Below are 72,089 nucleotides of genomic sequence, written 5' to 3'. Positions count from 1 at the left end.
ATTAAGCTTTAGTTTATTGGTTCTCATGCAGTTATGTTATCCTTATGTTATGTTTCATTTGGATTTAAATCAGTTTCTACATTTCATAGATGCATTGAGGGCCAGGGGATTTTTTTTTTTTTTTACTATAACTATCAGAATCCCTCCCGCTATCATGACTAGAAATATTGAAGATTTAATCCAAAAATAACTTGCCTCGACTATACAATAACCGGGATTGGGAATCATGCAGCCTTCCAGAAGTTGGTCAACTGCAAATCCCATCATCTCTAACCATTAGATATTCTGGCTAAAGTTTCTGAGAATTACAGTCCAGCAGCATCTAGAGGGCTGCAGCAATCTCACCCCCGCACAACAGTATTAGAAACTGTCCAAGTAAATGTCATACTTGTTTCCCGGAGGCCTGTGGCATTAAGTCCCAATCTTTTTTTATTTCCGTACCGTTGATGAAGGATAGGCAGGCAATGATGTTCTGGGCATGAGAATGAACAGTTTTGTGCAAATGAGAACACCTGCAAGAGCTTACCAGTTTATTTCAGCCATGCCTCCCTCCCACAGACACAGATGAAGGATGCTTGGGGTATGCAGGGCTCCACAGGGGAGGGCAAGAAAAGGGAGAACTGAATTTGTCAGCCCCCCCCCTTTCCTTCCATCATAGATTTATTTCCAGCGCAATCTCCCAGAGGTGAAAGGTGAGCTCATGAACTGCCGTATGATTTAGTGCCTTAAAATACACAACTTATTCTGCCTGTTTCTGTAACTTATTCTTGATGACAAGCCTTGGAAAGCCATTGTTGCTCTCAAGAGCCATGCTCTTTTGCTTATTCACTTGGATTTCACTGGTATTCCAAGTACTAATTCCAGACAGATTGAAAGACAATTGGCCAGCCAAGAAATCACCAGCCTAGATAGACTTGGATGTCTGAAAGAGCCTTAAAACAATTGAATCAAGAGACTTTGAGAAAAGAACTGATTTGTGTAGTCACCTAAACATTACCAAAGGGGCAGGGGAAAGAGGACACAGGCTTGCATTAAAAGGTCACGTGTTAATCTATATGAGTGGATGCAAATTTTGAAATAATTGTAATTTGAACATAAATGTAATGCCCCTTAGGAATATTATAACGAGGGGACCAATGTGCCTTCTGCTCAGTGTGCTACTGCTAAACTATGGAACTCATACCCACAAGATGCTATAGTGATTTACAGCACAGATAGTTTGACAAGGAAATTAAAGTAAGGTCATGATACTATTGGCTACTAGTCATGATGGCCTTATGTTATTTCCTTTATCAAAGGCCTGTATCAAAGGCAGTGTGTCTCTTTATATAAGTCAGACTTAATTTTTTTTTTAAATGATGTAGTCTTCATTCTCATTTTTTAGCCCATACAACAGAGCTGGGCAATTGGAATATTTTTCCCTTTTAGGAGATGAAGACTTTTGAGGGCAATCTGTTAGGGGCCTAATGTTAGCAGTGAGTAGATCTAGAGACAGTTTTGAATTGGGCAAGAACTGAAAGTGGGTGATGATCTTCTAACTTCCTCCTCTTTGTCCTCTTTTTTAAAATATGTACCCTGCCTTATCCTCAAGACTGGTACCCATGGTGGCTTACAAATTAAAATTACTAGAATATAATTTAAAAGATACAAAAACTCAACATTAAAACCGAGTCAAACTGTTAACTATATTAAAACAATTTAAAACCCACACTTGAAAAGTATAGAAGACAGTTTTAAAAACCAATGCAGTTTAATACACTATAGCAATCTCATATAAGCCCTTTTCTTAAAAGCCTTTAATTCTAAATCCTGTTTAAATTTTTTTGAAACCAAGGGAGGGGAGAGGGCTACTCTAGCATCACTAGGGAAGGAATTCTAGAATCTAGGGACAGACACTCAAAAGGTTTTCTTCTGTGTCCACACTAAGCATATCTGTGGAGGTAGTGGGACTGAGAGAAGGGCCTCTCTGGAGCATATCAAGGCCCAGAGAGGCTTGTGGGGTAGATACGGTCTGTCAAATAGCACAGATCTAAGCTGCGTAGGGATGTCTAGCACTATCGGCACTATTAATTGTACCCCGAAACAGATTGGCAGCCAGTGGAATGGTTTCAGTAGGGGAGTTGTACTGTCACCATAACCATCACCAGTTAATACTCTAATCTAATTCTTTTTCTTTTTCTTTTTCTCTTCTCTTTCTGTTTTTCTCTTTCATGCCTTTCTCTCTGTGGGTTCCCTCAGATGGAGCAATTTCTAACACCAGCTGCAACATTTTATTTCCACTCTTGAACAGGTTTCTTTTTCATTCCAAAACATATTGGAATAGAAGCTTCTCCTATCACTTCTCCTCCATTCCTCTTCTGATTTTTTTTTTAAAAAAAATCTTAGTGTTTTATTGCATCAGTAAAATGACACTTTTTCACTCTAGTACCATATTACCCAAGAAAAACTTTGAAACTATTCAAGAAGAAAATTTGCCCTTCAGGCCATCGGATCACCTCTACAAAACCTTGTTCCTGTTTGGGAAAAAAAAAAAAAACTTTGGAAAAACCCTGATTCAGATCCAAGAAGATTCTACAAACAACTTTCAGAAGAATGGAACAAGTGCAAGCAGAGGTGACAACAAGGGGGAAAAGTCAGCAAAACACATGGACCCATATAATGAGAACTCATGCTTCTTTAGACCAATCTGGAAGAGTCAAGCAATCTCCTTTCCTTTTTCTCAAAGATATTTTCATTCCGGTGTAATTTTGACAACTCATTGGCTTCTGCGCAGCCGTTTTAATAAATGAGGATTGTATTTTTGATCTGTTTTTAAACTGGTTTCTAATGAAATGGGTTTTTAATAATATAATTGTATTTTAATATTATAACTTTTTGGCTAGAATTGTTTTGCTACATAGTGTTGGCATAGCTGTGCTGGCACAGGCAGTGGCAGCAAGACAAAAAAAATAAGGCCAAGGGCACAGTGGCCATGAAGGCACAAACATACTGCAGAAATAAGATGCTCAGCACCAATAGGTTTTGTCTATCTTCCCTGCTATGCAAATCAAGGGGGAAATACAACCACTTGTATAATTGTGTTTTTTAAGTGTGTGTCCATGTGCGCACATGTCCTTTCAAGTGTCCTGTCAACTTATGGTGACCCCATGAATTTCATAGGATTTTCTTAGGCAAGGAATCATCACAGAGACTCAGAAGCAGTACAGGAGCTCTCTGGCTCAAAAGTTCCTCTCTAAACTACAAATCCCAAGATTCCATAGGATATAGTTGTGACAATGACAGTGGAATGATAGTGCTATAGTGGCATAATGTGGAACGTCCCGGGGTTTACTTTAGTTGGGACTAGCAATAGAATTTAGGCTCTTGTCTGCTGCTTTCAGCTATCACTGTTCAAAGTTCTTTCTTTATCGTTTTATTTAGTTTAATTAAAAAATACATTTCACAATATTGACAATAACAATAAAAACTAACATAGCATAAGAGTGGCACTGGTATAAAAACAGTCGACAATAGTAACACTACAGAAAAAAATAACAATTATGACAATTAAAAGTTTCTTTTTTATTAGTGTTGCTCCTTATTATCTATTTTAAGACTATCTTTTCCTTCAATTTCAGTAATATTTATTAATCTTGACTTCCATTAAAATTAAAATTAATTGTGTATTATCTTCCTCATTTCTAAATTTGTTCCTCATTAACTAAGAGTAATTATAAGGGACATCATTATATACTAAAGATTTTCCAGTAGTCCAACCTTCAGTTTAGGAAGATGCTGCTCATAGCACAGAAAGGGAGCCATTTTATCCTGTGCCTTTTGTTTCGGTCAGCAAACATGCTTTGGGTCAGCCCAGGAATAAGTTTTGTAGGCTGAAATGAAACCGTGCTGAATATCCCTCACCATTTTTCTCATAGGAAAAAACCCAGCTCTTAATGGGTAACTTTGTCTGAGGATGAGAAATGGTCTCATTTCAAGCTTCCAAAAATGATGTTCGGTGAGGAGGAATCTGCCGAGGGGCCTTGTCTGAATTCTGAACCTGTCTTTTCCCACATAAAGCAAGGATGCATCAGAGCTGCCACTTTCTGACGGGCACAAGAGTGTCAGGCAGGCAATCAGCATCCCTCTGCGCCCACAGCAATAAATCTGCCCAAGAACTTGATTAAATATTTAATGAGCTTAACAGCCGAAGATGAAATATTGTGTTTAATTTTGAACTAGCACATTTATTTATTGGGCTTTTTAAAAAAAATGCCGAATAGGTTTTAAAAGATAATATTCCTTTAATTTTCTCGTGAAAACCAGGACTTAATTAAAAAAGCTATTTTAAGACCCAGAGAAGGGTACTTAACTGAGAGGAGCTGAGAAAGAAGCACAATGTCATCCACGTATAATGCCAAAAGGGGCGAGGGCTAGGAAGGAAGGATGGAGTATCACACTCACACTAATGTGAGGGGAAAGGCAAGCCAGATGAAAGCTAATATATCGATTGTGAAATAGGACAGAAGGCCCAAAAATGTTTGTCACATCCACTCCATTTTCTTGAGCTGCTCTTCAGTTCTGACTGTACTGGGAATGTGCAATAAATGACTAGTTCTCTTTTAAGGCCACCAAGACTATTGTTACCCAAAAGGATCTTATTAGCTCCTTTGAGACTAACTGACCAGTTAATATCCCAGCCATTAGCAGATGCTCATTTTATTACACCTCTTTTCTGGTTCTGAGCTCTTGTCAACATAAGTCAACCAAGAACTTCCTCCATGGTTCATATGTTTACCTATTCAACTTGGCTTCCACCTTTTCCGTAACTGCATCTTATGACAGTCCTTGAAATTGAATGTGCCACCACATCACTATACATACCCACATGATTTGCATTTCTGTTACCATTCACATTCCTCCATCCCTTCATTAGTATATATATATCTGTCTACAAGTGCCTCGTTTCATGTATCTGATGAAGTAGAATCTACAAAAGAGCATGCTACCAGGTTCTTTCTTTCTTAGTTTCAAAAGTGCTACAAGATCCCTTTATATACTGATACAGAATGATGGCTATTTCTTTGAAGACTGTTGCCTAAGTATTGGCAGATCAAGTCCTTATGTAGCCAAAATGACAATGTGAACTTCAGGGGATGGACAATACCCAGATTTTTAGCTGCACACGTACAAAAATATACACACAGCAATTTTCCAGGTCCTGCTGTCCTCTTGCCACTGGTGCTGACTTGATGGTAGCAAAATAAACCAAATATTTCCTTTTAAATGGATCTGAAACTGTGTGGATCGCCAGACATTGTTGGACTGCAGCTCCCAGCAGCCTTAGTCAGCATAGCCAATGATGAGGAATGATGAGCCGCAGTCAAACAACAACTGGAGAGTTGCATGATTCCCACCCCTGCATACTGTACAGAGAGTGCCCTCCCAGTGCAACCATGCTCCAAAAAGCCTTGCATCAATCCAATTCTACTTTAAAACAAATGCTGTACTCACTGCAGAACTTGTTTTAAAGGAAATGTGTGGTCTGTATTGTCACTGCTGCATCATCAAAATTTAGTCTCCATCCCTCCTCTCCCTTCTGGCCCATGTCAACAGATTGCTGTGATGGCTACAAGACACACTTTTTCGTTCCTTCTGAAGGGGCTTGTCTAGTTTTGGGTACAGTTTTTGCTCAGTAAGACAATGGAGTTATTTTAAAAAAATATTTTGTATTGTACATAAATTCTATAAAGAGAAAGAAAGAAAAGGAAAATGTTAAAAATCTCAGTAAGATGACTGTGCAACAGGGAAAGTCCAATGCTCGTCTCATTAAGAATTTGAGCAATCACAACCTCTTTGACACCATTGCTATTCTTATCCTTAAAGAAACTGAGTGTTCCCATTCAGTGGCCAGAACCTCTGAATAACCTGTGATTTCCACAGGGAAGGTCATGTGCTGGTGTTATACACTGGACAATCAGCATGACCCTCTTGTTATATGCATTCAGTTAACAGTTATTAGTATCTCATTAGTACAATGTTTACTGATGCCTTACAAAAGAAATAGAAAACAAAACAAAGACAACAAATTGTGCCCAGCTGTCAGTGAGAACCCATATATCAATGGAACAGATTCTCACTCTTTCCACAGTTCCCCGTGCCCCCTACATTTTTGGAGGAGCTTCCAGAGAAGAATTTTGGTATGCCTGGTAAATCTGGAGAGGAAAGAGCTGGGAAATGAGTTTATCATACTAGTGAGATTCTGTGGGACAATGGAAATTAAATGAGATTTAAAGCAAAGAAAACCCAGAAATGCCCAAAGTTTATCCCATGACATCTCAGTTAACATGAAATAATGTGAAATTAATCCAAATGCAAAGCAGAGAAAACCGGCAGCTTTTTACTTTTGGAACAACCTGAAAGTAAAAAAGCTGCCATTTTTCCTCTGCTTTGCATTTGGATTAACTTCACATTATTTCACTTGGGCAGTCCCCGAGTGTGATAAACTCCCTAAATTTGCAAGTTTTGTTTAAATTTGAATGTATTTTAAATCACGTTTAACTCCTGTTTTCCCGTGGGATCTTGCTAGTGTGACAAAACTCTAACTTAATGGGTGTCTTCTTATTTAGCATGAGGTGTTGCCCTTAGTTCTTAGTTTACTGACAGGGTACATATTTTTCCCATTATTTTTCTAGTGATACACATGCTGGTCAATTTCAGTTGCACTCAGGTTTTTTTTTACAACCTTAGATTCATTTCATTCTCTTGTCACATTAGTTCACAATACTTTTTTTTTAAAAAAAGTCTACATGAAAAATTCATACACATTTTATGTGCACTCCTGTTGTATTTTTTCTACACAATTGTAGTGTGTGTGTGTGTGTGTGTGTGTGTGTATGAGAGAGAAATAGAGATAAATTTGTAAATATAAATATGTATGTAGCTATCTGTCTGTCTGTATGTCATGTGGATGTATCCATTTTCCCCAATCCAACCTGTTTCTGTTATTTTCAGGAATATACACATTTTTCTGCACATTGTATGTATTTTGTATCATGTTTTGAATGACCAAATACAGCATAAAACTGAGAGGGAAAATCTGAAGATGCAAATATAATTGCATTCACCAAGTTCAGAAAATGCAAATTAGCTTAAGTTTGCATTAAAGTGGAAGCCAAGCAAATTTATCTCCCATCCTTTTTATTGATGGCAGATATGGTGAATTTGATAGCAACAATGATTTCTGTCCCAAAGCTGTGTGGGACTTTCTCACAACACAGCTGGCCGTACAATCCAAGAAGAAGGGGGAAAAATCCTGACATCTCTAAATTCAAACCAGCCTTACAGGTTTTTTTTCCAAAAGGGTAGGGTTTCTTACTCTGGGGAAATTTTCTTATGAATATATTTACAAGCCCTGTAGAATGTGTGTTTGTTTTGTAGCTCGACATTTCAACATAGGTAGGTAGTTAGAAGCAGACATTTTCATGTGTCCCAAGGGGTGTTGCCTTGTAGATTAATGACACTTATGATCTGAAATGTTTGTGCAGTGACTTTCTCAAGCAGAAGAGAGCTGCATTGTCCACATACAAAGCTCACCGACATTTGCTTTTAAGTATTTGGGATATGATCATCCCTTGATTTTAAGGTGGAGCAGAAGCTAAGGGACGACATAACAACAGTGTGCAGCAAAAGGGACTTGTGTGCTTCTTAAAGTGTGTCTTTGATGCAGAGAACGAGGTGAGAGAGGTTGGAAAAGATTGGTAGGTTTCCCAACAAAGGTTCAGAGTTTGGTCTCAAGAGGTGTATGGCTTGGCTCAACCTAGTAGGGAAGAAAGCAGTGCGCTGTAGTTTTTCAAGAATAATGAATTTGTAAACAACCAGATTCCCCTTAGGGTTTGATATTTTCAGTTGCTAACACAAATCATGAAACTAATTTTATATTCTAGGGCATAGACAAAGTTCCTGAGTTTATCATCCACAAAGTAAAATCTTCCATGAGAAACAGGTCTTCCTGTCAAAGCTGATTCATTTTTCCTTTCACAGCAATGGGGTACTAATAATGATCCCTGCCTACCTATCTACCTGCCTTCCCTTCATTCTCTGTCCAGTGGCCCATCTATCATTACCAGTTTTCATCTTTTGTACAATAAACCCTCACCACTGTCATCACATTTCCTCCTTCATGGTCCCACCCACCCTTTGCTTCTTCTATGACTCCCAGATGGAAAATTGTTGCTTCCCTTTCTTCCCTATAATCAATCCTGCTATCTCCTTTGGTTGGGCTGATACTACAACAGGACTAGGTAACCTGGTGACCTCCAGATGTTTTGGATTGCAGCTCCTAGAATCCCTGATCACTGGCCATGCTGGCTGGGCTTTATAGGAGTTACAGTCCAAAACATATTGCCAACATCTGCTTGGCTGTCCCTGAGCTAGAACATGTGCAGGGAAAGTCTTGCATACTCTTCAGCATAGATGAACATTCAATAGTGCTCAGTTCTGCAACAATAGTATCATTGATACAGAACTGGAAAAAGTTACTTTTGGGGGGCTGTGACTGCCAGAATCTAGTGCCATGTTGGCTGGAGGATTTTGGGAACTATAATCTAAAGAAAGTAACAATTCCATGCTCCTAGCTGATTACAGACTACCTTTATTCCCAGAATGAAAATTTCAGGATAATTAAAATGTTTAAATAGCTCTATAGCAACTTTTTCAATAAAAACTGTAATTATTCTGCATGATCATATGGGATTCCCCCCCCCCCCACATTCCAATCTCCCTCTCAGTATCCACTTATGTTATATTACATTAGACGTACAACCAATTGGTAACCTCAAACAGCTCTTTAATTGGTATGTTACTGAGAGGTGAAGGAGACCAAACTATACAAGAGTATGCCAAAGATATAATTCAGCGTCTTGCCCAGATGGTGGGTTTATTCAACTCCCTGAAGGAGAATATGAGCCAAATGTGGGCTCTCTAACCTCAGGAGGAATAATAGCCCACATGAAAACAGGAATGTAACCCTAGTGCACTGCAAAATCCTGGCAAACATTAATAAAAGAGGTATCAAATCTAAGTCACAGGAAATTATTATAGCATTGCTTAAGTGCCCAGGAAGCCACTTTTCAAGGACCATATGCTGTTCTGGTCACTTCACAAAAAGGGTACTCTGAAAATGTAGAAAATGTATGAGGATCAGCAAAAATGAATCATATGTACAATAATGTCATTTAGATCGGCAACGCAGCGGAGGTTAGGTCAACTACCTTTGCATTCTTCAGACCTTAATTCTTATTGAACTCAAGTAGATGGAGCAGTCTCTTAAAGAGAAGAAACAAAGAAGCTGATTGTAAACTCAATTGGTGTCAGGAGGACTCACTGTCTGCCTGTTACCACAACTGGAAAACAGAGTGAACTGAATAGGATTAATGGAAGAATTAAATCCGGAGGGATGAGAGAAACATCTGAAATATAAAACTTGTACCCAAATGTGTTAAATGTGAAGATGAAATTTTTGAAGCAACAAGGGATTGCTTCAAGGGGTGGGGAGGGAACAAAGTTAGAAGAACAGAAGCATCTTAGATTTCAAAGATGTTTCTAACAATATATGACTGCATTAGCTGCCATAAGATAGCTAATGTGGGTTAAAAAATAAAACACAGAACCCAGCATGCCAAGAATTCAAACTTCCCTTTTAGTTCTTGAGGTCAAGTGTTCTAACTCTTTTAATTGTATAAGCAAGCTTTAAATCTGGGTAGGAAACATCTGGTGACATCTCTAAAACCAGGGCTGAAGTACTGCAGGATAGGGATCAAAAGAATAGTTGAAAATATTTGATTTTTTTTAAAAAAAATCAGGCCATGTTTTCCAAGTGTTGAGAAATCCTGATGAGAAGATTCCTAGATTGGTGAGAATCTTTGCAGTGCATGACTTATTCTGCTGAAAATCCACGTTTAGTTGTCTTGTGCAGAAAATAGCGTGCATACACAAACACACAGAAACATATTGCAGAACAAGCTGGGTTTTTTGCATAGAAAATGATATAATTCAGGACCTAGTTCTGTGCAAAATTCACATGTGGTTGATTTACACAGCAAAATGCATTTTCTATGGAAACAGATTTTTCTGCACAGAACATAATATTTCTGCAAGGAACTAGCTTCTTATGAACAGAAAATTCTTTTTTTCTGTGCAAAATAGCGATGTATGAATTTTGCACAGAATAGGTCTTGCACTATGAGTCAGCTTTAAAATCTCCATAGTTTTCAAATACATTATTGCAGTGGGAAGAAAATTGCTAAAATTATTCGTGGCTTGGTTCAAGAAGAAAATAAATACAGAATGACATCACTACTATATGATTTCCTTGGCAAAACTTGGAAAAAATATTTTGTGGATCACAGCACTCAGAATTCTCCCCTATAATCCAGCATAAGTAATGGTTTTTGGGAGCCCCTAGACCAAAAAAGTAACATTTCCAAGTTCCTGATGAAATTTAAACAGATTCTAGACATGTACATATGTCTGGTCATAGGAGGTGCAGTGCAGTAGCTGACCTTGGTGCTATAGGCCTCACTTACACACTCTTGTATTCAAGAAATTAATGTTTACACATTCCTTTCAATCCCCTACATATTTATCTTCCATAAGTAATACATATTCAGGCATGCGTTTGATCAAAATCAAGATAATGACAGGGCAAATGGACTCAGCATAAACACCCCTTCCCCCTGGTTAGATAATATAAGTCCAGCAGCAGCTTGGTGAGTGTGGAAATTCCCCCACTTGTCCTTGTGCATCTTCTCCCAGTTGGCCTGTGACTCTTTCATCCAGTGGACTATGCCTCAGGTTCTCACCACATGCCACCCTCTCTTCCTTTCAATGGTGGTAGAAATGTACTCGTGAAGCAGAATGTCCAAGAAAAATGCAAATAGTACTGACATTCCAAAGCCATCCACAAACTGAGCAGAGAGTGGCTTGATGGTTTTTCTCAGCTACAAAATGGCTCCAGTAAGTCTTTACTAACATGCATGTCATATTAAATGTCAACTTTCCAAAAATTGACTGTGAAAATGAGCCGCCAATTCCTGTAGTTTAACTGTTTCATGCCTCCCAATCATTACTTTCAAGACAAATGGGGCACTTGTAGAACATTTGGCTACCAGGGCTGACTTAGCAGGGAAAGGTTTAAGTAAACCATTTGGATCCTGCTACTTATCTCGACCGACAAGGGCCCTTTCACACTCACGATTATAGCCCTATGATTGCACTTTAACTGCCATGGCTGCATCCTGCAGGATCCTGAGGTTTGTAGTTTGGTTAGAAGCACCTGAGAATTTGACTGAATGAATATTCCAAGTACTCTCTCCTTAAAGTGCAAATCTCAAGCTTCCATAGGAAGTTGCCATGGCAGTTTATGTTGGATCATAGTATTATAATTGTACCGTGTGAAAGGGCCCACAATAACTATTTTTCTTTCTTTGAATACAAAGTAGTATATTTCTGTCAAGCAGCAAGCATCCCCCTACCACTTGTATAAACCATCCATGACAAATAAAATAGCAGATATGTGAGTTAGGAGAGAAACCCTTTCCCTGAAATTATGTATTGGGTATGTAATACATTGCACCCTACTTGCAGGCATGACTCTTCTTCCAAAGTGAATGGATTGTTTGGAGGAATTAAGAAACAGATATGCTAGATCACCATATCCTGAGCTGAAAAGTTTTTTTTTAAAGAAATAGATACAAAATGAGCCTACAATAGAATAACACAACCAAAACAGTTCCACTCCCCAGATGTTTTGTTAGTGACCATCTTTCCCAATTCAGCACTGAGACCATTCATTCCAGCTACCAAGGAAGGGCTGTTGATGGAAATACCAACCTCCTGCTCTCCCCTTACCACAGTAGGGACTAAGTGTGGCCTTCTGGATAGTGATGGATTGCAACTCATGACACTTCAGCATTGGCTCTGCTGGATAGGGCTTGTTGGGCATGGAAATCCAACAACATTATGGAGGTCCATCATCACTCATCCTGTCCTGGTCTTTCATGAATGTAGGAAGAGGTGTCCAGCAACCCATTGGCTGACCTTGGGCAAGTTACACTCTCTTAGCCTCATAGGAAGGCAAAGACAAACCTCCTTGGAAGAAACTTGCCAAGAAGACCCCATGATAGGTAGCCATAAATCAGAAACAACTTGAAGGCACACAATAACAACATCATCACCCATCCAATCCTGGTCTTTCACAACAGTAAAAAGAGTTGGCCTGGAAACATACATCATCACTAGATGATGAAGAGCAAGGTTATCTTTCAAGTGGACATCTCCAATATGGCATCAACAAAATGCAGTGGATTACACCTCCTATCACTCCAATCTGGCCTTTGCATGGTCTGTTTGAATGATGGGAGCTGCAATTCAACACATCTGGAAGGTGCAGGGCTGGAGAACGCGGCTTTTATGTATCTGAAGGTAGCAAAGCAAGATTTTACTATGGTACCATAATTAAAGTGGCATTTTCTAGTGGCCACTAAATTGTGTGACAGTCTCTTTGGTGCTTGTTCATCAGATTTCCTTAGCATAAAACACAGCAGGACTTTCTTTCTAGGTAAAAGGGCCTCAGACTGCAGCCTCCATAAAATGCACATGGTCACATGTGCACACACACTGAGTAACGAGTTTGGACACTTAGATTCATGATGGGGTGAGGACTTTACAAGGGGAGGAATGCAAGAACATGGTCTCTGAAGGCAGCTTTTGGGTTGGCTACAATCAATCTGGAAACTTTTGAACTTGCCTTATTGCTCTCCCAGGGCTTATGTTCCTTGACACTCTCAAATATAGTATGTGTTGCTTCAGGCTCTAATAATGTTAGCATGGAGTCCCTTGCTTCTTCCAAGGGCCAGTTTCATAAGGACGTGATGGAAGAAGGGGGAGGAACCTAAAGCTGGGAGTCGTTATTTACCTCACACTGGATAAAGAGCCCCCTGGGGGTAATAGCAAAAGCTCAGCTGGTGACACTGAAAGAAGCTGGGCCAACATGCAGCAGGAGGTGTTGAGTGCCTTGGATGAGGTTCACTTAAAAAAAAATTATTTAATTGAGATCTCTAAAATTATCATCACTCCAGGAAGGAACATAACCAAGAAATGTCTCGGAGGCAAACATATTTTGAGTTTAAACAACACGAATTTAAAAATACGAGCAGCCATCTTCATGGATTAATCAATTCAAATGGATTTTGTTCCCCTTCTCCCCACTTCCACCCCCACACAGCTGTCTCTCACCAGGCAAAGTAACATGTTCTATTTCAAGGCTGTTAATGCTGGAGCAGCTGCAGCACTATCTGGGATTCTTTTTAAAAAATAAAAATTAAAGGCAGAGGGGGGAAAAATCCCAACAACCCCCCCCCCCCCCACCACCACCACTACCAAACAAATTTCTTAACAGCTCCCTTGCCTGATAGCATTATTACAACAGGAATAAGCTAGACAGTATATCATGTCTGGGAGAAGCGCTGCATTTAACTACCATATGCTGTGATGCTTGCCTGTAGCACCTTCCCTTCATATCCAATATTCATGAATTTGGTTCTGTCACACACATTCACACACAGACACCATGTACAATCTTGCTCATTTGTTCGGTTAGCTGGCACAGCATGACACCCACCATGAATATTAGGAATCCATGCGATTATGCAGAAGGAACATGGTGTCCACCTTCTATCCTGTGGGTGTCATCTTGGGCAAAGCTTCTGTCCAAGATGTAAGGCAGCAAGGGCCTAGACACACTCTGATTGGTCTGCCTATAGTGTATATATATATCCAAGGCACTCAGGAGATCTGCAGCTGTGGGGCTGGTGAGTCCACAGTAGATAGATTTCACTGTCACTCTGCCACAGGTAGCTTGAGTTGTATGGGACCTCAGATACCCCATCCCTTTACATGTCTGGCACTTGTAGAGGTCCTGTAGAACCAGAAGGAGTGGATCTAATGAATGTCCCTGGATATGTGTGACCTTGTACAAACCAGATTGTGGCAATGCAAGCCCAGCTATAAGCTCTGAAGGGATTGGCTGCTCAGGCACTGATGCCTCCCAAAATGAGAGGTTAGGATGGATCAAAGCTGAGGCTCACAGCTAGAGCTGCACAACTGATTCAGCCAAATCCCATACAACAAAGAGGATGATTCAGACTGATTTATACCAAATCTGGACCATACTGGATTGGCTTAATTTAGTTCTGGAGTGGAATGGCACAGTATTACAGCAACACCCACAACCAACTTTAAGAGGTAGCACCAAGTGGTCCTGCTCAGGACAGAGGTAGGAGAAAGGTCTAAGCAATCACTGACCCAACAGGGACAAGACTGGTGCAGAGCCCTATGAAACATGGGGCCTATTTCTAATATTAATGATACAGTGGTTTCAATGTTGTTGATAGCCTCTTTTTATTGGCATAACTCAGGTGTAATACTGTTATGTGTCTTTTATGGTTCTTGCACTACTTCTTCATGCAATGATTTTCTCAAGACACACTTTCTTCCGGGTCCCTGCCAGTTACAGCCATTTAGTGGCCATGGGAGGCTGGGGGTGGGACAGGTGAGAACCTTCTGGATATGTCTCTGCAGCTGGATGTGCAACAACAATGGATGCTCTAGAAACTTAAAAAAAAACCCCAGTAGATAAAAACTGAAAGAAAATATATTTCACGTAAACATTAGGAAGAAAATCCTGGTGGTAACAACTGCTCCTTGGGCTCTCTTTCTTCAGAAATATTTAAACAGAAGTTGGATGGCTGTCTTTTGGGGAATGTGGTAGTTGTGTATTCCTGCATGCAAGAGGGTTGGTTTACCTAGACTTGTGGTTAATTCCAATTCTTTGGTTCTATAATTCTGTGAGAAGACCCCTGGGAATTTCTGGGAGTTACTTTTGTTGGTGTGCATCTGGCTATAAGGTCATCTAATGCTTCTTGGCTCACTGCAACCCTCCAGGAGTTCTGTCTAAGAGGAAGGATGGGAAAAGTGCGGCCATGGGGTCACCAAGACTGTTTTTTGTTGCTCTTTAGCCCACTATGATTGCTCTTATTTGGTCAAAAAAGGGTGTGTGTGAATCACATCTCCTGGAAGGCTCAAGGATGGCAATTCACTTTTTAAATAGGTCTTAGGAACCCTCCTGCATTGTTTGTCATTAAAACAAATAATCGTATAGCTGTTTTCCAAAACCAGATGTGGACTTTTGGCCATTCCTTATTTTGATTTTGCACTTCTAGAGATGTGTGCACCCTTCGCAGAGATCCTAAGACAGAAATTGGCCCTGTGGACCTGTCACGGTTGCCCTAAGATACTCTAAGAGGCTGACACACCAGGTCCCTCCTTCTTGCATAGAGTGGCTTCTGTGAGACTACTTTCCAGACCCTGCATCCCATGGGCCAGAGTTTGCCCATCCTTACCCTACTACATGAAACAACAAATCTATAGAATGAGTCATTTTACAAATGGGACAGACAAAGGAATGTGAATAATTCTCAGTCTTGATTTTATTGAGTTTCTTCAAATCTCTCCTTCATTTTCTTCCTATCCTTCTTTTGTATTGGGTTGAAAGACTTTTTCCTTCCCATGCTGAAAACTGCACCTTTTAAAGATACTGGTCAGAACCCTGTATCAGCCTGTACTTAACACAGTACTTAACTTAGGTCCGAAACAGACAGCCTCAAAATGCTGGATTGGGGCGACTGACAGCTACACACCTTTGCACTGCAGCAACCCCACACCATGCCCCCAACCTAAAAGATGTGCCGCTGGAGTGCCAAAAAACTGCTGCCATGTGGACAGTGGGGCGGCTTCATGGTGTGTCCCTGGCATCTTGGGGACGTGCGTCGTGCATATGCCACAGCCCCAAGCAGACAGGAAGATGCCTCATTTTGCCCATATCTTTTCCCCCTATGTAACTTCTCTGCCTGATCTCCTCTCCAAACCCCCCCCCCCATGTAGCTGATATAAAATAGATTGGGCAAGTTATGATCGAGTTATGGCAGTAGTGTCAAAATCATGACTATATGGCAATTATAAATACAAAATAGCTACCTAATTGGGCACAGGGAAAAGGAGGTCCATTCTGCTGGTGACTGAAGCTGTTTTTATGATTTCTATCAGGTTTCCTGGGGCTGGGTCAGGAGATGTTACTTATCGCATGCCTCCCCCCAAAAAAGCAACTTACCCCTTCTGGGATACAGTCACTTATGGGATGGAGTTGGGAATTATCACATGAAAAATGCCATCAATGCCACTGGGTGACTACATCCCGGCTTCATCCTGGCTCCCAGATGGATTCGGCTGGCTGGTTTGCAAACACAGGAAGCTCCCGTGTTTGCAAATCGGCCAGCTGAGCACTGCAAGGAACCTGGATGCTACCGGGATGCAGTCGCCTGGCAGCATCTGCGACATTTTTCATGCAATAATTCCTGACTGCATCCCGTAAGTGACTATAGGTCACTCTTTTGCGGGTAGGTCACTCTTTTGGGGCCATGCAATAAGGCCCATAGTTAAGCACTTAGCTAAGTACAGTGGAACTTCGCCATACGCGCGCTCGCCATACGCGGCCTTGAGCATATGCGCTCAAGCCATGGCATGCGCGCGGGGCGGAAGGGGCGGCGCGTCCCATTCAATTGAATGGGCGCGCGGCTTGTTGGGCCCCGCGCGCGCCTGCGCCACCGCGCACAAACCCCATTGTTTACAATGGGGCTCGAGCATAGGCGGAAATCGCCAAACGTAGCGGGATCCGGAACGGATCCCCCGCGTATGGCGAGGTTCCACTGTATAAACTGATATAGGATTTGGGCCACTTTCCCTAACTTGCACATGCATTCTTGCTGTTTATCCAACTTATACAACTTCTCCACACTGATTACAGAATTTTTGCTTCTCTTCCCCCCAGCCATGTTATGTGTGTTTTAGCTATTCAAATTATAAAATGTGATCATTGTTTTTTTCAGACCGAAAAAAATTACCTGTAAAACACATAGATGTGAGAATGCTGAAGGGGAAACACGCACTTTCTTACAATAAGTCTCGAGAGGTGCAACAACAATAACAACAGCAGCACTCCTCATTTCTGCAGGAGTGACAATAAACCTTCTTGAATAGGTTGCTTGGTGACTCCCCACGTAACATTAAAAAAATGTTTTTCAAAACTGCATAGGAGTGTTGCATTTGCTTTACTGAGTACATCTCCTTCCACCTTGGAATGGGTGGGGGACATTTATGGTACACCTGGAAGACTGGTTTGACACTCTATTCTGTAGTCTCATAAACAGGAGATGGCTCCCATGATGTTTTCCAGAGACACTGGGCAAGGAAGGGGAAAGTATCCAGTTTTAAAGAGCCCACTCCATTTTTAATTTGCCTTTGTTGTCAGACTGAAAGGCATCCAAGTTGTCTTCAAACCTATGGACCTGCCTGATGATAAAGAAAAGTCAGCATGGACAAATAAACAGGAAGCCACAAGCAATATGTATCAGAGAACATTAACGTCTGTGCTGATTAGCTTTATCATCTGGGAATTAACTACCGCTCTGCCCTGTTTTATTTTGATTGCTGCCTTGTTGTTTTCTGTCTGCCGTATTAGATCTTTTATTGCTGTTTTTATGATTTCACTTGTTCACTGTGGAACCTTGATGAATAGTGGTACATAAATATTCTAAATACATACTAAATAAATGATAATAATAAATAAATAAAACATCAGTCTATAAAACGGGGTCAAAGGGACCAATGGCCCATATAGACAGAACAAATGTCACTATATGCCTTGGTGTACATCTCTGTTTGATGTACTATACAGAGAAATCAAATCTCTCCCCCCCCCCCTTTTTTACTGATGTATATAGAATTATGGCAACCCTGCAATTGAAAACCCCAGGGAAAGACCTCGGCCCCCTTGCCTACTTAAGTCAAAGGAGCCGCTGGGCCTTAAAATGTATGAGGCTATCAGTGGCTCTTTGTGGGTTTAAGGGATTAACATCTAGGGATGGGTGGTAGAGTGATAACCAGTGCCCCCACTCCTTCTCTAATGGCTTAAGACCTTCATTATAACTGGAGGGCTACTCTGGCCTTTAATTTGTCATTGCCTGCATTAATATCAAATAGCCTTTGGCTTCCTCAAGTAGATTACCATTTCTGTCAAAACTGTCCCATCTAATAGAGAAAATGGATAAATAATGACCATTTATTCCAAGCTGGTGCATTGTAATTATGGTTTGAAGAAAGCCCCCACTCTGGTGAGTGACTTATCTCTCCAGGCTGCTGGCCATGCCCATTTCTTCTCCTACCTCTCTCTTTCTTTCCCTCCCTCTTCCCTTACTACTCTCAGGAATGCTGTAGATAAACCATATCGATATATGCTTTATGCCTTCCACAGCTTCTTCTTGCCTATGCTGGCACTCTTCTGTTGTTAGTGGGAAGCCTAAGGCAACACTGGGTAGTCCAGGGACCATGGAGAACCTAATCTATGTTCTACCTATTCCATGTCACATCTGTTCCACAAATGAGGATGATAATAGAAAGGAAATTCTCCACCTTTCACTATCAAAGTAAAACTAGCAAATGCAACTCACACCACACCACAGTACTTAAACTGGAAATTATTCACTTTCTTTTAACCCTTCCCCTCATAGACATCCTTTGGTCATTGCATTTTTGATAGCACTGTTGATCCTAGCTGTTCCTTTTTCTCTACAAAAATCTGTGGGATTGAGAACACAAACATTGGATTAGATTGTAGCTCTCCTCAGCTCTAACCAGTATGGCAAATGGTAAGGGACACTGGGAGTTGCAGTCCAACAACCTTTGGAAGTCATGATTTCTGCCTTGAGTTCCCAGCTTTGATTTTAAAAACATGGCAAAAAAGATGTTACTGCTGATGCTGCTGATCTCTACCCTGACATAAAGAGGTAAATGTGACCAAACAAGTGGTATGAAAGCAGGTTAAACAATTTAGACGACTAAATGAACACGTACAAGTACATACAGCTGTGAAGTACAGAAATATTGTTGGGAAAGGGAGACTCAAGAGGGCTGTGCTGATGAAAACATACAGAGACTCTGTATGGTTCAGCCCTCCATAATAGAAAGTTGGATACTTTATCATCAAATGCTGTACCAGTTAGGAAGGAGATGACAACAGAAAGACTATTTGCATATGGTAAACCTCCTGCATTCTGTATTTGTGAATCTGGTGTGTACCCAGACTAGCTTGTAATGAGCAGCAGCCTGTTGTCTGACAGATATGCAGCAAAATGCCAAATTCAAACAATACTGCACTGATTGGTTATGAAATTAATGGGCTAAATTTGGCACTGTGTGTAACAAGCTCTGGGCAGAGATTTTAGCTGGAGGAGCAGGAGGAATGCTGTCTGACACTGGCACCACTGTGGCATTAAGTGCTTTCAGTGGTATAATATAAAGTAGTCTCAAGGTTTGTTTTTTAAAAAAGCATATCATTTTAGGCCAGAATGTCCTGTGAACCAGACTGAAAAAAGTAGAGCAGCACAGAGGGGTGATCCACACAGGCATGTAGGTGACCTGTATGTGTGACTGAGTCAGTGAAGGCAGTACAGACTTGATGAGATCTAAACTAAGGGGCTGTACAGACTGCCCTTTTTAGTGCCAGATTGCAACCACAGCAACTGCACGCCGCAGCCCCGATCTCACCTTTCCGTGGCACAAAAAGGACCCTCAAAAAGTGAGGCTGTACAGACCAGTCATTAAAGCCGGCCTGGGGGCTGAGTCCGGGTGTGGCATCCATACGACACATGCCCAACACTGCAAGCAGGCTGCTGTGATGCCGCACACCACACCACATGGTGGCCGATGGCACAGTGCTCCTCTGGTGCTGGGTCTAGATGACGCAATGCCAAAGGAGCACTGAAAAGCTGCTGCACCAGCAGCTATGGCACCCTTCCCATGGTGCAGAAAGGAGCCGCTTTTTGCAGCTCCTTTTTGGCACCATGGAAAGGCAAGATCAGGGCCATGGCGAGCAGTTGCCACAGCCCCAATCTGGCACTAAAAGGGGCAGTCTGTACAGCCCTATGGTCGCAGTGACTTTTTGGTGCTCCTTTGGCACTGCATCTAGATACAGTGCCATAGGATCGCCGTGATGCTGTGTGCCATGTGGTGCGGCACGCCATGTTACTCTGGTCTGGGGACAGAGTCAGGGCATGCACTGTATGGATGCCATGCTCTGACTCCACCCCCAGGCTGGCCTTAATGGCTGGTCTGTAGAGCCCCTAAGTCAACTGAACATAGTTTCTTTTGAAACCGATGGGAGTTAAATGATGGGCAACAACTAAGTCTCACTGATTTTTAAGGTTGTTGTTTGTTGTTGTGTGCCTTCAAGTCATTTCTGACTTATGGCGGCCCTAAGGTGAACTTATCACAGTGTTTTCTTAGCAGGGTTTTTCAGAGGGAGTTTGCTAGTGCCATCCTCTAAGGCTGAGAGCGTGACTTGCCCAAGGTCACCCAATAGGTTTCCATGGCCGAGCGGGAATTTGTAACCTGCTCTCAAGGTACTTGAGTTAAATTAATAATATTTGGATCTAACTTAAAGTTGTTGCTTTAAGGGTTGGTTCATGAATTCAACAAGCTATTTATTTATTTCATTTCTATTCTGTTTTCCTCAGAAATAGAGAACTGCAGAGTTTGATAGGATCCGAAAGGCCATTTAGCCCAGTCTGTCATAATCTTGAAAACTCACAACTGCAGTTCCATCATGGTGTTTGTGATAGGATCACATGGAGTCTCTGAACTGATCTCCCATCCAGGAATTTACCAGACTCAAATGTCTTTCATGGTGAAAGAACCAAGCTTGAAAAATTGCCTTTTGGACTACAACTCTTAGAATCTCTCAGAGCCTTATTGCTCCTCCCACTAAACAGCGCTGTTTTCCAAGGGACTATTTTCTAAAGAAAAAATAGTTGAAAAGTTTCTCACTGTTACAAACGAAATAAAACTGAAATGGCTACCCCTTTATTCCTTCTCCCTTGATCATGTTTCCCTGCTAACAGCATGCCCACTAACTCTGACCATCCCCTAAATCACTATTAAAATGGACTTTACTTTTTGCATTGCAATTCAAGGCTAGTCGTGCAGAAGGTGGTCCTTAATGGATTTTTTTTGAAGGGGGGAATTAAAAACTTCCAAGATGGTATTGGATGGGAGAATAACAGGACACCAACAATGTCATGAGGTAAGGCAGAGGTGCTAGTGGCACGGATGCATCTCTATGACAGTAAGGCTCTCAGCATAGTCCGTCTTGACTTGGAGATGATGGGAGTTGTATTCCAAATGGTAGCTTTCCTAAACTCTAAATAAAAGGGAATTTTGTGATATTTATTTAGTTTTAGTTGTTTAACAATAACCTATACTGTATTTTAATGTGATTAATACAATGTGAAGTCAGGCATCAACCACTCAGTCAGGATAACAGTCACAAGAAATGTCAGTGATATTTAAACTAAATCTAATGGCTGGAAAAGAATTTCACTGGATTTGTGTTTAAATAAATAATATTAATTTATCATCTCCTGAGACTCTCAAAAAAGCACATATTCTCTTAGGAATCAACACATTTACAAGACCTGTGATGAGTTTCCATGCACAAATATTGGAAACCACATGTACTTTCGGAAACATACACAGCCAAAATGTAGACTTTGGAAAATGATCAGATATATGCTTAATCATTGGAGATGGGTGTGTGTGCAAAATCTTTGAATGAGAAAAGCACATACAGAAAAAGATGCTTTGGGGGGGGGGGGGATGCACACAAATATATACAGTGGGCCCTCGCCTTACGTGGGGATCCGTTCCGGATCCCTCCACGTAAGGCGAATTCCGCCTATGCTCAAGCCCCGTTGTAAACAATGGGGCTCGTGCATGGCGGCGCAGCAGCGCAGCAGCACGCGGGGCTCAACGGATGCATGCACCCATTCAATTGAATGGGACGTGCCGCCCCTTCCGCCCCACGCATGCCCTGCAGCTTGAGCGCATATGCTCAAGCCGCATAAGGCGCGCCCGCGTATGACGCAGGCGCGCTGTAATCAGATTTTCTGTTCAGAAAAGGGGTGGGGGAGTCTTTTCATCTGAAATGGGAATTAGAGTGGAATGTGGATGCCAGTGGTTGACCAAGAAGCACAATGTGAATTTCGAATATAACTGATGTAACCACCTGATTTATTATTTATATAGATATGTGTGTGTGTCTGTCTGTGTGTGTGTGTTCATGGGCTAGGTTAGATTCAACTATGCTTTCCTGGCATTCACGCCAAGCCTCCCTCAACCTCCCACCCACTAACTAGGATTTACTTTCCACTAAGTTTGCTCAGCCATAAGGAGAGAGCAAAAACAAGTTGATATATGTGGGATGTATTATTTGTAGTTCATCCCGTGATCAGACTGATGAAAGTGCTAAAAATATATTCATGAAGGTAACTTCTGTTGTTTCATTCACTTCCAGTTCAGCAGTTGGATCAAATCTGTTGGGATTTCTGTCTTCCTCTGTTTCATCATTGCAAAATGTTTGCTTGCACAGTCCTTTAGAGGCAAGGAGACTTAAAACATGACATATCATTGGAACATGTGCAGTAATGCAAAATGAGAACCGACTTCACCTTCTCCAGGGAGAGCAGGATCTGCATATCATGCAAGAAGCCTAACAAACTGTTGAATCTCATGATTCTAAAAAAAAGAAGAAGGAAAGGATGAAAAAAGAAAGAGAGACACAACAGAAAATAAGATGTAGCCACTCATGGTATTGTAGCATTGTCTGAAACAGAGCCCATTCAAGGAGATGGATTTATTATATAGTGGCATGCCAAAGACGTAACTGTGCAGCACCCATCTGCAATAGTGTGATGAAGGTACCAGCCTGCAAAGTGGTATAGAATGATTAAGTCATGAATGAATGTTTACATTCTGTCACTCTCCCCACTCCACTGATGCACATGGCTGTGTGTAATTTCTATTGATTTCAACTATTGTCTTAGAGTTAAATGATCCATGCTTTGTGCTTGCACACAAGTGACAGAGTCTGGCCTTCAGCCAGAACCAACATGAAGATGGGAAAGGTGACAAAACAACTGTACAAACAAAAGGGGCCCATGCCCAATCCTGCAGCAAGTTGGCACATTATCATGTAAATCAGCCCAGTGTGCCTCTGTCCTGCAAGAATAGGGAGGCAAAACAGCTGTGGAATGGAGCTCATCTCTTACATGTCTGTCATTATTGATGGGAATATTGTTTTTTGTTGTCGTTATGCATTTATTTGTTTATATCCCCCCTTCCTCCCATTGTAGGGACTCAAGGTGGCTCAACTCATTGTGGTTGAGATCAAATGAGAGCAAAGTGGCACCCTAACTTCTTTTTGGATGTAGTGACACACAAAGTGGCCATAAGATAAATAAAAGGAAGAGATTGCTACACCAAGGTTTACTGGTTCTGAGTGATTTGCAGTTGAACTGCACTTCAGGGATCATCCTGTTATTGTTCGATTTATTGTGGCTTGAGAGGCAAGAGATTGGCAAGAGATGTTTCCAGAGAGAACAGGCCATCTTGTAACAAAGAAAAAAAAAGAGAAAGAACAACATCATTCTTATGTGCTAGTAATGGACAGAATATGTGAAAATATTTAAAAAAAAATGGTTGAAAAAATGGTTTCTGAAATGCTAGCAAACCCTAAGAAGAACCATGTACTGACAAGAATCTTTGCAGTTCATTATTTATTCAGAACAAAATTTCCACATGGCTTCTTTTTTTTAAAAACACTGAAACCAATGTCTTTCTGTGAAGAAAATGCTGTTACCTGCACAGAAAGTGCTATTTTCTGTTAAAAACAAAACAAAATGGCATGCAATGTTTCCTTAGAATAAGTCAAGAACTAAGAACAGTCTTGGATATTGTGCGGTTTTTGAGGACTTTCTCATACCGGGAAGAGAAGTGCTAAAATTACTCATTGCTTACACCCTTGCTATGTGTCATTGTTGCTGGCTGCTATGCAAATCCATACAAATGCTTGTAATCTTAGGCTTTCTCCATTTTACCTAATCACATGCCAGGCAGCCTCAGGATGCATGATAATTGTTCTTGCTGGTTGTAAAAGCCCAAGAGGCCTGTAGAAAGTCTTTATTGTCTCATTTATTGACTCCGTATTATTTCACTATAGACTCCTGCCTGTACAGCTCTTTACTATTCACACAGTCTGTTTCATCCACCTGTTTCTTTTAGTCATGCATGGATACTTTGCTGTTCTTTTTTGCCCCCAGTCTATTTGTATTGCATATGGGCTTTTGGGGTCGAATTACATGTTACATTATTTCATTTATGTTTTATTGTGGAAAAGTCACATTTAAACACACACAAACAATCATTTAAACAGAAATAAAAAAGAACAAACCATTACCATATTTGAATGCATGCCATATGGACAACAACTTTGCATGATATTTATTTGGATACTCAACTCTTCTAGAGGTTTATGCGTGAATGTTTTCTCATTTGTGTATTTTCAGTTTATCATCTGTTACCTTGCTCTTTTTAATTCATGGGCCCTTGGTATCCATTGGAGTTTGCTTCCAGGACTACCACCACCTCTGATACCCAAATCCATGGATGCTCAAGTCCCATTATATACAAAATGGAAGCAAAATGGTGTCCCTTATATAAAATGGCAAAATCAAGGTTTGCTTTTTGGATGTTTAGAAAATATTTTGAAACTGTGGATGATTGAATCTGTGAATGCAGAATCAGTGGATATGGAGGGCAGACTGTATCTATTTTTCCAATAACCCACATTTCTTCCATTTTTAAAAAGAAGAGAAAAGAAGAGAAGAGAAAAGAAAACTCTCTCCATTCATGCTTTAGTTCTAGCAAAAATGCACACCTTTTCCTAGCTGCTATTTTGAATAGGATGGAAGCTGTCCAGTGGTATCAAAAACAGATTGTTTTCCATGCCAAATAGCAATGTGTGTATGTGTGTAAATTTTTTCCTTAGGGCCATGATGCAGGAGGGAAAATGTAAGGATGTGCTGGATGCCAGCTCTTCACCCACTCAGCTCCTGAAGCATTAAGACCAAATTCTCCCCAATTCCACTACAGCCAACAAGACTTCATCCTAAAGGTAAAGGTAGTCCCTTGACATGAATGTCTAGTAGGGGGCGGTACTCATCTCTGTTTCTAAGCCAAAGAGCCAACATTGTCCAAGGACTGCTCTGGTGGTCATGTGAACGCTTTTACCTTCCCACTGAGAAGTGGTACCTATTTATCTACTTGCATTTACATGCTTTTGAACTGCTAGGTTGGCAAAAGCTGGGACTAGTGATGGGAGCTCACCTCATCATGCAGCACTCGGCCCTCAAACTGACAACCTTCTGATCTTCCGATCATCAGAACTGGTGTCTTCATCCTAGTGAACAAGAAAATAGGGAGCCCTGGTGGTTAAACACCAGTACTGCAGCCATTCACAGACACAAGGTTATGAGTTTGACCCCAAGGACTCCAAGATCCACTCAGCCTTGCATCCTTCCTTAGGTCATTAAAATGAGTACCTAGCTTGTTGGGGGCAATTAGCTTGCACATTGTAAACCGTTTAGGGAGTACTTAAGTACACTAATATGCAGTATAGAAATGTACTTGCTATTGCTATTACTATAAAATTGAAATAGTCAAAGAATTCCCATACCTTGATTCAAATATTGATCAGGATGGAAACTGCAGTGAGGAAAACAGAAGATGACTAGGATTGGGAAGGGCAGATATGAAAGAACTGGATGAGATCATAATGGGTAAAGACATAACTCAGAACACTAAAGTGAGGCTCGTCCAAGTCATTGTATTCTCCAACACCATGTACAGATGTGAGAAATAGACAGTGAAGAAAGTGGATAGGAAGAGAATCAACTCATTTGAGATGGGGTGCTGGAAAAAAGTACAGTGGGACCTTGGTATCCATGGGTGATCCGTTCCAGACCCCCACCATGGATACCAAAATCCATGGATGCTCAAGTCCCCATGTTCCCAATGGTGGCATGTGCATGCTGCTGCACCGCCATTAGAGAAGTAGGTGCTGGGGGACTTGATGGAGGACATGGAGTTGAAGCCCTCCTCCCCCCAGGACCCACCCTGTTCTTTTTATGGGAGCCTGGGTTGCAGTGGTGGCGGCGGTCTCAGCTACATCGCTCTGCTGGGTCAGGGTGCAGCTGACCAAGAGTGGAGAGTCCCCCTGCTAGAAAGCCAAGTCCTATCTAGTACTGTTGCAGCTGCCACTACCGCTGCCTTCCTCTTCCTCTTCCTCTTTGTCATTGTCATCTTCTTCCTCCTCTTTGCAATCACTCCTGTCACCCAAGAAGAGCAGCTTCTGCCAGTAGCAGCATGCCCATCACAGCCCCGAGGGAGCTGTGAGCCCCTCCGCACAGTCCCACCACCTGAGAAGAGCAGCTTCTGCCAGCTGGCAGCTGTGGCAATGACAATGGGGGTTTGCCATCCATGAACGATGAAATCTGCAGATGGCAAGCCTACAGCTAACAAGGTTCTATTGTACTGAGAATACTCAGGACAGACAAGAAGACAAACAAATGGGTCCAAGAACAGATCAAACCTGAGCTCTCCCTGGTAGTCAAGATGACTAAATTGAGGCTGTTGTACTTTGGCCACATCATGTGGAAAAATTAATCATTAGAAAAGACAGTGATTCTAGGAAAGGTGGAAGGCAGTAGAAAGAGAGGGAGACTACATACCTGATGGCTAGAATCATTCAGGGCCTCCAGGACCTGAGCAGAGAGGTTGAGGACAGGGGATATTGGAGATGTTTTATCCACAGGGTTGCCATGAGTTGAAGTCGACTCAAGGACAGTTAACACCAGCAACATTTTAGTCTTGGTACAAAAAACTTCACCAGTATGCAACTATATGGTCTATATGCAACTTTATGGCTTTTCTAGGAGCAGGTTACTTCATTCAGTTGCATGGTGGCTGTTCTTGGAGCCCACAGATATTTTAAATTGGGGGGGGGGGGACACATGTGGCTGAAGGCCACTTTTAGTGATCTCTCCAAATTATATAACAAACTGCATGAGCAAAGTTTGGTCAAAAACCAGGAGAACCTCATTAAAGCAATGCTTTCTTCTTTTTCCTTTTTCTTTTAAATGCCTTTTAGATATTTGCTGCTGTCTTTTGGCATGGTAATGTGAAAAGGTGCATGCACTTGTGTGGGGAGAAAGAAGAAAAATGACCCAGACCTGCAGAAGCTCTCTACTTATGTTAGAAAGCACATGCTGCAGTTTGGCTGTGTGTGTGTGGAGGTTAGATAGACATGCAAAGGTAAATGTTTGTCTGGATGGGCAAATGCACCGTGAACAGTTCTGTGCTGAATATTCACCAGTTTTGATTTTGAGCTCAAAATTAGTAATTCCAGCAAGCCAGACAATCAGGCCCAATCACAGTGAACAGAAAGGCTTGATTGAGATTACACACATGATCTGGGTGTAGCATAACAACTGTCAAAATACAAGTCGGGTTTAAATTATAAAATTTCCTACTCAGGAGGACATTGTATGGGATAAATATCCACTCTCCCTGTTCCATTATGGACTTGTTCTGAGAAATTATGCTCTTGGTGAAACAATGGAGTGGCATCTCTGTAATTCTTTGGCTAGCAGGTGCTCCTGATGAGACGTTGCCCGGGGCTAGTGCGGCAGGTTGACCAGTGCTTACCAAGGAGGAAGCAATTGTTTCCAGACATCACACACTTGGTTCCCCAGTGGCTCAGGGCTTAACAAATGAACAAATGACTTGCTAAACTTGGTCTGATTTGGCAGCGCAACAAAGTACTTTAAATCAAAACAGACACTTGCTCTTTGGAACCAATACCCCCCCTCCTTATTTCTTTTGCATTCATGCCCATAATTTTAACTTCTCACTTCTTTCTGCTTAAAGCTGGAAGAGTGAGCATCACAGGAGTGAGATCAGGAGAGCAGCAGATGAGGAAGGCAGCCATTTCAAGGAAGATGCAATAGTCCTAGAGGTGTCTGGAAGAGATAAGGAGCTGTGTCATTCCTTAGGCAAGGCAATGTTTCTAGTACTCAGTAATATGGAGACAATGTTCATACAGCGATTGCAAGGAATGCTAACATAATGTTTGGGAAGCACTCAAAGAACATAGGAGGATGTTATACAACATCCTCTCATTACCTTCTCCTTCATCATCACCTAGAATTTACAAAAAGAAAAAAATCCCATCTCTTTCCTCCAGATGTCAGCACAAGACTATGGAACATCTTTTTCTCCTGTCCCCCTTTCCAAATATCCATTCATAAAGTGAAGGCTGATTTGTGGCTCCTCTCTTTCTCCTCCTCTCCCCCCACCACCCTCCTGCTCCTCTTTGCTTGTTTCCCTCCTCCTAGATTTGCTTTCCTAATTTCTTTTTACTTGAAGGTTTACCAACTGCTTTATTGCCAGGCTGCGCTCTCCTTGCTGTCTCTTTTTGTTCCTGGAGACAATCTCTGTCTCTGGTCCCAGCTGCCATGGCTGATTTTTCATTACCGTTTAATTTAAAACTGGGATTGGAATGGAAATGTCTTTTTGCCATTTGGGGGTTGTGAGGCCTGTGGTTTTATTGCCAAAGTCACAAATGTTAGTTACTACTGTTTTTTCAACATGTAAGTGATGGGGGCTGGGGGCTGCACAAGGTTTGGCTAAGATGGAGAAATCTATTGGGAAGAAGATGGCAGGGAGGGAGGAGTGTTTGCACATGGGTCTGTCTGTCTATCATCATCATCAATCTATCTGTTAATTACATAGGGGGAATCTATCCATCCATCTATCACTATTTAACTACTTAGCTATCTAATCATCTAGCCATCTACTATATAGGGGGAAATTGTAGTATCCATATCCAGGGTAGACTTTGTGGCAAGTGCATGGCTGCCATTAAAAGCTGCAACCTCAGTATGGTTTCTGTTACAGGAGTGGGAAACTTGTGACTAGGCATACAACAATCTTACAGTCTTGATCTTGCTGAGTTTTTCCAAATGCCACCTGCATTTTCTTCGTGTCCTTGCTTTGTGTTGTATTGGGAGACTTTGTGCTTTCTCTCCCCACTTTGTGCAATTTTAATGCATGTTTCCTAATTCCTGTATTTGAATTTTGCAATTTACCAACTTTTGCAGCAGCTATGCTTCTGCAGTATCCCCCCCCCCCCCCCCAGCTATGCACATTTTAACCATTCGTGTTTAAAAAGGCACATATTGTTTTGTGAATACTTTATTTCTTGGAAATACCCTGTGAGCCTCAGAAATGTGTGGTTATCCATGTCTTCTCAAAACAAGTCTTGAAAGGTACAAAAATACCACTTTTGTCAAGACTGTCAAATCCAACAAATGTCTTCCAATCCTTCCTTTTTGATCCTTAATGTACTGCTGCCTTGAGTCCCTATACCACCACCTTGAGTCCCTATACTGGGAGAAAAGCAGGATATAAGAAAATAAAATAATAAAATAAAAATAATATAACTCCCATCCTTCTCAGCCTGCCTAGTGAATGGTGACAGATGATGGGATTCACAACCCAGACACCTCACCTGAAATAATTCTGCTAGCCCACAGTGCTGGCACACTGATGGCTGAAGATCCTATACTTCCACTCCTTGTGGAAGGATGGGATCTTAAAACAGAGTACTGTCAACTCACATACTTTGGAGATGTCATGGTGCAGCGAGGAATACCAGGTATGAGTCTGCTATTTCTAACAACAGTCCTGCTCCTGGTATAAAGTTTCCAGACCCAAGATATTTGGTCAATTATCATGAACCTGGAAACCACATCCCAGTTCCACTGCATGTGGCTTCCCATGGAAACTATCTCTTCAAAGTATTTTTAGCACCATTATGCTGTACAGGAGAAATTGAATGTTCGGTTCAGATTGAATCTGTCCTTCCTAATCTAACAGGTGTTAAAGATAATAAGTAGCCAAGAAAACCCCATGATAGGTTCACCTTAGGGTCACCATAGGTTGGAAATGACTTGAAGGCACAATAATAACAACAATTCTGTAGTGCAGGTAAAGATTCATAACCTAGAGTTATGGACGCGGTGGCTCAAGTGGTTAAGATGCTGACTCTGTTGATTGCAACATCAGCAGGTTGGCAGTTCAAGGCTTGGGTACCGCATGATGGGATGAGCTCCCATCACTAGTCCCAGCTTTTGTCAACCTAGCAGTTCGAAAGCATACAAATGCAAGTAGATAGATAGGTACTACTTCTCAGTGGGAAGGTAACAGCATTCAGTGCATAATGCTGGCCACATGACCACCAGAACAGTCCTTGGACAAAGCTGGCTCTTTGGTTTAGAAATGGAGATGAGCACCGCCCCCTTACCTTTACCTATGGATAGGTAATTGCTCTGTATTCAGTAAAACAGTGGAGCCTGTTGGTACAGTGGTAAATGCTGGTACTGCAGCTATATGGTTCCAGATTTACTCAGCCTTCCATCCTTTCCTAGGTCGGTAAAATGAGAACCCAGATTGTTGGGGGAAATTGACTAACACATTATAAACCTGTTAGAGAGTGCTTAACACTATAAGCGGCATAGAAATGTAAGTGCTGTTGCTATTACTGTAAGACTGAAGTCCAAAACAGACTGCAGAAATAAACCATTTTGAGACCACTTTAACTACCCTGGCTCAATGCTAAAGAATACTGGGAACTGTAGTTTTGTGAGACATTTAGTCTTCTCTCTCAGAGAGCTCTGGTGTCACAATAAACTACAATTGTCAAGATTCCTTAGTACTGATCCAGGTCAGTTAAAGCTGTCTCAAACTGGTTTATTTATGGAGTGTTTTTGGACCTATATAAATGCCCTCCAGCCCACCTTAACATCCTGCAGCCATATCGCATGAAGGAGATCTGTTCAGGTGCTGAGCTGAGTGCAAGGAAGAAGATATTCCCAGCCCTCTCCCATTAGTGAGTAAGGTAGTGACAATCAGAAACAGGACACCTGTCACAATCCCTTGTTGTTATCTTGTTTGCTGATGGGAAGTTCCTGGAAAGGTTATCCTCCTTGTACTACTAATCAGCACCTGAACAGACTTCTTTTGCCTCATGTGGCTGCTGGCTAGTAAAGTGAGCTGGGTGGTGGTGGACAAAAGAAGTCTGTTCAGGTGCTGATTAGTGAGCTGGGTGGTGGTGGACAGGAGATGCATATGTAGGCATCGTTTCCACTACTGTTTAAACTGGATCGTGATTTGTTACGATCTGGTTTAAATGAGCATGGTTCCCACTTAATCCAAATTGCTGAAATGATTCAGAAAGGAGAGGCATGCTTTTAGTCCATTTAATCTGTGTTAAAAAGACACTGATTTACCCCTGCATCTTTCTGATTGAATCGATTTATTTTTAAATAAATCAATTCATTCCAATGTGAACCGTCCAGATTCAAATTCGCTGCCAGTGACAGGGGGCAGCTGCAATGGCCCCAGCCTTCTCCTGTCACTGGCCTCTCCTGTCTCTCCATCTCTGGCCAGTCCGTCCCCAGCTTCTCTGTCCCTGGCCTTCTCCAGTCCCTTGACTTCTTGTCCCCACAGCCTTCTTACTGGCCTCCCTGGCTTCTCTGTGACCTCCTTTCCAGCCTCCCCTTGTGACGTCCTTCTTGGCTTCCCTGGCTTATCTGTGGCCTCCTTCCATTCCCAGCTAAACTGGGGAAGTTGGGAAGACGGTTGCAAGGGGAGGCTGGTAAGGAGGTCGCAAAGAAACCAGGGAGGCAGGTAAGGAGGTCACAAAGAAGCTGGGGAGGCCAGTAAGGAGACCACAGGGATTGGAGAAGAAGAAGAAGAAGAAGGCAAGGGACTAGAGAAGGACGGGGACAGAAAAGGCAGGGATGGACTGGCCAGGGATGGAAAGACAGGAGAGGGAATCAATCTATGATCCAAGTCCCTAAATCGGTTCACATATAATGTGAACCATGCTCTTCCTCTGAACCGATTTATGGATTTGGATAGGCGATAGAATTATCCCTAAGTGGGAATGAGGCTGTAATGAATTCACTAATGTAGAATCCTGTGAATAAAGCAATGCTGTAATGATGCCAGCATCTTCAATTGTAATCTGCTAACATTAAATGTCCAAGCTATGTACTATACAGAATAGACCTCTTAGTACAGTCTCCTGTACAGTGTACAGTGTACCTTGGTATATGCTGGGGTTTGGTTCCAAGATCCCCCGTGGATAACAAAATCCGTGGATGCTCAAGTTCCATATATAATGACATAGCAAAATGGTGTCCCTTATAAGAAATGGAAAATCAAGGTTTGATATTTGAAATTTATACTTTTTTTGAACATTTTCAAACTGTGGATACTTGAATCAGTGTATAAAAAATCCATGTATAAGAAGGTCCGATTATACAAACAAACAAACAAACAAACAAACAAACAAACAAACTCTAGCATTTAAAGAATGACAAATGTATTATGGTATAGTCCTTCAAGGGTCTTTTTCAAACTCTATGATTATAGAATTATGATTCCACTTCAGCTGCCATGGCAATTTCCTATGAAATTCTGGGAGTGATAATGGAGGGAAGGGCATTTGGAATTCTGTGCCAGGGAGTGCCTCTGGTGCTTTGGAGAAAGCTATAAATTCCAGAAATCCACATGATGCAGCCACAGCAGTTAAAGTGGAATCAGAGAACAGTAACTGTTTAGTGTGAAAGAGACCATGGACTGCTGTCCTCTCCCTTTTTTGATGCTAGCCCACAAAACCTTTTTGTACGACAACAACCGGGTCCCCCGCCATTGAACAATTTTCAAATAGTCTGGTGGCTCACTTTTAATCCTCACAATTTTGTTATACTGGAAGGTTTTATGGATTCCACCCTACTACATCTGATCCATGACCTGCTCTGATAAATGGGCTAGTCTTTAAGGGGCCCTAGGACTCTTTGGCCCATTACAAACGGGCCTTTGCAGCGCCCCCGTCACGTGCTAGGCATTGGCCGAGGACCTAGCGTCCACACCGGCCTCACCCCTAGCACGTGACGGGGGCGTAATAATGGCGGCGCCCTATACACACGGGGCGCCACCATTTTTATGTGCCGGACGCATAACGTCTGCACGTTGTGTCCCGGATATGACGCCTCGAGTGCGCAAGTAGCGCCTCGAGGCGTCTCATCCGGGGCGCAAGAAGAAGTGCCATTTTGGCGCTTCTTCTTCGCTGCGTCTGGGAACTGCGTGGTTTGGCTGCTGTGGTTCCGGACGCAGCAACTGCCAGCGGCGGTAGAGCGCTGCTTTTTGGCAGTTTGTAACCCGCCTCTGTTGTTCTTATTTTAAAATGTGCTAATCCTTGAGGTGCACAAGACTCTTTGTTGTTTTTACTGCAACAGTCTGACTTGGAGACCCTTCTGGAAACAGATAAATCTGTTGTGTTCACTCTTCGCTGGGCATGCCTTTGATTCCCCCATCTTAAAACCACCCCTCCTGCTTTAGCCAGTCTAAGCTGAAATTATCACAAGGTAGAGGAAATGGCAGAACTATCTCCACGTTTAAAATTAAATCAAGCTAAGAGGAAATTCAGCATCCCTTGGGGAATGGATGGCTGGATGGAGGAGGAGGAAGAGGAGGAGGAGGAGGAGGAGGAGAAAGGCTGGGCAATTGCATTCTACAATTTAAATATTAAACGGTAGCAGCCTAGAAAGCTCCTGTGTCTAGCCTGGCAGATCATAGAAGGGAGGCCTAATCTCTTATCTGTCACACTAAAAACAATTATTGTTTTCCCTCCCAGCAAAAGCCTTATCTTTTCCGGGCAACACCATTTGGGTTGTCAAACAGAATTCTCTTGCTATCTGTATGGATCATGCTGACTCTTCACACTTCTTACATTTCACCCTTTCCCCTCCAATGCCCCTTCTTTCGCATTGCCACCTCCCCTTGCCAAAGCTGACCTAAGGCAACTCCGGATCTTGAGGGTTTGTATGGTCCTGATATAGCACGGCTTCTTGTCAGCCTGCAAGGTCTGAAATGCATAGTGCTTATGTGTGTGTGCACTTCCTCTTGAGAACAAACTTTCCTGCCGCCTTCTCCAGCATCTTCTCTAGTTACGTCTCACTTTCACATGTGAAATATGTTTTTGCTTAGTGACTTCCATGTGAAGCGTCTTGCTTCAATTAGATCATGTGCCCTAAAAGCAGATCTGCCCACCAAGTCCATTGCATCAAAATCAAACAAAAGGTTGCAAAGTCGTCCTTTGAAGTGATCCATTTTATACTGACTGGCTGGGCCATGGGAACCATTGGGCTGGAAGGAAATGCAGTCCAGGCTAACTGATCAACAAGGAAGAAATTCCATAGTACTTTGCAATAGCTGAGAACTCTTTTAATGATCAGAGTGGCATTTTTTGATGAAGGACATGTAGTAGAGCACAAAAGGTGATATTTTCTCAGGGGCTGAGTAGAGCCACACCAAATAGGTACAGACCACCAGCCTTTGAGGACATACCTAATTCTGAGCTCCACTTCTTGCAACCCTGGTGTAGAGTGGGAATATCGGTAGGAAAAAAGCCTTTGTGTGTAGGCCTATATGCTCAATGGCTTCTTTGCAATCTGGAAAACTAATCGTTCAAGGTCAGAGCTTGAGAAAATTTCATTTTGGACCACAATTCCCAGGTTCCCCAGCCAGAAAAAAACCTGCTCAAGTGTTGAGAGCAAGCATGTGTAAAGCTCCTGACTAGAATTTTCATGAAGCAAGAATCATGTCCAAATGCCATGTTTTGCCCAAAACAAGCTCAAGCGAATGCTGGGATGGAAGAGTATTTGCCCTACTTCTAATTTCAACTCTTTCTCCGCAAATGTTTATATGATGACATAAATCTGCTGGTGTTTTTGTGTTTGGATTTTCAGTGAAGAGAATAAAAGCTGTTTGGAGCTGGAAAACATTAAATAAGAAACATTACTTTGACATATAACTAAGTGATTTGATAGGGTGGGGGTGGATTAAATCATGTGGAACACTCAGATATTTTTGGCGGGAGACCAAAGCTGCTCTGCTTTCTTTCCCTTGGTGTGTGGTTGCAGAACAGCAAGCTATTAGAACAAGATCTCTTGCAAAGCAAGGATACACGTAGGAACACACAAGAACTTGGCTATTTGGCTACAAAATGGGGACTCACACACGTGCACTGCCTCTTCCAACAAGACGTTGTTTTAGGATGCTGCAGAAAAATCTAAAAATGCTTCCAGATGTTCTTAATCAGACTTCTCCAACCTGGTGCCCCAGAGATGTTTTGGGCTGCTGCCCCACAGCAAAATTAATGCAGTTTGACACCACTTTAACTGTCATGGCTCCATCTTATAGAAGCATGGCAATTAAAGCAGTTAATGCAGTTAAATTGCATTAACTCTCCAGTGTAGATGCAGTTTTGGACTTCATGAAATCCCTCACCATTACCTGTGTTGGTTGGGACTAATGAGATTTGAGGGCACTGGGCAGGGGAAGGCCACCATTGTGCAATACCACACATGTGCACAGATGCACTCACAATAATAATGCTTCCCATCTTTTTTCTACTTGATAACTCTTTTATTCTAAGGGCATACCTATACAAAAAGACATATCAGTCCTAAACCATTATTGTATATCACTGCTATTATTATCCAAGCCCCTCAGTGTGACCAGATGTTATATTCGCAGAGGAGGACAATGCAAAATATAGGGCATTCAAGAAAAATGTAGGACATTGCCAAATAAAAGCTAAAAACTCTAATATAAATATAAATGCATTATATGGTTTATTTACACCTATATTACACATGCTTTTTTATTGTGTACTTAACCGTATTTTTCTGATGAACATATCCTTGTTAAAATGCCTTGTTGGCTTACAATAAACTTATAGAACTTCAGCAAGACAAATACTTAAAATTGTGTTTTACCAACTTGACTGGATCTACATTGAAATTATTCTTTTCATTTGTCTATTGTACTGAAATTAAGGGGGGAAACCCTTTCAATATTTGCATTGTGTCCTCCAGCCGCCCATGGCCTAACACATTTGCTGTCCATTTCCCCTCTGAGAAATAAATGCACCCTGAGCTCTGGGGCAAGTCTTTGCTGCTGCTCCCAGGAAAAAAGAAGTTTAGAAGGATCAGTCCTGTTCCCCTATTTGCAGCGAGGACAGGCTGCCAAGTAGACAGATTTCTGAAAGGGAAACAGCAAAAGTGGTCTTACTTAATGTGCTTTTAAGTCATGTTCAGAATTGAGGACATGTTGGAACTCCTCCTGGACAGAAGGCTGAAATATAGGGCATGTCCTGGAAAAGGAGGGTGTCTGGCCACTTTGCATCCTCTCCTATTTCATCTCCTGCTGAGTTAATTGAGTGCAAACTTTTGCATTTTGAATTTTGGTATAATCCGCACTGCAGAAACAATGCAGCTTGACACCGGTTTAACTGTCATGGTTCCATCCTATGAAATCCTGGGTTATGTAAGTTGTTGTGGCAGCAGAACTCTCTGACAGAGAAGGCTAAATATTTCACAAAACTACAAATACTAGGATTTCATAGTCTTGAGGTATCAAAGTTAAAGCGGCATGAAACTGCACTATTTCTGCAGTACTTTTTAGACCTCTGTTTGCAGCAATTGAAGTAAAGCAGAGAAGAAAAGAAGGGAGTGGTATAAGGGGAAGAGAGAAAGTGGGACATTTTGAAAGCAACTGAAAAAGTGAAATGATAACTTGGGCCTATCCCTACAAATTGAGACTGTTTGAGAGTATACACCCTCCGCCCAAGAAGCAGAAAGTTCATGTTGACCCAAGGATAAGAAACAGAAGTGAAATCCTTGGCCACATTAAACCATGCTTCCTTCTTCTCTCTCTCTCTCTCGCTTTCTCTCTTCCTCTCTCTCTGTCCCATGCTGGCCCCACCATTGTTAAGACAAAATTACCTATCCACTTGAAATGCCTACCATATGTCTGGTCTTCATCTCTGCCTAGGAAAATTGCAGAGCATTGTCATAACAAGGATGTCGTCAGGGGGATTGGATTTCGACCATTGAAGATGAGATGGGGAAGTTGGCACAAGTGCTGGCAGCCCTGTGCTTTCACTAGAGGGCTAATGTTACTGCATGGGGCCAAGGAACTCCCCCCCCCTCCAATATTTTAGAAGTGTGCTATATAAGATTTCACTCCCTTCTGAATAGCAAAGGAAATGAATGTGCTCAGAATCCAGTCATGACCATCCTGGGCCAGCTGCTGACTATGCAGGAAATGCTTATCTGTGGCTGGGTGACAGGATGCGCACGTTTTGCATGCAGACACAGTCTTAGGTTTAGACTTTGGAATGTCCCATGGATCTGGAAAAGACCTCTCTGCCTGAGGCTCTGGTATTTTCCTTTTCCCCTTCAGTGGCAAAGATCAGCTGCATAATCCTTTCACTTGCATTTTGATACCAGGCTTTTGAATACACAAGGGAAAGTAGATGGAGTCATGCTCCCCTGTTATGGTTTGCATAGTGAATATGTCTGTGCTGGGGGAAAGGAGCAACTAAGATCAGGAAAAGAGAGCAAGGAGGCAGTGTTAATCTTATTACCCATGTGCCTGGGACCTGATCCAGTTCTCCCTCTGGTTTTAATTCTGGAAACCAGAGCAGGCCCCTACTATTTTATGGTCCTCAATAACTCCAAAATGGGATGGGACATTTTATTTGTTCCAATCATTTATATTGGTGGGGATTTTAAAAATAACAATACCCCAATGGCAGAAAATTTGGCCCAACCTGGCTCTTTACTGATTATTGTTGTTGCTTCTGATGTGTGCCTTCAAGTCATTTCTGACTTATGGCAATGCCGAGGTGATCCTATCATGGGATTTTCTTGGCAAGAATTGTTCAGAGGAGGTTTGCCATTGTCTTCCCTTGAGGCTGGGGGAGTGTGACTTGCCTAAGGTCATATAAAAATAAATAAATAAATAAACAAATCAAACTCTGCATGACAAGTGGTTGAAATTTGTGAAATTGGTGTACAACTGGCCAGGAAATGATGATGCAGAATGTGCCTACCTTCCAGGTCTACTTCTGTGTGGATTCCACAACAGAATATGATGCTGGAGGAAACTCAGGCCATATCTACATGGACATTAAGAAATGTTTCTGCCATTTTCCTGCACTGATCTGTTTAGATGATGCATTGGGCCAACATGGATGAAACACGGGCACATTGGCACTCCAGGGAGATTTTACAGAATAAAAAAAGTCTCCATTTGCTCTGAATCAGGCCAGAAACTCAGGAGAATCTGCTAAGCATGCAGAATGCACACCGATGAGAGGATAGGGAGTGTTGGCAGGTGGGTTTTCCTGTCAGTGCAAACACAGGAGATTATAATACACAGATGGGATAGGAAAGGGATCCCTCCCACATCCTTATCCCATCCATGACAGTGATCGCGCAAAAGCCTTTCAAAACGTAGCACTGATCCTGTCATTATCCTGTCATTGAAGTGGCATCAGATTAACACGAATTCCTACTAATGGAAAATGCTGGACAATGCCACTTCAATGACGGGACAATGGTGGGACAATGACAGGAGAGATTACCATATACCATCCTTCTCCCGTCCTTTTCCTGTCCCTAAACTCAGCTAATCACACAGTCGGGGATCACACCCAAGTGCTTCTCCTGTCCTTCTCCAGTGGGTAAAGCGTCATGCAACTGTCCCCACATACTTCTCCCATCAGTAAAGTGTCATGGAGCCATCATTTGGTATTAATGTGAACTCCTGTTAGTTCAATGGGAGAAGTGCACAGGGACTACTCCATGACACTTAACCCACGGGAGAAGGACAGGAGAAGTATATGGGGGTGTGATCCCTGATTGTGCGATTAGCTGAGTTTAGCAATGGAAGAAGAATGCTGTCCTTCCCATGTGATAATCTTCAGGATCAGTTTGATGTCATTTCAAAGGCTTTCACGTGATCACTGTCACTCATGCTTTCCGTACAGGATAATGTCCGGATAAGCGTGACGTCGTCTGAAAGTCCTTTCTGCAATCTTGTGATGATCTCCACAGTCTAAAATGTGCATGAGGGTTAAATTAATGAATGAGTAAAGAAAGCTTTTGCTTCTGTTCTAGGAGGCAGCATCAGTTTGGACAGAATGAATTCTGCAAATGAGGAGCTACAGTGGTATAGTGATGAAAGATAGGACTAGAATGCAGGAATTCCAAGTTCTATACCCCATTGAGCCATAAAACATTAGGGGTAATCTTAGGTCAGTCACTCTCTCTTAGCCTACCCCACCTCATAGGGTTGTCATGAGGATTAAAAAAGGGGAGATGAGCTTGATATACTGCCTTGAGCTCACAGAAAGCAAAATGGGATACAAAAATAAATACATAAATACTCTTCTAAAAAAACCTGTGTGTGTGTGTGCGTGCGCGCGCGTGATCACAGGAACATAAATATAGCCTATTCCAAGTACTGCGCTCAAATTCTACCTTCTACAGAATGAAGGAAATGGGACAAGAAGCACAGGAAAGCAAAATGTGGTGATGTGTGTGTGGGGAGGAAGGTTTGGAGTGAAGCTGTCAGATACTGAAGGTCTCTCCTTATAAACACCCAGGGCTATTTTTAGTTTTCTAATGTAAAAAGTCAGTGAGATGAAGAATGAAGTGATCTGTTTCCAGCAGAAAAACCGGTTGAATCTTCATTAATAATTCCTTATAGGAATCTATGTGTGCCTTTATCTGACAGCCTGACAAGCCATACTAAACAACAGTCTCTGCAGAAATGTGAAAGATATAATCTCAGCATCGGGCGGTGGTGGAGTTTCCATTGTCATGTAACATTAAGAATGGAGAAAAGTCCCCACCTTAACAGATAGAGACTTTGACACAGAGTTATTCTATCTGGACATTAAATAAACACAAGCCTGACATTACAGTTTTAGTTGACAGGAGAGGTTTCTTTTTGACATGGCCTTCTGGATGCTTCATCTGATAACCCACCTGTTCCCATTAACACTGGGGGGGAAAAGAAAACCAAACTCTTCCCTTATCAAACTTTGAATCTGTCTATCCCTGAATATTAGAGACCAACCCAAGATCTGAATGAGGGGAAAAACACCAGATGCTCCTAATAACCAGTCACTGTGAGGAAGTATTGCCTAATGGGTTAAGACAGTAAGTATATTGGAAAATCGGGAACACTCCTTAATTTTCTTCTGACAACCTTTTTGGTTAAACATGGTGCTTCTTTACGTGTTCACATTTCCCTCCCCAGACAGTTACTATGCAGTTGGTATAAAAACTCTCAGGAAAATCACAGCTTCCACACAACACACAGAAACAAATGGTTTGTATATCTGTCTATTCACACTAGAGATGGAAAAATCTGTTCAATTTTGAGAGTATTGAGACTGATTGAAAAGCCCGAGATTTTGTTCCTGTTCTTTCCAATTTTATACTGGGCTAAAATAAGCCAACCTGGGGAGCTGGTATTAAAAAACTCTCTGAATGTACTGAAACAGAAAATATTCTGGGATTAACAAAACATGTAAGGATTGCCAAAATAAAATCAGAAAGAGCAGGACTAAAATCCAGGAGTTTCTGGTCTTTTTAATTAGTATGCACTCTATATTTCATTTCTCAGAATATCAACATAGTTTGGATCAGGTTCTGGGGATTGCCTGCTCTTTGCACAAGCAAATTTGTGCAGATTGTGGAATTCATTCTTCTTAATATATATGTTTCATGTACGTGTGTATACACATTTTGCCTTTGACTTTAATCTATGCACATTTTCCAAACATTTGCATTTTTTAGTTGTTTACACATGTAAATAATTCAGAAATGGGGGGGGGGGGGTCCTTTCCATGGTGGAATACTAAAATCCAGGAGTTTCTGGTCTTTTTAATTAGTATGCACCCTATATTTCATTTCTCAGAATATCAACATAGTTTGGATCAGGTTCTGGGGATCGCCTGTATGCACTCCCATTCATACATAGGCTCACAGGCCACAAATGGGGTACATAAAACATCCCCATTTAAGTGTATTTTTCATCCACCCACCCTCTGGCCTTGCTGCCATATTAGGTTTGTATTGATTCAGGTTTTTTCTTCCAGAGACACTAGAGAGAAAATAATTGTGTTTTTTTGAACTTACAGAGGCTTTGTTTTGTTTTGGTTTTGACTATGAGTTTTTTTCTCTCTCCACAAGACTGGTAGAACACAGCACAGATGTCAAGCAAATGATGGATTATATATTAGCCATCTATACCTCTGATGTCATGTTGACCATGTAGCCATTGGCTATGACACTGGGTGGCCTCGGCCAAGCATAGTTTTCAACTCTAGTGCTCCCCACTCACAAATGTGGAAATGATATTACAGGTCTATCTTCTTTTTTTGCAAAAAATATTATTATGATGCATTAATTTGTCCTATTACTATGGTGATATGAAAATCATATGGTCTGAGTGTTGAACTAGAACTCTGAGAGCCCAGGGTTTGAATCTCTGCTATGCCATGGAAACCTCAGGCAAGTCACACTCTCTCAGGCTTAGAGGAGGGCAAGGGCAAACCTGCTCTGGACAGAGTCTGCTAAGAAACCCTGTAATAAGTTAGCCTTATGGTTGCCATAAGTCAGAAACCATTTCAAACACACAGCAGTAACAACAAACAAGAACAATGGTGATATATGTGATGATGTACTTAGGAAAAGTCAGTATAAATACTGTAATAGCATAAGTATTACCATCGAAGCTTAACCCCCCCCCCTCTCTGTTCCTTCAAGTTGCCTGTTGACTTATCATGATCCAATGAATTTTATAGAATTTTCTTGGGCAAGGAATATTTAGAGGTGATTTTATCAGTTCCTTCCTCTGAAATATTGCCTACAGCACTTGGTATTTGTTGGTGGTCTCCATCCAAGTACTAATCAGAGCTGACCCTACTTAGTTTCCAAGATCAGATGGGATATGGTGCCTTTAGGATATCCTGTACATGTTTACTAGAAGATCTCATTGAGTTCAGGGGAGATTACTCCCAGGTAAGTGGGTACAGAATTGCAGACTGAGGCGGGTTACAGATCGCCCATTTGGGGCGGGCTGTACCCGCCCCTTTCCCTGGTGTATCGGGGCCTCAGCGGCCAGAACAGCAGCTGCTGAGGCCCCGATCCGCCGCTTTTCAGGCTGCATGGAAGTGGCAAAATGCCGCTTCCCCGCAGCCTGAAAAGGGGTGTCCCTGGGGCTTCAAGCCCCAAGGACACCCCGCGGCGGCGGGAAGGAGGAGAAAGGGGCCGCTTGGCCCCTTTCTCCTTTGGTCCGCTGGGCGCAGCCGTGTGAAGGCTGTGCCCAGCGGACCAAACCAGGAAGGAGCTCTGAAACAGAGCTCCTTCCTGCTCCGCGCTAAGGGTGCACTAAGCGCCCTGGCGAGGAGTGAGGACGTCACTTCCGCGCCACCCCTATAGAGGCGGCGCAGTCGTGACGTCCTCATGGCAGCGGTCGTGTGGAACGGCCACCGCCCTTTTGTGTGTGCAGAGCGTGCACTAGGGTTAGGGGGGTGCAGAAGCACCGCCCCTTTCTAACCCTAGTGCGCGCTCTGCATGCACAAAACGGCCCGTTTGTAACGGGCCTGAGTACTTTAATAAGATGACATTGGTCTTAGCCAAACAAGGACCTTTGTTTCCAAAAAACTTGGAAATATATTGTGACAACTTTACTTCCTTATGGAAATGACCTCACTTCTTATATTTTGTCTACAAATGGGCTGAAGCTAAAAACCTAGTTCTAAATATGCCTAAATTTATAGTCAGAACCTTTGATCAAATCGAAACAATGGCAACATTTAATAATCAGCTGGAGCAGATGCCCAGCACATTTTTTAAAAATTGTATATCTAGGCACAGGTTTCTCTGGAGAACATTAAAAGTCAGGTTCCTAACTTTAAATTGAAATTTCAAACACTAGTTCTCATTCTCCACCTTACTTTAGAATAAATTGGCACCTGAAAGTTGCAATTGCAGGAGCACAAGTTATTTAAATGCTGACATAATAATAATAATAATAATAATAATAATAATAATAATAATAATAATGAGCAGTCTGTTGAAATAGTCTGCACTGGCTTGAATGAGTGACTTTTCAACAATTTGTGCCTCAAATTTCTTGACAAACACATCTCTCATTTTGTTGTTTTTTAGTGTGCACTGATTAGCCTAAACTCTTAAGCCCCAAATCTGCAGAAATATGTCTTATATTGAGCCTGATGGCCATTTTAACTAGCGAAGGATTGCCCATTCTAAAAAAATAAAAATAAAAGACAAGACAAGAAAGGAAGAAAAGAGATTGGATCTGGGATATGCTAAACATAAAGCATATGCTCGCCAGATTGTGGTTCAGATTTGAGACTTGGTCATCATACTGATGTTGTCTTCTGAGCTACCTACAGATCTATATACAGCTGGCAATATTTTCTTAGTTTATAAGCTGAGACAATGCTCATTTTTGTAGGTGTGACAGAAGAGCAAAAAAGGTGATCAGCAGATGATAGCCAGACAGAGATAGAGAAGTGTATATGCATGGTACTTTAGTATGTTTTGTTGTTGTTGTGTGCCTTAACTAATTTCTGAGTAAGATGAAATCTGTCATGGGGTTTTCTTGGCAATATTTCTTCAGAGGGTGTTTGCCATTGCCTTTCCCTGAGGCTGAGAGACTTAGCTTGCCCAAGGTCACCCAGTAGGTTTCCAAATTCCATGGCTGAGCAGGGAATCGAACCCAGGTCTCCTAGTGTCCTTGCCCAACATTTAAATAACTCTGCCATGAAGGGTCTCTTTACTACATACAATGCACACACGTACATGTATATTTGTGTTGTTAAGTGCCTTCAAGTCAACTCCAGCTTATGGCAGCCCTATCATAGGGTTGTTTTGGCAAGCTTTATTCCAGCGACATTAGTCACTGTCTTTATCCATGCTGGTTTCACACTATGATGCAGATGAAGATATAGATATCTGAGTCGTTAACAAACAGAACTTTATAATATTTTGGTCTCTGCCTTCTTGTTTTGCTCCAAAATTATAACTATAACATATTTGTAATATATTTATAAAGTTCTGTTTGTTTTTCAATCTGATAAATACATATTTTAAGTGAGGAGCTGGCATCTTCTAGGATTCTGAAGAAACCAGTCAGAAGTGCAATTTGTTTGAGAGAGAGAGAGAGAGAGAGAGAGAGAGAGAGAATGAATTTGACCCAGTTTCAAAATGGCGCGTATGTGGCAAGTGAATGGCTTGGTTTCCTCTTCTTTTCTGATCTTATCAGTATTTCCTAAGACATGTCTGTCATGAATGGTTTTGTTAATAACCCTCCTGTGATCTCTGAGCAAAGGTTGCCTGGCAGCTTTCTCCTCTTCCTGCTGCCTGTCAGGATAGGAAATCACAACTTTCAGGAGCGTATGACACAGAAGGGAGTGGGTAGCAGAGGGGTCAAACGGAAGAGAATGCCTGAACGGAGAATATGCCGACGTGGCAGCAGCTGCCGCTTGCACAGGAAAGGCAGGCCTTGTGTCTCGCTTCCCTTGTTTACTATCTTTGGATGTCCCAGGGGGTGGCAGTGGAGTGGGAGTGAGGGCAAAGAATGGCGTTGGGTGCATATGTGTGAGCACCATGCAGCAAAGCTAACAAAATCATCCTCAGGAGGCTGCCCCCAGAGTATCCTGGCCAGTACAAACAAGGACTGGGAGATACCAGGGGTTTCCAAACAGGTGGAGGTTAGGCATGGTAAGTACATATTGAAGGGGGTTTTCTATCCAATACTGAGGTCCCAGATCATGAACAGCTGTAAGTCAAAACCAGCATTTTGAGATGGAGTTGGAAAGCAAAGTAATAGTTAAAATGGCAAACCAAATTCTCAACCCCATCCTGCCACCACACAATATACTATTACTTGTAACTATGCCAGCATACTTTAGGGAGGACCACATATCAACACAAGCTTGGGCCTGCAATCTGAAACTTGTTTCCCAGACAGATTTAGGAAAACGGTGAGCTCTTTTCTTCATCCACTGTCCCCTGAATCAGTGCCCCTTTTGTAAATGTGGACTCACAGGATTGTTTTTTTTGGGGAAATCCTTGTACATGAGAAGACTGGAGCATAACTTGATCTGATCCCTTGAGATTTGAAAAAAAATTGTGGAGGCACATTCATATATGTGAGCTGAACTCCGCACCTTCACCCTGGGATAGTACAGAAAAGGCACAGGTTACTTTTTTAAAAAGGTGGTGTTTGACCAGAGGGTGGCAAAGTTACTTTTTAGACCAGAACTCCCAGAATCCTCCAGCCACTATCGCTACTGCTGGAGGATTCTGGGACCTCTAGTACAACCCCCCCCCCCCCAAGTACTCTAAGCTCTTATTTTGCCATAGTAGAGCACAAACTGTGGTACAAGGAATATCTCTGGAAAAGGTGGATACTTTTTCTTGGAACAAAGTCAAAGAGGCTGCATGATTCAAACTACTGTACAAAGAATGGTGTATCTGTTGAAGTTGGCCGCAGTACACAAAAGCTTGTGCCAAATAAAATGAGTAGGTTGTCATTGCATGTGACTTGATGTATGAATCTTATGCACGAGAGAGTTCCAGTCATCAATAGCATTGCTGAAGTATTTCTTTTTCTTAATCATTCTTTATTAGTAATGTTAAACAATGCCACATTTAAACTGTATGTATTGCAAGTATTTCAAACTCAAAGCTGTGGCTTCCTTTATTGAATCAATCTACCTGTAATGTATTCTTTGTCTTTTCCTTTTGCCTTCCAATTTCTCCAACATTTTGACTTTTATAAAAGGTGATGACTCATGATGTGTCCAAAGTATGATAGCCTCAATTTAGGGATCTTGGCTTCTAAGGAGAGTTCTGGCTTGATTTGCTCTGGGATCCTTTCATTTGTCTTTTAATAGGCTATAATATCTCTAGAACTCTTCTCCTCATTGTTTGTTGTATGCCCTCAAATCGTTTCTGAGCTATGGTGACTATGAGAGGTTTTCTTGGCAAGGTTCTTTAGAGGGAGTTTACAACTGTCTTCCTCTTAGGATGAGAGTGTGCGACTTTCCCAAGGTCACCCAATGAGTTTCCATGGCCAAGCCAGGATTCTAACTCTGGTCTCCAGAGTCCTAGTCCAACATTCAAACCACTACACCAAACTGGTCATTACATTTTAAATGAGTTGATTTTCTTCCTGTCGGCTTTCTTCACTGTCTAACCTTCACAACCATACATAGAAGATGGAAATACTATGGGACAGGTTATTCTAACTTAGGTATTTAATACAGTGGACCCTTGTTATATCCTGGGGTTTGGTTCCAAGATCTTTCATGTATAACAAAATCCATGTATGCTGAAGTCCCATTAAATATAATGACATAGCAAAATGGTGCCCAATATATATTAAAAAAAGGAAAATCAAGGTTTGATATTTGAAATTTATACCTTTTTTTTTGAACATTTTCAAACTGTGGACGCTTGAATCTGTGTATAAAAAGTCCGTGTATAAGAAGGGCTGACTGTAATATTTTTTACACTTGAGAATACTATCTAACTCCTTCATAGATGTCTTTCCAAGTCTTAGTCTTCTGGTTTCTTGACAACACTCTCCATTTCAATGCATGTTTGAGATAAAGGATAGAAAATCTTAAAACTAAGGTCCTCCTGTGTAGACCGGCAGTTTGGGCCAGGTTGGGGGTGGAGTCAGGGCATAGCGTCTCCATGATGCACACACACCCTGAGCAGTGTAACACCATGTGCCACATGGTGCACAGCATCATGATACTCCTCTAGCACTGTGTCTACATGACGCAGCGCCGAAGGAGTGCTGTAAAGCTGCACCACCACAGCTATCTCACCCTTTACAGGGCACAAGAAGGAGCTGCATTTTGTGGCACACAATTGCCACAGCCCCAATCTGGCTGTAAAAGAGGTGGCTGGAGGCTGCCCTTTGGGGCTATCAGCACAGCCCCTATGTTGATCATCAACTTTTACTTTATATGAATCACCTGTGATCAATTTCCCCCCTAAATATTTAGCTGTCGATCTTTAAGGTGCCATATGATGCTTCCTTACCATTTATGGTGCCACAGAAGAAAGCACACCAGCCACTCTGAAATGTTTGCACAGCTTTAGTTGCCCTCTCTAAGCATGAAATGGCACATCTGTGGATAGATATTCCACTTACATGTCCAGAAAACCCAGTACTTTCTCTTTTTGGCCATTCTTTATTTCAAGAGTGTATGTGGAGCACCTCATTGCAAATAAGAGAAGTGCTGCAAAGGGGATTTTATTGTCTACTTGCTCATATACAATTCATCTTTTTGTGAAATCTTTCACTGGCCTCTTTCCCTTCCCATTTCTTTCTGTTCCATTGTGTTCCTTCCTACTCAAATGAATAGACCTGAAACTGAATGTCTGTGAATGACTTCTGGACACTTGCTTTGGAATGGAGCCCTGATCTCTATCTTGCCTTGAAAACAAATAGGAAACAATTAATGGGAGCAGGGAGGATTATTTTAAAAATACACAATCACTAATATCTTAAGGGATGGTTTTTGGCAAGCGGGCATCTCCCAGTGGCCCTTTTCTTCATTTCCTGTCATCCCACCAAGGTCTGGCTTAGCTAGAATTTTCATTTTATAAAAGTTTAATTATGGAAGTGGCAGCTATGTCAAATTGTACTTACATTGTAAAGCAACCTGTGACATTTTTTCAGGCACTGACTTTTTCCCCTTGAGCTTCCTCTTTAGTTTTCATATTCTGGTGGATGTTGCTCTTACCAAAGAATCAGACTGGGCTTTATTTTGCTGTGGCACAGCCTGATGACAACAATTTTATATCGGTGATACCAAGCAATTTTTCATCATCATACAGCAATTCTGCAATGACCTAGTCCATGTGTGGAATATAGCCTAGAGGAAGTAAAATTTCAGATTTCAAGTACCCATGGGAGGGGACGTCCCCACCACATTCTACTTCCTTCCTAGCCATTACTAACAACCCCTTCGGACTACATAACAGTAGCACTATGATTCCATTATGATCTGACATAGCTACATCTTATGGAATTCTGGCATTTTCAGTTTGCTTTGCTGTAAATTCCCAATCCCGGCATTTCATAGAATATTGCCAGTGCAATCTTAGTACAGTCGGCCCTCCATGTCCATGGATTCTGCATCCATGGATTCAGCCATCCAAGGCTTGAAAATATTCAACACCCCCTCTCCCAAAATTCCAAATCAAACTTGATTTTGCCATTTTATATAAGGGGCACCATTATACTACCCCACTGTATATAATGGGACTTGAACATCCACACATTGTGATATCCACAGGAAGTCTTGGAATCAAACCCAAGTGGATTTCAAGTGCCCACTGTACTATAATCATATGGTATGAAAGGGCCCAATGATGCAGACAGATCCCACCATTTTCTCTTCTCTTGAGCACTGGGCAAATGCCATGATGAATACACTTCATGTCTGAAGGTTTGCCTTATGTTGCATGGAAACCAGCAGTTTCACAAGACACCAAGATAGTGACTGCAACAGGGCCAAGTGGAACAAGAGGACCTCTTGGTACCAGCATGATTTTCTGCTATTCTTTCTACATGTGCAATTCACATCCTATCCATTATAAGACTGGGTGCATGGCAGAAATACCTCAGGCTATTGACTTTTCCCAGCCAATCTGCCTCCTTTCCAAAACCAATTTCCCTCAGAAGGATGTTGGAGCAGGAGAAAGGCAAAGCTGAAGCCAGAGACTTCTTTAGTTACAGAGCCTTCTTGCCAGGTCTCCAGATTCTGGCTGAAGTCTCAGAGAATTCCTACACAATCCTGTCTCCTCCAGGTAGGGAGACAAATCTGAGAAAGAACAGCACTAAAGAAGGAAGCAGAAGTGTAATTTTGTTCTGTGAACTGGTTTTAAAGTCTGGACACCATTCCAAACTGTTGCAAGTGCTCTGTGGCTCATCATGAATGAATGTATATGTGTGTTGGACCTGACCATAATTGATGCAAGCACATATGCGCACTGTCAAGGAGTTGAATCTTTCAGCTTGCCTGATATGGTATGGAGTGCCGTGCTAAATGGGTATAGCTTGTTATTTGCTGGCCTACAATGTGTTATACAGGACTGCTATTAAAAAATGGAACAAGTATGTTAATTGCTAAAATTATTGACCATATTCCTGTGTGGTTAACCAATAGATGGGAAGAAGATGTGAGGCTGTGCTGCGAAGATCCAAAGTCAATCTCTTGAGGATGTCTGGAGTGAGGGAAGGAAGGGAGCTCCCTTGGGAAAAAAGAGAAGGGAAAAATATTTTGCTTTTGTAACAAATGACAAGATAGTCCATTTAAGATTGGTAACTGTGTATGCTTTGATTATGCTTTGCTAACACTTGCTGGTTAGTTCTGACAACAAACATCTATGGAGAATGTCTATCATTTCTGAAGAAAGGGTTTTCTGTTTTTCTACCACTGGAGCCTCGATTTATGAACTAAGGGGTTTCTGTACATAGCACACACACATGCACAGAATTGATGGTAAGGGATTGGAAAGAGAGCAGTGGGCTGGGTGCATATACTTGGGCCCGTTTTGCCTTTTGCAGCAAGGCAGAAAATGGGAGCATGCCTGTGCTGTGACTCTGGAGCTTGTGTATTCAACAAGTCCAGGTAGCAGCAGCAGCAGCAGCAGCAGTGCAAGATGTGGAGTGGAGAAAGTCCCAAAACCTAGTGTTCAGCAGCAGCAGAGATCCTGGGAAAACTCTCCACATAACATGTACTATAGATAAGCCTGTATGCCATGTGAGGGATGACAAACATTATAACCACTGCAGTTGTTCGGTTTTGTGTATGGTCCCTGTCCCCAAGTCTAGTGCCATAGGATTTCACTAGTCCAGTTTTACCTGGATTGCCCTCATGCCCATCTCCAAAATCAGCTAAGCCCAGGACCAGTCTCAGACCACTTTCCATCCAATACCTGCCCCAACTGTGTGACAACCTGTCTCTGTGAAATTACCAAGAGTCACCCATTGGTTTGGGGCCCTGAAATGTCAGGGAATGGAGTTCTGTTGACCTGACAGTCCTCTTCATGAAGCATCATCAGAGCAAACCTTAGCTTAGTTCCCTCTCTCTCCTTCTTTGAGTAGGGCATGAACAAAGCTAGGCCTCCACCTGACACATCAAATGGAGCAGCTGTTGCTTCAGTTATGACAAACATGAAAATATTGATAGTTTCAAGCTGAAAAATGGCAAATGCTAACAAATGACAAGATGAAAGAGGAGAATATCCTGGAAGGAATTTTTGATTTTAAAATTGTCTTAAAAGTGTAACCAAGCTGGTAGGGTGAGGGTTATGAAGAGAGCATGAGGCTTGGACAGGTAATCCTTTCTCACGCTGTAGAATTTAGGAAAGATCAGCTCCGAACTCAATAAAATGAAAGCCAGCTATTTCCACAACAGCACATAATTCAAAGACTACACAAGCCTGGGACCCAATAAATCCCATGCTGCTCCTAAGGAAGTTAATTATCAAGCTCACCTTGGCTGCACTCAGGGGGAGGGAGAAGGGGCTGTAAGAGGTTACATTTTTGCAACTCCATGTTTATATAACACTCACACCTTTGCGTGCCATCATGTTGCTTCTCTGTTCAGTAGACTAACGACACTTAAAATTAAAATTACAGGTTTTCCCCCTTGGGACTGAACAGTGATCCACACTCCAAACAGCTGAGCAGAAAAAGGGCATGTCAGGACAAAAATTAACTGATACAAGCCACAGGAATATATTGCACCCCCTTCCTTCCTTCCTTTTTTTTCTTTTTCCTTCTCTTCCCTTTTTTTTTTGTCTGTACACTTTTTGTTTTTGTTTTGACATTTTTGGTAAAACAGATTAGAATTAGAATATAGGATCTATTTTTTTTAAAAGTATCTTGAAAGATGTTGCATCAACATCTTCCCTCAGAAGTGTCATTTAAGGACAGCGCGGAAAGACAATCTAGGCAATTTCAATCTCTTCTTCTTCTTCTTCTTCTTCTTCTTCTTCTTCTTCTTCTTCTTCTTTTTAAAAAGATGTGATCTTTCCTGCCAGCCTTGCAGCTCATGTCAACCATTGTTCTCTGAAAAGGAGCAAAGGCAAGTGTAATTGCTCCCGTCGGCAAGGCTGTCCATTCCACGATGATGACCCTTCATCCTACTGGCTTCAGATCAAGGCTATCCAGCATCAGTGCAGCACTCTAAGGAGAAATGTTTAATCACAATTGTTGCTTTAAAAGAATGTTCTTTTTGTTCTAAAAAAAATACAAGAAACTTGTACTTGACTCTGGATTGGAGGGAATCCTAAATTCTCCCTTGGAGTTGCCCTTGTTTTCAGAGATATTGGTGGGCTTGTGATGGAGGGAGTCATCTCAGGTAGCAGCGGTAACTGGCTAGCTGGATCTAGCAAGATTATTTTTTGTTTTCTTCCCACAATGCCCTGGAATGATGCTATATCAGGACATTGTAGGAACTTTAAATGGTATTCAGATCTGGGGAACAGTTTAAAAGAAGCAATGAGGACAGAATGGCTGTAACCAATTAACATTGTGGTTAGTTTTCTAGTAACCTGTTTGTGTGCCTTTCTTCCTTTCATTCCCCTTTGCACTCTTCTTTACCCACAGCATGGAAGCCTCCAAATACTAGTTTCAAATTGAGAAAGAATACTAGTCAACAAAATGAGCAAATGTCAAGGTACCAGTTGTACATTTGTGTGTTTTTAAAGTAGTGGCAAAAAAGAGCCACAATAGGGTGGTATCTTGTGTGGAGCACCAGTGGGGCAGAGGGGTTAAAGGGGCAAAGTTAGGGTTATGTTTAAGCAACCATAAGGCCTAAATGACGTAAGGCTACAGTGACCAAAACAGTTTGCTTAGGCATAGGAAATGTTCTAAGTTTCTAGAGATTTCAAGTTAAGCTAAACATGTACAAAACATGTTCCCAAACATCTTTCCATGTTCCACTGTTGATGTCAGGTAGAAGACTGGAATAAGAGACAAAGGACAAGTGTGACTATGGCCTGTTACAGACAGCCAAAATAAAGCTGCTTCGAGTCACAGTGGAGGTATGGTGTTTCAATGATGCATACGTCCTAAGAGTCCAGAAGTCGCACCAAAGCCATGCTCCAGCTCTAAGGACTGGAGCGTGGTTTTGGTGTGGTTTCTGGACTCTTAGGACACATGCATCATTGAAACACCATACCTCCACTGTGACTCGAAGCAGCTTTATTTTGGCTGTCTGTAACAGGCCATAGAGAGTTAAGGAATATTGGTGTAACTGTCATAGCCATTTGTTGCTCAATGGTTGTCATTGCATGTTTTTATTTTAAAAAATCTATATAAAGTTGTCTTAACTGCTTTATCTGGGACAGATCCCTGGGCTTCCAAGCCAGAGTCCACCCAACACTGTGTCATGACATAAACTGCTGATTTCAATCTACTGCCAGACTCTTGAAAACTTTAATGGATTTTTAAAAAAATTACCCTTTAAGGGAAAGAGCTTTTCCACCTTTGGCCATTTTTATTTTATATTTATTTCAACACAGAGCTGTCTCCTAAGCTACTTTCCTCACCTCGAGGCCCTTATCACATGTGAGACTGGAACTCCAATCCAGAGCCAATTCGAAGTGAAGGGGAAGCAGAGTCAATTTGAATGATGAATTATCACACGTGAAGAACGAAATTGTGGTGATTCCTGAGTCAAAACGGAGCGAGTGCACATTAAATTATCACACCGGTACATACCATGCAAATTCACCAATGCGAATTGGGACCCTTGCGCATGCTCAGCAGGGCGCTGAACGGATTGTGAATCTTTGCACTTCTGGGGTGAAGAAGGGAGCCACTTCCTGGTTCCAGTTTCACATGAATGCTAACCTCATGTGAATGATAGGGAATGTCACCTATCCCTACATGCCCTCTGCTTCTTCCGAATGTATCACCAGCAAAATTATTATTATTATTATTATTATTATTATTATTATTATTAGCAGCGAAAGAAACATTTTAATAATAATAATAATAATATTTCCTTAATAATAATAATAATAATAATAAAATTCTTTCACTGCAAAATAATAACTGTAGAAGCTGCAGGTTTACTTGGAAGTAAATCCTTTGGATCTGAAGGAGAGCCATTTTGAAGGAGTGCAGAAATGATCTGGTTTCCCTTATTCTCCAGGCTCCCTAAAGTACCACCTCCCTGAATTCAATTCACTCTCCTTCCCTTTGTAAGTTGCCTTCTCTTAGGTTGCATCCGCACTGGGGAAATAATCTGGTTTGTGCTATGGAATTCTGGGAGCTGGAGTTTGTTGAGGGGTCCTTGGCTCAAGGCTATGGAATTCTGGGAGTTGGAGTTTGTTGCTCCCCCCAGCCTCTGATGGCTCCTTCCATTGCTCCCATCTCTCCCCCAGCCTCCTGTTTCATTCCCTTCATCCCTGTCAGCTACATCCAACCGTGCCCTCCGTTCTTGAAGGCGCACTGGAAGCAAATGGGGCAAAATTGCAGCACAGAATCATGGGAACTGTGGGACCTTGGAGGTTTGGGGGGTGTACCAGGACAGAAGCAAAGTTGCATTCCACACCAGACCAATTCAGATTGAAATCGAGTGAGCTTGGAAACAATTTTTGCGAATTCGCTTGTTACCAAATTCACAAAAATCACTTTGGATTGACTATGGATCCCCCTCAGAATGATCCCCCCATAGAAAGCAATCACGTGAAATAATACATCAAGTTTTAATGTGAATTCACAAGGTTGGACCCGCAGTGGCTTCAGATCAGAGCTGCAAAACCCTCTGTATGATAAGGGCCAGAGAAAGGAACATCTTTTTCTTTCCCATCCTAGAAAAACTTACACTTGTCTGCTACAGCATGCCATATGTTTCTACACCTAAACCTACTACATGTAGGTCTCTTTCATACTACACAATTATAGCTCATTGATATAACTTGAATTGTCATGGCTTCATCCTATGGAATCCTGGGATCTGTAGTTTCATATAGTATTTATAATCCTTAGCCAGCTCCTCTTGTGCCTCTGACCTAGAAACTACAAGCCCCAGGATTCCATCAGATGGAGTCACAGAAGTTAAAATGGAATCATAGTGCTATATTTGTACAGTCGGCCCTTCTTATACACAGATTTTTTTATACATGGATTCATGCATACATGGTTTGAAAAGGTTAAAAAAAAGTATAAATTTCAAATATCAAACCTTGATTTTCCATTTTTTATAATGCACACCATTTTGCTATGTCATATTTAATGGGACTTGAGCATCCACAGATTTTGTCATCCACGGGGGATCTTGGAAGTGGAACCAAACCCCACCATATTACAAGGGTACACTGTATAGTGTAGTATGAAAGAGACCATACACCTTTTTCATTGATGTTTCCTGCTGCATCTGAACTGTAGAAATAATGCACTTGGGCACCACTTTAACTGCCATGGCTAAGTGCGATGGAATTCTGGGATTTGTAGTTTTGTGAGATATTTAGATATTTATTCTCTGTCGGAAAGCTCTGGTGCCACAACAAATCCCAGGATTCCATAGCATTGAGCCATGGCAGTTTAAGCGGTGTCAAACTGCATTATGTTTGCAGTGCAGATGCTGCCCTGTGCTTCTTGTCATGGCAGACTTTTAATTTTATCAGCTCAAAACAGCAGCAGCAGGTATCCATTATTGTCTGGGGTGAAATGGTACATTTCCTGAGAGAAGCAGAGGGTTTTTTCAAGGGTTATTGTTCTGTTATTTTCTAGGATGCCATTTAACAGGCAACACCCCATGAAACCATTCCTTCCTATAGTGGAAAACAAAATGTCTTCAGCACTGGTGCAAACTGCCCCCAGCGACCTTCTCAAATATGTAAATACCACCGGAGACATTGAGGGATAATAACATTGTTTTTGGCTCTTTACTGGGGTGACAAATGACATATGTGGACGGAAATGTGAATGAAAGCAGAAAATGCTATAATTTCAAACAGATCTTCCCTCTTTCCCTCTCTCCCCAGATGCTTGTGGGGCTAAATGTATATCACTTGACAGTGTTTTTGTGGTATCCTCATCAACACGAGCAAACCACTCATTTGTCATTCCCTAGGCCCGTTGGAAAATGAAGGTTTAGGGGGCCCATTCTGTCAGTGTGTTTTTTCTTCCCTTTCCAACATGAACTGTCAAAATAGCTCTGAGGAAGCCAGTCAGCAAGAGCACAGATCAAACAAGATCAACCCCCCACAATCCATGGTGGTTTTCGACAGAAACGTCCAGTAAGGTTTTCTCTGCATCCTTCCAGCACACTGGGACCCTTCCCTGCTTTAGCAGTTTAAGATGTATGCTGTGTTTCTCTGCAGATGGAATGCAAATATGCCATTTAAATTCCCAAATAGGATAATGAAAACCAATAAACATATCACTGCATCTGTAGTGGCCAATATATTGACTAAAAAAAAAGCCCGCACAAACAATACCCAGACCAAGTACACATTTTCAGTCTAATAGAACTAAATTAATCCCTTCTAAAGCACTGGCATGTATTATTTGCCCTGGAAGAGTGGCATTATTTTCACATTTAGTAACATGATAGGGGCATTTTGCACAGCCATTAAGATTCATTGAATTTAGGTATTCTTCCTGCTTTTAGTGCCTGATTTTGCTAGAATGCGAACCATAGCTTGCCTATTAAAGCTGCTGTAGCAGAAGGCCTAAGAATACAAGTGGGGAATAGGGATGAGAGACAATTTTATTTCAGGTCTTTTGTTTAGCTGAACGTATTTAAATTTTCAAATATAATCCAGTCACCTCAAAAGTTATTTCTCAGTCCCACTGATTTACAAAACACTTGCTCAGGTGCTTAATGCTTCTACTGAATTCAAAAAATTAAACAGACTGAATTTTTGCATAAATCTAGGGAAGGGATACTCTCACGCTAAATTTAAAAAGTTCTTTCCTAACAAATATGGGTGAATGATGGTGAATGATGGTAAATTCTTCAAAAAGAAACTGAAATAAAATCATACCCTCCAGCTGACCCTATTTGACATGGACAGTCCCAATGAATTCTCTGTCATCCCACTTTTTCAGCTGCTTTTAAAATGTCCCAGTTTCTTTCTCCTCTTCCTAATTCTCCTCTTTGACTTTTTGTATATTTCAGTTGCAAACTGAGTTCAGAGTGCAAAAATAGTTTCTATTTAATTAACTCACCAGGAAAGGAGAGGAGAGGAGAGGAGAGGAGCGACACAGTCTTGCTCTTCCCAGTAGATTCATGCTACAGCAAACTGCTGCAGCCTTTCCAAACATGTATATTCTTCCTCGTTCATAACTTTTGCCATCTTGAGCACACTGTGATGTTGTTTAGCTACATATGTCTTGGTTTTCTTCTGTGAAATGTTGGAGTGTATCTCATATGCATCAGCCAGATTAGCAGGCACATATGTTCCAAGCATGAAGAGGTCCATGTTGTACCTACCTAAAAACAGTAATGCTTATTCAGCACTAGAGGACCTGAATCCTGTTGGTAGTTCTGATTAGAGTAAATCCACTGATTCAATGAGACGCAGAGGCACCATACATGGCTTTCAGTGGTGTGTGTACCTGTTGCATGTATGCTGTGCCGCGCCTCATGTGCAAGCCCCATTAGTTTAAATGGCGCTCAAGCACACACGGAATTTGCATTACGTGGTTGGGTTCTGGAATGGATCCCTCATAAGGCAAGGGCACACTGTACATATTGACAGGCCAGCCAACAATTGATTTAATGGAGATTATCACACAGGGCAAAGGACACAATGCTCCTGTACTTACCCTGTACTTTCGGCGTGGCTGCGCAAAGATTTTCACATGATGCCTGTCCTTATCCTTTTCTTCAGTTGTTCTTATTGTGCAATCACAATAAGATTATCAAACAATGTTGCGCTTACCCTGTCCTTCTCCTGTCACTGAAGTGGCATGGCCCCATCACTTTGTATTAATGGAAACTCCCGTTAATACAATGACAGGTGCCACTGACGATATAAAGCAAAATTCTAATATGAAACAAATTGATGGGCTGTATTATTGCAGCATTGTTCACTGATAGGGATGTTTCAGCCCAAGCTAGATCTATTCTTTTTTTTTAAAAAAGATAGTAATGACTATTTTATAAACCTTCTATTCAAAGGCAGATCCCTATTCTCACTAATCCTAGCTTCACTCCTTTAAAGAAGTGGTAGCTTATTCCCTTCCAGAAACTGAACCCCACAGTATATTGAAGAGCAATCCCCGTGCCTATTTCCAGGTCAATGCATTGCTCTTTCCATCATTTCTCAGTTGGTTGCCTGTCTAATTTCTGGATGTCGGAACGCAATCACCCCATGATAAGCATGTTGCAGCTGCTTAATGGCTTCCCAAAGCCCCTCTTGAGGGCTGTAGAACATCTGCCCAAAGCCAGTGGAGAAACCACTTGTTTTATTTATTATGTTTTTTCAATCTCACCTTTCCTCCTTGGAGGAGCTTAAGATACACAACGTCCCCAATCACAACAACCTGAGGATGGTAGGTCATCCCTGAACCAAGGTCATGGCCAGATGGGGATTTGAACCTGGGCCTCTGCAGTCTTGTCTGATGTATTAACCAGCTGTCAGGATTCACTTAATTAATTTCTAATTAAGTAACAATTGTTTCCAAACACCGTTTAATTGACTCCACAGAAGTTTTATATTCAGGAAGGGACTGGCTAACCTGGGATGGTTTTGTGATGTGTGAAAGTGGCTAGGTATGCTCAAGTAATGCTCTTAATGTAACTGGGGGACAAAGAGGTAAGAGTTCAACCTTAACATTCTGGCACTTCCTATAATTAGGATGATCTAGTTTTTCTCTCTCAAATGTCACGGGTTATCAGCTTGGGATGATTCCATTACCCAGAAAAAAGATGAATTAGTTCAAGTTCAAGATGAAAGAGTGCTCGCTATTGAAGAGATAGATATTAACTTATCTTAGATTAGGTTTTCAGACTCATCTTAATTTAAAATCATTTTTCTAAATCCTTCATTTAATTATAAATTACAGCAGAGCAATTTTCTATTCCCAGCAATTAGTATGTTAAGGTCATAAGCTGATTGGGAAGAAAAGCTGGTGGTGATGATAGGGGAAATAATGAAATATGAATATGCCCTATACATCTCTGCGTTTGATGGTGTGTTCACCACTGTGAACTGCTCATGAGCTGTCAGGAATGTAGAAAGAATCCAATTCCTAGATTTTGCTGTTCTCCTGTACCATTATGTTTTGGTTTTCTGCAGGATTGTCCATGGTACATCTAGGGATGACTGTAAGGAAAACTAGAGATGAGTGTAGGAAGAACACACACACACACACACAGAGAGAGAGAGAGAGAGAACATGTGGGGGGTGTTGGACATGGAATATGTGGAGGACAGGAGTGGAAGAAGCAGAGAACTTGCCCTCAACCCCCGTAGTGCCATTTACTTATTCCAATGAAATACAGTTATGCTCACATATATCACGAAAAACCCGAATACCCTCATACTGTCTGTCCCTCTTCTTTACTCTAAAACTACAATTGCAACAAATTGAATAATTAGCTTTTTGCTGCTATGTCTTAGGCGCCCTCCTCATTCTGCCCAGACTTACCTCTCTGTGGTATGACTTACCTCTGTGTGGTAAGTGACCTCCTTCTTCCCCTCCTACTCATCTGAAATCCCTACACACACACTCAAATAGTAAGAAATGAGATTTCATTTAAAAATTAGTAAGAGCTATTCAACAGTGGGAGGTGGACCTTCCTTCACTGGAGGCCATTAAACAGAAGTTGGATGGCCATCACTCAGGGATGCTCAAAACTGTGTGTTCCTTAATGGCAGAGGATTGGACAAATGGTGTTTTGGTTCCTTTCCAACACTGTGATTCTATGACATCCCAAAGTCTCCCCCATGTAATGGGGGATTTTCTAGGACAGTGTAGGTTGTGTTTTATGGGGGATGTAGTGAAAGAAAAGAATTGCCTTGAGTTCAAAGTTAGACTTTTGCATCATCTGATCTTTGTTTGTGCAACATTACTTGGTTTCCCCCAAAATTTCAGAAGATCCCCTCCTCTTACTATGACCCTGCATCATTCAGCCAACACTGTTCAGGTGCAACCTCTCCCCTCCCCCCAAATAATACATATTCTGAAAAGCTTTTCAAGGAGGTATGAAGGGGGTGATTATGTGAGCGGTTGTCCACGTTCACAACCATTAATTTCAATGCTCTGTGATTGAGATGAGCAATTCATGTTATTTCTGGATGTGGCATTGTGTTGTGTTGTATTTCTTGTATGGAGACTCTAGTTCTCTTCTTTTGTCATACTGTGATCTGCTCATCTTGTTCAGTCATCTCACTGGAGGAAGGTTATGTCTTGCCACATGGGACAGAACATAAGAATACACCTATGTGATTATTCCTCCTATGAAGAACAGCAGGGGATACTTTCATATTTGTACATAATGGCCATTAGCTATTGGTATGCTTTACACTTTTTACCCATCCACAGTCTCTTTGGGGAAAGTTTTCCATGAAAATAATGTCTCTTTCTCCATTTCTCTCTCTCTCTCTATATATATATATATATATATCCCCAAGGTCAACAGCTCTTTTATTTGAAATGAAGGAAATGTATTTCATATATATTTTTAATAAGCGTAAATGATAAAGAGAAGAGTTTTCATACAATGAATATCAGCAGAGCTTTGAAGATACAATTTCACAGAACAAGTAATTTTATCACTTCTTCTGGCAGGCCAGGGCATGGAAAGAAGGGCAGAGAGAAGGTGACGAATTGTATTGCCACTCAACAAATACCCAGCTGTTTCAATGAGTTTTATGAAGTGAAGTGGGGAGAGGGACATTGGTCTGTTACCCATAAGAGCTCATTCAACCCAATGCACTATGGGGAAAAAAAAGACTTTTTAAAGTGCTGACGAAGCAAAAACCTACAGGAGAGCCTGCATTTCACGGACACATGGAACTTTAAATAAGTCCAAGCATGAATGTTGTCTTTAAGGTAAGTGACATAAGCAACCACTAGAGTAAGGCTGGGCAACTCTAGTGGGTCCAAGGGTTAATTTTCAGCCCCTGGAAATTTCTGCCAGCAATGACATCCCCTCACAAAGGGAAAAAGGAATAGAAGGAATAGGACTGCAAGCTATTGAAAAAGTGAACTGCCCCTCCTGCAGTCCCAGTTGTTGGACTGCAACTCCTATCATCTGTCATCACTGCCTGTGTTGGCTAGGGGTGATGCAACTTGCAGTCAAATACCATTTAGAAAGCTACAAGTTGCAGGAGCTTTTCTTGCAATGTCAGTTTGTCCTCAAGCATATTATACTGTAGAGCAGGGGTCCCTAACCTGTGCTCCAAGGAGCCCTTAGGGCTCCGTGTGCACTTCCCAGCTGCTCTGTAGCCACTCCAGGAAAATGAAAGAAATAAAAATTGAATGACATAAGAATATATTCTTATATATATATTCCTAAACACCATTAAATTGTAAGACATAGGGTAGGCCCCCTAGGGTCTTCACCATAGAAATTAGGGCTCCATGAATCAAAAAAGGTTGGGAACCCCCTTGCTAGAGGATAACTCCACCGCCATGCCAAGAACTCTTTCTTATATAGTTAATATATATAATATAATATATGTAATATATATGTAATATGTAATTACATATAATATATGTAATATATCTAATATATGTAAGAAGAAGGGCCCTCCCTCCAGTCCATCTGCCATGGTCCAGGCATCAGAGGGAGAGAAGATCTGTTGGACTTATTCCCCCTTCCCCACTTCCATTCCCTTCCCCTTTTGTGTCTTGTCTCTTTAGATTGGAAGCCCGAAAGAAGGGAAATATCTAATTAACAATTTGTAAGCCGCTCTGATAGCCTTTTGGCTGAAGAGCAGGGTATAAATAATTAATAATACTACTAATAATAATTAGTTCTTTGATACATTTCCAGATGGTCTCTAGATAGAGATTGCTATTACTGAATAAGGCTGCAAGTCGCATTAGGACCATCTCAAGATATTGCAGACACCTCAGGGCAATACCTCTTGTACATTTTCTCACTGAATGGATTGTGCTGTGATCTAGAGGATGGTTCTTTGGATTCAGTCCATTTTAGCCCCATTGGTACTATTTGTCTGCTGGTCAGACTAGGTGAAATGTATACTGTATACAAAGGAAACGTTTTTAAAAGTGAGGCCGCCCGGCTTATCGGGCCAGCTGATTTGCGGGGGGGGGGGGGCACCAGGAGGCTGCCTGGTGTCCTGTCTCTGCTTTGGCACTGGCTGCTTCTATTCAGAGCTTTGGAGCCCTGATTGGCCAGCTGAGGCCGCAGGGATGGGACTTCTGGTGCCGATGGGAGAAGGACTACAGGTCCCAGCATGCTCAGCACCAGGAAGGGGCAAGACTTCTGGCTATCCCTACTGGCCCTGAGGCCAGAATAGGAGGGACTTCCTGCCCTACCATATTGATTGACAGGTGAGGGCCTATATTAGGTCATCTGGCCTTTTAGCTGGTGCCATTCCAGCTTGGATCTCTGGATTATGCATCTGGTGGGTACTCGCGCTGCGATACACTGGTATCAGGAGTCTCCAAGGGGAGCCAGGAGGCACCGAGAGTGATGAAGGAGTTGCCATTGGAGGGACAACTCCTGAACAGAGTACCCTGGTGAATAAGGATGGAGATGCGATAATGCAAATATCCGGTTAAACCCCCTTGGTCATCCTGAGGCCTGGCTGTGGCTGGGTGATGTTCACTGATCAACAGTTGGGTTGGCCGATGCCAGGTCCGGATCTGTCAGCTGTACTAAATAAAGTTGTGGCCTTTTTTCCTTCCAATTCATTGTCTAGATGTTCTTGTGGTGGTGTCCGCTATCCCCCTTTTCTCCCTGCAAGAGGTGTTCTGTTTGTCATGGCCCATGCTTTTTCTCACATACATAGCTTGCATTTAGCATGCTTTGTTTTGATATTTGGCATTGGAATGGAAGTAAAGGCTTAATGTTCAGACCTGATTGTTGAAGCATGTATCTCTGAGGAGATCTCTTTGTAGGAGGGAAACAAGCTAATCATAGGGAACAGGCATCCCCTTCACATCTGCTTTCATCCTAAGAGAATGATGTGGGAAGTAGAAGGAGAGAGTGGAAGAGAGACAACAAAAAGAGAAACAGGAACAATAGACTGGGAGAGAAGGTTATAAGCCAGGAATAAGAAGAAGTAGGAGGTGAGAAAGGATGCAGATGTAAAGAGGGAGCAGGAGACAGAAATTGGAGCAAGGGCTGGGAGAGAAGAAACAAATGAGCAGAAGAATCAGGGGAATCAAAGAAGAAGGAAAATAGCAGGACAACTGACATATCAGGAAGAAGGATAAAAGGGAAGTATGAAGTAAGAGACAGGGAATGAAGAAAGCAGAAATGAGGAGATGGAAGCGAGAAACAAAGATATGAAAAACTGCATGGGATCCTAAACAATTTTTGTTGTTGTTGTTGCATCTTCATTTCTTCCACTAGCTAACTCAGCTTGACACACAAAACAGCGGCATCTTGGAGACTGACAATTTTATTTTTCCATTAGCCTTTTTCTCTTATTTTGTGACACAATCAATTTCCTCAGACGCATGGGTCAGGATTCAATTGTGGGAATTTACTAGTAGAATGGATTATTCCACAAGCAGAAAAGCAGTAGTAGTAACAGAGGTGATTTTCCAAACCGCTGTCCCACAATGCCTAAGCACTGAGGATAAAACAGCTTTGTATGTGCTTGGAGTGTGTTTTATACCATAAATAAAGAGATGAAAAACTGTTTTTCTTTTACATTAAAAAGTAACCAGAAAGTAGCTATTCTGTTACTTTTCAGAAACAGGAAAACAATGAGTTACTTTTTGAAACATAGTGATCTTGGCAAGAAATATGCCAGAGCTTGGAAGTAAATCTGTAACTAATTACTTTTTGAAAGTTACTTTTCAAATCTTCTGTGTATCACCCATGTGCTTCCTTCTTTCAAGGAATTCAGGGCCGTGTCCTTGTATTTAAAATATATAGTGTCTTTATCTTAATCTTAGGTGAGGTGGAATGATTGCCAAGCCTGATCAGGGATCCCAGATCCAAGGTCAATACGGAGAGCTTCACTGTCGATGATAGAAGCGGGAACCAGCCTGTCATATTGGATGCGGGATACACTTTGATACATTTTGCAATAGACTCATTTCTTGGAGACAGACAGCCTTTGGTTAACAAATCTTCTATAACAGAGAGGATTTTACATATTCATGCAAAATAAAAATAAAAAGTCTGTGTTCTTACTGTCAAAGAGCATAAACAAACAGCCGATTTACATTTCTCCCATTACCGTCTACACAGGCATCTTCTGAGAGAAAATCTCCTAGAAAGGGGACGCGGGGAAGAGTTCAGCAACTAGGCTGATCCAAGCTTCCACCTCATTCAGCTGTCAGATTAATAATTTGTAAGCCACTCTGAGAGCCTTTTGCGGCCGAAGAGTAAGCTATAAATACTCTAAAATAAATAAATAAATAAATAAATAAATAAATAAATAAATATTCATGTCCTTATTGTTACTCCTGTGTCTGACCTGAATGGGCACATGCAAAAACTATTGCACAGTTTGTTATTTTGTATATATAGCAGCACAGGTAGAGAAGGCTGGGAAAAATCTGACCCATGGGCTTCATGTATCCCCTGAACTATGGTACATTTGTGTGGCCTCAAAAGCCCTCTAATATCCCCAACTCCAGAATTTCCATCTCCTAGAAAATCCCAGGGAATGGCTAAAAATCAACTGAAAATGGCAACCAGGAGTGATGTAGTATCACCTCTGGTACACCAAGACATGAAGAGGTCACTTGCAAGGAAGATCACAAAGGAGAACATTTGCCCCCAGGCAGCATGAAATGAGAGATTTCCCCTAATATCAGAATTGGGTTAATAAGACATAAATGGACTTGCTCCTCATCTTTGCATTCTAACATTGCTGGTCTTTAGGCAATTTAAATTCCAGATGCAAACATTTGGAATGTCACTTATTCTGTGTGCAAAAAGAGACTCTTCTGCAGAGGCTATCTGAGGACAAGGAGAAATCTTCCTCTCCTTCTACATATTGCTTCCCCAAGCACATAACCAAACCTTAACATTTCTCCAGTGAACATTTCACTGATTTGCCTGTAGGCAAAGTTGATACATCTGACAGACTTAAAGCCAGTTAAATATTTTGACTTCTATTGCAAGACACACAGAGGCTCTTTTTAATATATATAAAAAAATGCATCCTGATTTTATTAAGCTATCTGAACAGCCAGCTTGAACCTAATGAAAAAAGATACACTGGTCCACCGCATAACTATGGAGTCAAAAGCTTGTGAAGGACACTATTCTTAGTACATCTTTGTAGTCACACCATCATATAGACTGGAAAAAATATGGTGCTGGACAAACAATGCTCAGGAATGTTCCCAGTCTATGGCTTCATTGCTTCTCTAAGCACAGCAGGTAAGCATACCTTTGGGCTGAGCTGGGAGGAGAGATCAGCAGAAGATTCTTGTATGGCCCAGGTTAATGGGTTTTATACATTTCATTTTGTATCAAATGCATTCCCATTTTGTATCAAATTGATTTTAAGGACTAGTTGAATCTAGTGCTATAAAGCACTGTAATAAAATAATGTGGCCTCTTTGTTGACTGCTACATTTTGATGCATACCTTAGGTAAAAGGTACAGGTTTCCCCTTTGATAAGTTTGTCTAGTCCTGACTGACTGCTCATCTCCATTGTTAAACTGAGAGGGCCAGCATTGTCAAAGTTGATCCCATGGTCATGTGGGCAGCATTACTAAATGCTGAGATACACAGAATGCTATTTCCCTCCCACCAAAGTGGAACCTATTTATCTACTTGCATTTGCATGCTTTTGAACCGCTAGGTTGGCAGAAGCTGGGACTAATGATGGAAGCTCACTCCATCACACAGTGCTTGGGTGTCAAGCTGCTGATCTGCTCATCTTACAGTCATCAGAGTCAGTGCCTTAACCACTAAGCCACCATGTTCTTTTTATACATACCAAAACCTCCAACATTTCACAAATGAAAACGAGGATACAAAGTGACTAAGCAGCATCAGCATGTGCAATCATATCACACTGGGGCTAATTTTGGTATTAAAGAGACATTAAAGCAAAGTTAAACCAACCTTTAAATAAAGGGGAAATGACACGTAATTTTGCAAATGAAGATCACACATATTTGCATTCCACGCGTAATAACGTGAAAATGGGAGGAAACCCCAAAGTTGCATTTCATATTCTGCTATGTTTACAGTGGAGAAAAAGGAGAAATAAAAGAGAATTGGATGTACTGTGCATGCCCACAAATGGAGGGGGAGAGATCCTGTAGCCAGAAATCATGGAGTCCCACAGCTTCTACCTCCTTTTGTGACAGTTAGGAAATGGGAACTTTGGACTGCCCCTAAGGTCCAGTGCCTCATGGGGCTTTTGAGAAGGAGCCAAGAGATCATTATTGGGTCTTCCTCCCACCCCAACAAGGCAAGGCCACCGAAAAGAAAACAGGGATGGGACCATCCTGACCTTTCTCCGATGCTTCTCAGACAATCCTTGCCATATTGGGTCTCTCTCACCAGGAGAATAGTGAGTCTAGGGTTTAGAGCCTCAATCTGCATGGGATGTAGTGTATACCTTCCTCTGCAATAATAACAACTCATATGCAGGTGTAGGTTGGATTTACAATATGTATGTCACCAACAGGATGCCAATATTTGACATGGGGCATATTAACACTGAAGATAAAATACCATATTGTTTTATGTTCAATGAATAGGGAAAATATCACTGATGGAATAAGGAGTGGATGGTTGCCTTATGGATGGTTGCATTGCCAGGGCAAGCTACCCGCTAAGACCAAGAAGAATGCTATCAATGCAAGCACCTCCTACCTGTATCTTTCTACTCCATTATTGATAATCTTGCTGTTTCTAGGCTGCCAATAACACATGAAGAGTAGTGGCGGGAGATACTTTGTGCACAGGACTGTGAAGGGGTGTATGCAGGGAGGGGCCCATTTCATGTATTATTTATTGATGCATTATTTATTTACATCCCATATTTTTTACCATGTTTGGAAATGATGTGTTTTGCAAAGCAGCTTGTAGACATCACAATGAAAACAAAAAAGGACATCAAACAAAAATCCAAGCAAATAAAGGCTGCACTGCAGCAACAGTTACACAGCAAACATTTAAAATGTTCAACCTTTCAAAGGCGGACAAGTAGAAGATAGAAACCACAACCTTACACCCCCAAAAGGAGTATAAGCCTTCAGCTCAACATAAAATTAAAGGAGCATTGGCTTTAAATGTATGTAGTACACTGTGGTAAATGTGGCATACTGCTTTTAATGCTTTAAGTAAATATTTCATGCCTTGAAACTACAAGCCATTCTAGAAATATTACCTCACAAAGCCCTCTGGATTGAAGAGGGTGTCTTTTTTTTGTTTTTTGTTTAATGCCCAAACCCCCTTAAGGTTGCTATTTATGTCCCACTCCATGTTAAAAAATAAATGCAACTGTTGTGCTGCCTTCTTCCACATAACTGAGCTGACAAGCCTTCCAGTTAGCGGCAAACATATAATCACACTCCACAAATCCGTTTTCAGCACTAATGGCTCCTTAAACATTTTCTAAATGATCTAAATGAGAGTATTTGGGCACAGTGACTGCCTCGTAATACTATTTGTTCTTAATACATCATGCTCTCAACGATATCTTCAATACTACTAGGATCCTGTTGTAATTACAGTCTATATAAGACTGTAATCGTCCAACAAAGTGAATTCATGCAGGTCAAAACGGTATTCAGAAGCCATTAAGGCAACATTGGCTGGCTTGGTTATTCCACGGAAACGCAAAAGGGCCGTGTTAATTGGTAGCCGCAGGCTTGGGCCAAGACAAAGAAGTCACTGGGAGGATGGGTGAGAGACAAGTTGACATAATTAGTGTGAAGACACATAGGCAGAGGTTCCCCCCTTGGAAGAGAATCCCTGAGATTTCCAACATGAAACATTTGGAGTGTCTTGCTGTAGGGCAGATATATTTCATTTGCGTATCCATCAGATGGAGCTCAAAAGGTGCCAGACCAGATCTCACAATCAGACAAATCTTGTTCCAAGAACATGTGCACATACATGTGAGTGTATGCACATGCACACACACACACACACACACGGGGGAAACCCTTCATGATACATGTGGAGAACAATTCCTTCAATACAATTTTTGTGCCTTGTGGAATTTTTGTTGTTAATTGGAGTCAAATGAGATTACATTTACGGTGACCCTATAAATCTACTACCATGGGAAATGTAGTGCCATGGTGGGCCTGATGGAGGATAGATCGCTTAATTCAGAAAAGTCATTTTACCTATGGTGCCTTGTCCACATATGCCCACATACATGCATGCACACACACAAATACACACAGATTTTAGCAAGTAATACTGTCATTGCTACTTACCACCAGCAGTGGGTCAGGATTTTAGTTTGTTTTGTTTTCCATAAGCATCATTCTAATGTGAATTAGGATTTTTTCCCCATATCTCAGAAAACAAAACTGAATATTTTTTAAAAGTATGTCAAAGAAATCAAAACCAACAGATTTGACCATGTAGGCCCAGGGCACCGATTGCTTAACACTTACAATTCTGGATTTGATTCTCTATGCATTTCAACCATGTTACTGCTAAATTCCTTAGAGATCTTTAAACAGAGGCTGGATGGCCATCTGTCGGGGATGCTTTGATTGAGATTTCCTGCATGGCAGGGGGTTGGACCCTTGCGGTCTCTTCCAACTCTGTGATTCTATGATTCTATGAAATTACATTTGCCACCTTCTCCCTCCCTTCCTCAATGCTTCTAATATATTACAGTGAAATGGTAGGCAGGTAACTACAGTGTGGTTCTTTCTACATTGGGAATAGGCATACCTCTTGAATTTGGGTGGCACCATTGGGAGAAAATCAAGCTCATTTGAGATGTGGTGCTAAACAAGAGCTCTGTTCATACTGTGGACTGTTAAAAAGACCATTAAATGGATCATAGACAAAATCAAGCCCAAACTCTCCCTAGAAGTAAAGATGACTAAATGGAGGCTGTCATATATTTGGCCATATTATGAGCAAATATGACTTACTAGAAAAGACAATAATGCTTGGCAAGGTAGTAGGCAGTACACAAAAAGGTAGACCACGTTCCAGATGGTTTGACTCAGTCAAGGAAGCCATGGCCCTGAGTCTGCAAGGGTGGTTAATGATCGTAGAATCATAGAGTTGCCATCCAACCTCTTTAAACAGACCTCCAAGGAAGGAGACTCCACTACACTCAGAGGAAGGAGTGTGTACCACTGTCAAACAGCCCTTACTGTCAGGAAGTTCCTCCTAATGTTGAGGCGGAATCTCTTTTCCATGATGACTTGAAGGTCTCTCATTCATAGGGTCACCATGAGTCAACTGATTTGACAGTTAACAACAACAACAATGTGTGAAATAGATTTGATTCATAACATTTATTAAGCAAATTGTGCTCTACATTCCAGCAATATGTTGTTTTTAAGAATGTGTTTATTTACTCTACAGACTTAAGTTTCACTTTCTTTCCCTCTAGTACAGTAAAAAAATAAAATAAATCACAAATCTTTTGAAAAACAAGGCTGTCCCAGATGAGTCCTTCCCATATTTGGTATAAAGAAAAACACTTCTTAGTCTTATTAATATTTTGCCATCTGCCTCTTCTACTATTATCCTGTGTATCAACTTTATCTGCATGTATGCTACCAATACAATTACTGTTATTACCATTATTATCCTTATTTGCCCATTTGTCTTTCAGAGTATCTAACAAAAATCAAGAGCTGCCTAGAAGGAAGATCAGGTGTTTGCAAAGTGAAAAGGGTTGGGTGGGTTAAAACACAAAAACAAACACAAACCCACACATACCACTAAATCAATTGAACATATCTGTTTTGTCTCTCCCTACTTTGAACCATTTCAGGGAAAACTAAACAAAAATGACAAATCTTCCTCTAGGCTAGAAAATTTTGAACACGGCTTTCATATGTGCCCTGTTAGCCTATAACTGGTCCCAGCGGCTCAGCTTCAAAGACTTCCATGAGGTCTCTCCTGTCAAAGCAGAGGGTAATAGGATCAAGTGCAAGAGATGCTGAGTTTCAGACTGTGCTAGACACAGCTATTCAAGGGATGGCCTTTTGTGAGGATTGTGTTACCCGTGGAATGTATTGTTCCTTCAAAGGAGAGCATCCCCGTGGAATTGCACTCAGTGTCGCCTATGCATTTTTGTGTGTTTTACTTCAATTCACATTAATGGAGCACATATATTCTCTCAATGGATTTAGACTACACAGGGGGACCAATTTGTCTTTGGAGGGCTAGTAATTAATTTCAATTGCAAAAGAGGATCATGGAACTGGTATTTTGAAATAAATATAATCCCCCCCCCCTTGCAAGAAGGCAATATTTTCCTATAATGTTATAGCATTATTATTCCACTTTAACTGCTATGGCTGCCTTTTTTGGAATCCTGGGATTTTCTGTTTAAACAGGGGCATTTAGAATTCTCAGCCAAAGAGCTCTTCGGCTTCACTAAAATTAAAAAATCCAGAATTCCACTGGAGGGAGTCATAGCAGTTAATGTGGAATAATAATGCTATAACAGTATAGTGTGATGTTGAGAGAAGTGAAGACTTTAAAATGGACACTCTTGGGCTCACAAGTGACTCTGTATCATATTGTCGTGTCTACTGGACAGGGCTAGCCCTCTCAGGAAACTATGAACCCCTTGTTTCAGGTGCAGAATGCAAGATGTGGCATATGCCTGCCCTGCTCCTCCAGAGAGCCAGCTCATCACTTTGTAGCTGTGCAAATGTCATATCAGTTAGAGAAGGTCAGTGGGTTCTCCAAGGATCCCCATTACACCCTCCACTGTCCTTCTGTGACAAGTGTCATCTGCTTTCTAGGAATGGGGTTTTGGTCCACTGCAGTGGACATCCAGATGACTCCAGTACACTATGCATGAGGCTGCCATCAAAGAAACATCGATCAATTCAGTCCAAGGCTGCAGGATTGTTCATTGAGTGGTGCTGGTACTTTGAAGAACTCATCAGTGCTCACTCCATATCTGGACTCAATTCAAAACACGGGATTGACCTTTAAATCTCTTACCAACTTGAGACAAGGATTCTCCACACCTACATGTATCTATTTAAGCTTAAAATCCTCTATTGAGATCCTTTTTTACATGCCTTCACTAAGTGAAGTATAATGAGCGGGCATTGAGAAAATGGTGTTCTTGTATTACCCTACCCTAGCGTAAGAATGCCCTCCCCAGTGAAGCTCACCTGGTACCTACCTTGATGTCATTTCTGCCAAAGATGAAGATTTTCAAAAGTATTTCAAATGGTTCCAGGTTTGTTCAGTTTTTGTTGCTTATTTTTATGTTCCTTGTATGTATCATTGACCGACTTGTGTCATTGACCTATTTATTGTGAAGTATTTTAAATTTGCTTTTATTCTTGTCATCAGCAACTCAGAGAATATGGTTACAGGGCAACGCACAAAAGCTGAAACAACACATGCATACAAAGATCTCAGAGATTACTTGGGGGCAAACACAAGGCTGCCACCCAGCCAGCTACTCCTAGCTACCAACCTTATGGGTATGCATATATGTGTCACATATTTACAATCAGTGTTTCATGCACAGATTCATATATTTTTAGTAGCACTCTGAAGCTACCCCACTGAATGTGCAAGTGACCTCCATAGAGCAGATTTTACTACAAGAGGAAGGCAGCTTTCTCCTCTTGTCTTCTTTATTTGTTTCCTCCAGTTGCATTGAAACCAGTTGCAAAGTCGTGAGCCCCACTCCTCTTAAGACGGTAGCTTTAGCATACATAATAGACCCTCTTATAAAATTACCAGCCATGGCTTTCCGTAACCCCTAACAGTGCTGTTCAATAAAAGACCCATAATTATTTCCATAGCAACTGCTGCATGTGGTATATATAGTAAATCTGTGAAACAACATTATTGTTGTTTTTTTTAATATAAAATAAAGGTACCATGCATTAATTTGTAAAATGAGTTGATGTTTTTAAATATTGGTATTAGTAAAAAGAAAGATATTTTGTAAGAATTCTTTGTCTTGTTTTCAAGTGCATGCTGTCAGCCCTTCCTTGAAGAACTGTTTCTCCTTCCTCCCATTTTTCTCATCCAGCATCTTTTATATTATTCAAGTGAGAATTTGTGCACAAAATGTTATTTGGACTGGCAGGTACCAAGTGAGAGCATGCAGAGTGCTTTCTGGGAGGCCATCACAAGATGTCTGTTTCCATCTTTTTTCTTATTATTAGGTTATATTGACGAAGTGCAGACTGGAGATATTCTAAGGAAACAAAATCCACTTATCTCGGTTTTCTATAGGGCTAGCATTACCACATGCACATCCATTTTACCGGAGAAAGTATAAGCACAATTCTTTTCAGCTTATCAGTTAAATAGGACACATGAAAGTGAACTTTCCATGCCTCTGCTCTGTGCACATGCATTGTTTCTTTGTGGTAGGCATGAGCTATCGTGAGTTATATATCGGGTTGTTTCTGGTTGTGTATTTAAATGTGTGTGCCACACATATGATAGAATGCTTTTATTTCTAAGACATATGGCTAAGGGCTCATGTACACCAGACAGAATAGTCTGCGCTGCTCCTGGAGTATTCTGGCTCCAGAGCTGCCCTTGATTCCCCCAGTTACCTCCACATTTCATAGCGATGCCGGGCTTTCTACACATGAGTCCCTGCTTTTGTTCATCTCTGCTGGTGCAGGTTGCTCCCTCTGAGATCAGAAATGACACGTCCAGCATCAATCACATTGCATACACAATCTCAGAGGAAGTA

The sequence above is a fragment of the Sceloporus occidentalis genome, unplaced genomic scaffold, assembly GCF_023333645.1.
Source record: "Sceloporus occidentalis isolate IW3139 unplaced genomic scaffold, rSceOcc1.0.p SCAF_4, whole genome shotgun sequence".
Taxonomy (NCBI): domain Eukaryota; kingdom Metazoa; phylum Chordata; class Lepidosauria; order Squamata; family Phrynosomatidae; genus Sceloporus; species Sceloporus occidentalis.
This window is presented reverse-complemented; position numbering follows the sequence as displayed.